The 71,867-nt window shown below is 42.7% G+C and overlaps 2 protein-coding genes across 6 annotated transcripts; both read left to right on the top strand.

The window, feature by feature from the left end:
- Positions 1 to 9,448: 9,448 nt before the first annotated feature.
- ddhd1a (DDHD domain containing 1a) lies at positions 9,449 to 28,969 on the top strand. Its single transcript, XM_070842491.1, has 13 exons — positions 9,449 to 10,709; positions 12,551 to 12,727; positions 20,650 to 20,778; positions 22,254 to 22,401; positions 24,519 to 24,625; positions 24,864 to 24,970; positions 25,054 to 25,316; positions 26,129 to 26,204; positions 26,368 to 26,517; positions 26,836 to 26,900; positions 26,989 to 27,161; positions 27,626 to 27,823; positions 27,925 to 28,969. The coding sequence occupies exons 1-13, from the start codon at positions 9,911 to 9,913 to the stop codon at positions 28,110 to 28,112; spliced, it is 2,580 nt and encodes an 859-aa protein (XP_070698592.1). The 5' UTR covers positions 9,449 to 9,910; the 3' UTR covers positions 28,113 to 28,969.
- A 5,416-nt stretch (positions 28,970 to 34,385) lies between these two features.
- fermt2 (FERM domain containing kindlin 2) lies at positions 34,386 to 71,640 on the top strand. Of its 5 annotated transcripts, none has more exons than XM_070842075.1 (17): positions 34,386 to 34,557; positions 35,862 to 36,046; positions 49,016 to 49,249; positions 55,988 to 56,116; positions 58,748 to 58,780; positions 60,565 to 60,790; positions 60,971 to 61,073; positions 61,329 to 61,436; positions 64,206 to 64,340; positions 64,892 to 64,941; positions 65,546 to 65,670; positions 65,822 to 65,928; positions 66,016 to 66,234; positions 68,908 to 68,928; positions 70,256 to 70,380; positions 70,540 to 70,681; positions 71,409 to 71,640. In XM_070842075.1, exons 2-17 carry the CDS (start codon positions 35,890 to 35,892, stop codon positions 71,580 to 71,582), a joined length of 2,088 nt encoding a protein of 695 aa, XP_070698176.1. In that variant the 5' UTR covers positions 34,386 to 34,557; positions 35,862 to 35,889; the 3' UTR covers positions 71,583 to 71,640. The 5 variants fall into 5 exon arrangements, with proteins under 5 accessions (XP_070698176.1, XP_070698175.1, XP_070698178.1 ...); XM_070842074.1 differs by having other exon boundaries at positions 34,386 to 34,583; positions 35,889 to 36,046; XM_070842077.1 differs by lacking the exon at positions 58,748 to 58,780 and having other exon boundaries at positions 34,386 to 34,583; positions 35,889 to 36,046.
- Positions 71,641 to 71,867: the final 227 nt, after the last annotated feature.

Genomic DNA, 71,867 nt, shown 5'->3' with positions numbered 1-71,867 from the left:
TGAGTGAGAACTGAGTGTGTGTGCATGTGTACGTGCCTGTGAAGGTGTGCGAGCGCAAAGCCTCTCAGAGTTAAAGCTCCCTTCATTAAATCGAATTAAGATCCTGCACCCAGCAGATTAATTTTCTTTGTCTTTTTCTTCTCCTTTCTTCCTCTCCTCCCTCCTCCTCACACCCTCCTTCCTTGGAGGGCAAGACAAAAGCAGCTGTGAAAGGGGCCGTCGAGCTTGTGGAGGTTGGAGAGTGCAGCTCGTGCAGTTAATCCTGCTGTGAGTATGGCCATGAGGACGGCATTCCTTCCATTTTCTCTGCTATTACCAGATCACCATAATTAAGTCTTCAGTGTTAACAGGGCAACCAGGCCCGAACAGAGAGCTGATCTACACCAACTTCCTGTGGCTACTGCTAGAAACAGTGAGGGGGCCCCACATACTGAGTATAGGAGGAAAGCGTCTGAGAATCTACTCCCAAATGTACACCTGTAACACCTGCAGTAAGACTCGTGGATATATGAGCCTGCATGGCTGAACACATATTAGGTCACATGAAAATGCAGCCAGCGCATAGTTATATTTCCCAAGGTGAAGCATCCGCATCCTGTAGGTATCATGGTCCAAATGGGGTCCTCGCAAATCTTCCTCAGCCCTTTCCTGAAGGGAACTGCCCTCTCTTGCGACTGCCAACTCATACTGTCTGCTGTGATGAAGAGAGGCAACACGGTCAGCAGGTGTGAGGCAGTTAAAACCAGACCAAAGTGGTTCCCAACAACAACATAAAATGTATAGCTTCAAAGAAGGTTGAGGTGGGTGTTTTTAAAAGGGAGGGGGCCACGCTGTTGTCCTGAGGAAGAGAAACGAGCAGAGTGTGGGGCAGGTTTGGAAAAAGAACGAGGCAGCAGGGAGGAGAATATTAGTTAAACAAGGTGGACGGGGAAGAAGAAGGTAGACTGTGAGCTGTGTGTGAGCAAAAGGGGAAAAGTGGCAGAAAAATAGGGTGAGAGGAGGGGAAGGGAAGAGCAAGCGAGGCGAGGGCAAACTACTACACAGAGAGGGAGAGAGGAGGGCCTCTTTGTGGATCATTGACAGATAATGGGCTCATTAGGCCAAACGTAGCTTAAAAAGGCTGTGGCTCTCTAAACAAACAGAACAGGCGCTGAGGAGACGGACTTAAGGGCCTGACATGGAGAGAGATATAATGAGGCCCTCCGCCTGCGTCCTGCAGAGCAAAGGGAAGCCTCCCAACTGGCTGCCCGCTCAAATTCCCCAACCATCAGCCAACCTGCTTCAACCCCAGTTACCCTCAGCTACCTCACAAATGAACCCTTCTTTGATTCTCTGTCACGCTTTGTCTCTCTGCCTCTATCTATTTTCTTGCTTCTCATTTCTATCTCTTTGAAGAATGCGTTTTCCAAATGTGCATAAAAATGAAAATGTTGGAAAGGCTTTTCAAAAATAGTTTTCCACAATGAATAATTTTGAAATTGTGTTTCCTGCACCATTGCTCTTCGTGGTTGGGGTTAGGTCATTGGTAGGGCAATGGTTAGGCGTAACTGGTTAAGCAGCGGGGTTAAGCACAATGGAAAATGACTGGTTGGGATCAGGGATAAATTTGGGCTCAGGTTAAGGGAAAGAGAAAGAGAAACACAAATTGATTGTGAAAATAAACTTCGACACAATACTACTCTCGTACTTAAGTGTGCAGAAGGAAGACCACGACCACATGTAAATATGCATGTATATGTATGAGTTATCATATCATTAACTTGTAGTTCTGTACAAGACGTCAGATGGCTTCACAATCATAAATTAGTGATTTGATGCATACAGCACAGGAAAAAAGCTATTAACCTGGTTGACAGGTATTGAGTAAATCACTTTTTTTTATACCTGTTCAATTGTCTGTCAACTAAAACAGAAAAATGCGTAACTAGGAAGAGCTACATTGTTGTTTTGGCTGCATTAAAACACATGTGATCACAGGTGATAGCAGTGGGATGCAAAACAGCAGTTAAACTTGCAGATGAGGCTCATCCTTTCTGATCTGCTGATGCTGTCTGTCTCACTCTGTACCAGATGTTGGCTGCTATGTTCAGTTTCATTGTTTTCCTGTTGTTTTGGAATTTTAGTGTAGACAGAACCTGATATAGCCCACTTAGTGTGGACATACTCTCTCACATGCACAAATATAAACACTTTTCAACTCCCCTTGCTCTACTTAGTGGCCTGGGCCTTCCCAAGTTGTGTAAGCAGTTCTGTTGTAGACGAGTGGGAAACCCACATTTTGACTCGTGCACTAGATTCATTCTCCTTCATAAAACACCTGGAGTTATTTATTTTCCGTCACCTTATTAAATGCAGTCAACATTATAGTGTATGCAATCATGCTGTATGATTCACTCATTAGGCTTATAGCAGCCCAGCACTGTCCTCATCCTCGGCTCTCCCCAAGGAGCAATATTGCTAAGAAAAACACTCAAGTGATGCAAATAAAATGTTACTGAGACGGCAGAAGAAATGTGAGCTGCAGTGTTTAATGCTTGTGGTAAAAGGATGCTGTTCCAACAAAGACGTTTGTGGGAAACTTGAATTCCTATTAAGCAACTGGGATGTGAGCTGCATTGCCAGAAGGGGATAGGCCTTCAGTTGTGTTCACTCAGATGCCACTTACAGTAAAGACCATCTCTATGCAGCAATGGCTTTGGTGAATAACAAATTCCTTTAGAGTTCCAAATTGATATTGTATGACAGCGCATGCGATTGAAGTGCTCCACTGTAGCATACTATTAGGTACCATGGCTGTAAGCAATAACAGAGCAGTTCGCCTTGAACTCCTTTGTAATCAACTCAGGGAAACGTTAACACAAAGCATGGCCATCCAACCATTGAAACTGCCACGAGATTTATAGTGAGAAGAAGTAAAGAGGCTGCTGTCTGGTTCTCCAGGAAACCAAAATATCTTCCTCTCCCATTACAGAATGTTTGCCTTTGTTTGCCTTTATTAATACCAATATATTACGCTGGGAAAAGCAGGAGAGCATTACATGGAAGGACAGAATAAAAAATGGAGGTATTGTAAGGGAGGCCGGGGCGGTTTCTGTTCATCTCCAGCTGCTTCCCTGCTCATCACGCTGAGAACTAACATGAAACACACTCACGCTACAGCCTCCTCTCACACACATCTGACATCCATTAAGGATACTGATGGAGGACCAAGCCTCTGAGGGGACTTGCGGTCCCATCTCTCAGCTCCTCTCCTAGAAAAGAAAAGAAGGGAAAGGGGGAGGACGAAAGAGACTGAAAAAAGGGGATATTTCTGACAACTGGAAACTGGTCCAAACTTGGGCTACAATGCATGCTTTTTCTCCTCTAGATAGGCACCCGACTTCTTCAACATGTGCAGAGACACTTTCCCTGCAAAACAGCTTATTTCACTATGAGTATTTTTAGCATGTTTGACTCCCAGAGAAAAGTCTCCTCCTATTTATTTCTCATAATACGAAGGTCCAATCAATATGACAACATGCAACAACATTTTCAGGATGGAGTATAAACAGGAAAAGTCATGAAAATGAAATCTGGACAAATGGGGCACTACAACAGGAACATAAAATTTCTTAAGTACCTCAGAGTTTAGTAGACAAAAAAATATGTATATATTTCTTGCTCTGGTTACTACAGAGTGCAGAGTCTGGAGCAAACCTGTTTTTGAGGGTCCTCGGGCCATTCTGTAAAAACATTCCAAAGCTGTCTGTGGGATATGTCTATTCCCTGGGAACTTTTTCCCACTCAGATAAGTCAACCCTGACAGTGTGAAACATCATCTGAAAACACTGAGGCTCGGCCCAACACATGTAGGTCTCCATGCAGGGCCACAGAGGTCCTAAGGGCAAAAAACTCACCTTGTTCATGACAGGCAGATCTTAAAGAGAAAATTTACTCAGGGACAATGTGTTAGCCATCACCTTTGTGCTTATATAGGGGTTGTCATCCTTCCTGGAAGTGAGGGTAAAAGGCAGATGGTCTGAAAGCAGTGTAGCACAGACTTTTATGCAGGCACAGACAGTTACAAACAAACTTTTTTGCAGAGAGATCAGCACCACTCTCATATAAGCTTGTTCAGTTATCCTCATTAGGTTTACATTAAAACTGGAAACATGGGGAAAAGAGCTGGCCTGGCTCTGTCTGACAGTGACCGAATCCACTTACCAGCAACTCTGAATCTCACTAATTATTTTCAAGTTATATTTTACTTGCGTCATCCACATAATAACCAAGGTGAAAATTTACCATTTGTGGTTTTACGGGGGCTTATGTGCTGGACTATTTCTTGGTCGGGCGCTGACTGCCTGACAACCTTACAAAAATACAAGACAACAAAACTCAGCGTCAGTGTGTAAAGCCAAGAAATAGTTCCCCCCTGTTTCCAATCTTTATACAAAGATAACTGGTTGCTGGCTGTAGTTTTATCATTATTGGACATACTGTGTAAATGAGAGTGGTGTCGATCTTCTCAACTAACTCTCAGCAAGAAAGTGCATTCCCCAAAATGCCAAACTATTCCTTTAATGTGCCACTTTTGGCAAGAGAACAAGTTAGGTTGGAAAAAATAATCGTAGGTAACAAGTGTGTAGATTGACGAGGCTAGCATTGGGAGAAAATGAGCCGGAGATGGTATTTATCTAAACAATGTAACACTAGCTCCCTGTTTGATGTGTATAAAGCTGAGTGAGAGGAACATCACCCTGCTGTCTCCTCTACTTGTTTACTTGAGCTTGTTACCCCATAGGGCCACCCCACACGGACCCCCACACACATCGACCCACAGCCCGCACAGGCAAACAGAGGGATAAAGAGAGGGATAGTGTGAAAGAGAGGAAAGACACACCTCATTAATCTTCCTGGCACTTTCCACTCCACGGCTGTCTGTTTTACCAGCAAGTTTACTTTTACATGGAGGTGAAAGTGACTGATACCCAAACGGCCGCCTTAAAATGCAAAATGTTCAACGTCACCCACAAGTAATAATTTACACAGTTTGTAATTTACAAGCTGTCCTATTTTCTGAACTCTTCCATGCCCTCTGCATTGCGCTTGTCTCTTAAAATGGAATTCCCAATATGTTTGGACAAATACTTTCTTCTCCTGGCTGGCATGTTGAGGAGTGGGTCTGGTCTATTATGACATGCTAAATTGAACCCATCACAACTTACATGGGCAGTTTCTTAACTTTCCCAGTTACTTTCAAATATCTAAAGACGGCCCTTGTGAAATTCTCTGACTCACTCACACCAAGTTATTTTATTCAAGTGTAAGCCTTTTGTCTGCAGACACGAACCAGGCAGGCTGACTTGTCCACCTTGTAAAACAACGCGGCATGTCCTTTTGTTCTGTTGGAGCAGACAAAAACAAATCTTTCAGAAGCAGTGCTGTGGTGGTGTGTTAAAATAGTAAAATAAGTATGCATTTTGTTAATATGCTCACTCACTTTCTTGCAGAGTTGGATGAGAAGATCGCAGTGACTCCCTTGAGTCTTGTCCTCACTGTGAGACTTCCAGGCAACCAGCAGAAGCTCCAGGAAGTTTCTGTTCCTAGCACATAATTACGCTTTAAAAAAGCAACTTGTCATTTTAACGCCTTTTTCAACTGGTTAAACAAGCAAGATACAGCATGTTTATTAGTAAGCTCTAAAGGTGCTGGCAGATGGGTTTTCAAACCTTTGAATAGAAACAGGCTAGCTGTTTCCCTTGTTTTCCAGTCTTTATGCTAAGCTAAGCTAACAGTCTCTCTGTCCCAGCTTCAAACCGAATGCATTATACATAAGAGATCCATCTAAATCTCGGCATGGTAGCAAATAAGTGCATTTCCCAAAATGTCACACTTTCTTTTTACACCACTTGTATGCAATGCTTTTCTTTGTTTTCTGTGTTTTTCAAGCCAAATAACAAAAGAGATAGCAACACAGACACGAAAACAAACAATAGACTTGATTATTAAGAGGTCTTGTAAGAACACATTGTAATTAAAATACCGTCACATATAAAGGCTTATTATACTTGACAAGCTCACATTCTCTCACACAAACAAATATGGGGACGGCAGTCAGGCAGCCCATCCCAGACCAGGCTCCAGTACGGGAGGGATATCAGACTTGTGAATTGTCGTAAGGAGCCTGAATGACAATGGGTCTGGTAGCCCTGGAGGAGATCATTACTGGCAGCAGGACCAGGCAACGGCTGCCGTGTGCTGGAGTCAACAGCCCCAATCACCCACCTGGAACCTGGAGCCCAGACAGCCAGGGGGAGGTGGAGCCGCTGGCCTGGCCTCGGCTACAGGCTGCAGGGACGGAGGAGCCCCAGCCCAGACAGATCAACCAGGGCTCTGATGTGACTTTGCTGTAAGTCCCACCCTGTTGGTGACCTGCATGGGCCCCTCCCTTCTATTATATTTGCCCAGAACCAGCCTTGCTAAATTCCCCTCTGTTTGCTCTCATCCACTACCAGTTCCTCCTCTTTTGACCACACCCATCTGTCCCACCCAAAACTGCTGGGCTCCAGTATAATCACCTCTGCATGTGGGTGGAGGTGGGTTGGGGCTTTGGGGGTGGAGGCGAAAACCACATATTACATCATATATTTACTCATCGAGGGTTGCTAGCGAGTGACATGAAGAGTGGAGCTAGGGGTGAAAGGTGAAGGATTCAGGAGTAAATGAGTCATGACCAAAACCAAGGGGTTGGATTCTAGGGACAAGGTTGCTTAAACACCAAAAGGTACACAACACCTCCACAAAGACACTAACATATCTGTGGTTGGACCATAAGAGTCCTAAAACTTTTCACCTGGGGTTCGTGTGATTGCTACAGACAAATTTCTAAACTAATCCTCAGAGGTTTCCCAGATGTACTTGTCTTGAATATAACACTATAATGTTTCCCAGAATACAGAGTAAGCACTTTGAGATTATTTGCTATTAATGAAAACAATTAGGGGCTCAGGCTTTTGGTAGCTTGCCAACTACTGTTTCAAATTTTTTTCCTTCCTTGCAAGTGGAATTTGAACTCTCTAAATTGCTTCCCTTTAGTAACAATGCAGTAAACACCCTCCAATCCCCTTTCAACCATCTGCCCATGGTCAACATCACTTCAGTAACTGCAAGTGACATGTGCCGCTGATCGGCCTTGTAGTGCGTCCAACTACCCCACCTTAGCGAGGTGGTGCAGCTCAGAGAGACCAAACAGACCCAGTGAAGTCAATTGGCAGGCTGTTCCATTTACCGTGAGTGTGGGATTTCTTTATTTCAATGGAGAGATCCTCCATTCTTAGAAAATAGGTGGCCAAGAGGGGGTGAAACAGAGGTAAGGAAGAAAGAGGAAAAAAAGGAAAGTAAAAGAAAACAGAATAAGGGCAGGAGTTGAGATGGGTGGATGGACTTCCACTTATTCATCTCCCATGTCCCAGCAACCCTTGCCTGTCTGTTGGAGCAGCAATGGCCCGCGTGGAGACATCAAGCACATTCCAAGAGTCGGCCCAATTACGGGTAGATGAGGGGCAGTTCTCTTTGTTTAAGAACAAAGCCAGAAGTGACACAACTGGTCTTTAAAGGGAGCTCTCACAGCCGTGGCTGAGGAGAGGGGGGCCCAGTGGGTGGGGGAGGTGACCAGCTGGTTATAAATATCTATTTGGTCAGTTACTGGAAGGAAAATTTGCAGTTTGTTTGTCATCCACTCATCCAGGTGGTGGGCCTGGCGGTTGCAAAACATCAGAGCAGAAAGAGACAGAGAGAGAGAGAGGCCAACCTGTTTGAGTTTGGCTGCCAGAAATGAGGAATTTGACTAATTCTTATATGAAAGCCACATGTCATATAGTGTAAACCTGCAGTGAGAGAAACCTCTTGGCAAGAACTCATTGCATATTTAACACAGTAATCATTCTGGCCATAAAGATTTGATATTACTGCAATGTGAATTAGTCTTGCACTCATAATTACCCAGTGTTAGAGCAATTTTTAATGAGGATCATCTGGCAAATAGCAGTATTAGAACGTTCATGGAGTGCATATCATCATACATGATGTGCATCTTTTGAGAAACAAAACACTCACCCCCGATGGGCTAGAAAGGTGCCTCTAAAAAGTTCTTTGTTAATATTGAACAGTGGCTGTACAAGTGCAGCCTGTGTTCAGTCAGTTACATTGGTTTCCACAGGCGCTCAACAATGACCAAAACATACACAGAAGCCTCTCAACCTATTTTTGCAGAATAATCCACCTCTCAGGTATCCATCCATAAGCCCAGTTCCAAACAATCATCATTCAGCCAAAACAGAGCTACATAAGCTGTTTCCACATTGTGCTTTTGCCCTCAAATAAATCCAAAGTTCCTCCGGAAGCTCTAGCTTGGACTGAAAGACAACATTTTTTACAACCACGATCCAAGCCTGCAGGGGGTGTGAATGTGATAGCCTACTAAAAAGTCTGATTTTGGGTGAGTAACACTTCAATAACGCACATTGTGCAAGTGGTTGTTGATGGCCAGAAGCATGGAGTATTGGACTGCAGAGGGGCGGGACGAGTTTAAAGTTTAATTCCCACTCTGCAGTAAATTAGAACACAGCAGGGTAATGTCTGTTTATCCCAAATACAGCTGCCTGGGCCTCTCTCCTATCCCTCTCCTTCTCTCCCCACAGACCACACCACGGGCTCAGGATCACCTGGACCAGCAGTAAACACACAAACGTCCCTACACAAAACACGCATTATGCAAACACATGCACTTGCATAAACAAACAAAACCAGTGCATGCGTGCACATGCACACAGATAAAACTCACACTGTCCTCATGCACTCAGACACACAGATGTAAACACACCGGTTGTGCACTAGAACACATCACAAATAGATTTTGGAGTTCAATGGCACCAGTGACCAGTGACTCCCACCAGTTAAGTGGGAGTAAATTACTTTGTGGCTGCTTGCTTCAGTTTGACACTATCTGTATCTGACTGTACACCTCTAACAGTCATATACAAAGAATATTTGTATGGGAAATAGCCTATATGAAGGAATAAGAAGTGTTAAATTGAGTCTGTGTCAGAGAGATGTTTGTTTTGCTCTATTTAAAATCTTGTGGCTGCAGCAAAGTTTGCAGTGATGTTGTACTGGACTGTAACAGCAGTTTTCGTCAGTGCACTGAACCAGCTGTGATGTTGGCTTTATAATGAGTAGATATTTGCTGCTATCTGGTGGCAGCTCAAGTTTTTAGAAATTAAAATAAGGCCTCTTAACTATTGATAGGCGTTTGTCTCCATCTAGTGCATAACAAGAGGAGTGCATCTTATTAAAAAAAAAAAAAAAAGCCTGTCGTCACGTTCGCGCAAGTTCTACGTGCGCGTTCACGAATGAATCCTGTGATCTATGCGTCAGCTGTCAAGACACACACACGCGTGCGCGCGCATCGCACAGCACCGTCTCTATGGGAGATTTGTTTGGACAACGAATAAATCGGAAATTCCTCAGAGACCGGAACATTCAAAGTATGGTGACTGCAGTATTGCTCCTATCGAGCTGGACTAAAGCGACGCGGCGACAGGAGAGTGGTTTGGTCCTGGTTTTTGTTAGTTAGAGGAGGAGAAAAAAGGGTGAACAGGTTTTCCGGTTGCAACGTTGCAGACTTGCTAATAAGCTAACGGCGGAGTTCTCCAACCGGCTTCATTAGCTAGCAAGCTAGCAGGCTGTCAGGCTGGCGCTGCACTCCGTGGTAAACGCCGTGGGAGCCTGTGTGAAGGTGTTAAGTTTTGTTGAATGTTTTTATTGTAGCTAGTATGAAATCGCCTGATGGCTGTGGCGAAGTGTTGCGGGCTTTGTTAAGGTGAAGTGGCCGCCGAGGAGGTAGTGAGGTTGGGTTGCTCAGATAGTTATGAGCAGTTTCAACATTACGACCAAAACCTCCGTTTTAAGTTCGTCTTTGTGCGCCGACTGTAAAGGTTCGCGGGTCAGAGTTGACGCCACCAACAACAACAACAGCGAGTGGGATTTGGGAGGCGATGTGTTTTCGTGCTGTCATGAGATGAGTCCCATGGACGATGCGGTGCAGGCGGGGATGTCCTCGGTCCAGTCGGGACTGGACGGACACCTGCCGCTTCTCCACGCCAGACACCACAGCACCCAGGACGGGTTGCTGTTTGACCTGAGCTCCCCGGAAGCCTACCTGGACAGCGGTCCTCTGGAGTACGGCGGCAATGATGCGAGCAACGCGGGTCCGTTGTTCGAGAGGAGGAAGAGGTCGAGGTCCAACAGCTCCAGACACCGATTCAACGAGGTGGTCACCGAGCTGGGTCCGGAGGAGGTACGGTGGTTTTACAAGGAGGACAAGAAAACGTGGAAGCCCTTTGTCGGGCACGACTCACTCAACATTGAGCTGATGTTTCGAAAATACTGCGAGCTGAACCCTGGTGCAGCAGGCTCCCAGGTCAGCCGTGGGGAGGAAGAGTGCGGTAATAACGGCGTGGAGAGCAGAGGGCTGAACTGTGCAGTGCCTGTGGAGACGAGGACCAGCAGTGTGCACGGAGGCCGGGGGTCCCTGGACACGTCCACCGTGTCCTCGGATGAGAGGGACCCTGACAGCATTGAAGTCAACGTTGAGCCTGTTTGTGTCCTTGGAGGGCTCTATGAGGTGGATGTCAAAGAGAGGGAGTGCAATCCTGTTTACTGGAAGCGTGAGTATCATAAAAATCACCTGCCCAAACTCTATAAAATCAAATTTTTCCTGTGCATCAGTCACACATTATGTTGCTCATAGAGGCAGGTCTCAGAGGCATCAGTTAATGCATGTCTATAATTCTTGTTGTATGCATATACCTCATGTATACTTTATAATCTGCAGCATAATAGCTGACAGCATACAGATTAATGACCCACTCACAGACTGTGGTGCTTATTCAGAGACTCGTTGCAAGCAACATCCATCCCTGCTCCCATAAAAGATACAAACTAGCAGCTGATTTCTCATTCACTTAAGTCACTTGCTGAGTCCTGCATTGTTTTGCAGTTGTTGTTGTTTTCAAGGGCAAGTAATTATGTACTTGCTCTTTTGAGAACATCTTAACAACCCAGGAAGTCTATTGGGCTCAGCTGATCTGTGCTAACTAATTCATGGATATTTCCAGGAAAGGGGAGGGAACAAATAAAGGCGGTCACTATAGAAGCTGTAGAAAATCTGACCTCGATGAAAGGGTTCATGGGTAGCTGGTTCTTTTGAAGGTTAACACCAAGTGACATTTAGAGAAGCAGTTATTTTCCTGAATGTCCATGCCGTGGATGTAATTCCTTTGTGGTCGGCTCAGACCCTCGCTGTGCCTTTTCAGCTTGGCCTGTACCATGTCATGTTAACACTGAAGACCCTGATACACTACATTTGAGATGGAAACTAATACAAGAGGAGATTATTTAAAGAGTAATCAAAAGCATATCAGTTAAGCAGAGAGGCGCCAGTTCATGTGATGGGAGATGGGAGGCGGAGGAGTTGTTGATAGACTTTAATCCAAGATGTAAAACATCCACTAAAATCCAAAAAAGAAAGGTTTTGGAAATTGTTTTGGCAAATAACATGGAGCCATTATAATAGCTATTTATTGTTGTATGTAAATGTAGCAAAAGAGTTAAAAAGGTCACTTTTCACTTCATGGGAACTTGATGTTATGTTATGATTACAGGCTTATCTTCTCTGACCAGACATGGGCCACTTGAACAAATGAATGAGTAACATCTACTGTGAGCCGATATCAGTGTCTTTTCCGTGTGTCTATCTTAGCCTTGGCATTGTGGTTGGCCTCTCTGTCTGTACATAAGAGTATGTGCACATGCGTTTTTATCTTTGTCCAGATAAGCAGTCTCACTATGTGCAGAAAGGGCCCTGTCTTTTATTTTTAATCTCTAATTACTGTATTCACCTCCCGAGAATGAGTTAATAGTGTTGCTCAAGACTGTGATCAAAACTGACCTCACTCCATGAGCCACTGAGACTTGGCCCTCCTGAGTTTGCAAGACCCAGACGTGTTGAGTAAAATGGAAATCGGTTTATGTAATCGAAGAACACATTCTGAAAGAATAAATGACTCACTCAATAAGGAGAAAGTAACTGTTGTAACACTGTCAACAGGAAGGATTTCTACTTAAAGGTGCCCTGTGGAGTTTTCCCATTAGATTCAGCGTTACTCACCAAAACACACTGAGTGTATCCTTGCTTTCTAACAAATGATGCATTGCATGCATGCTCGTTAAGCATTTGGAAAGCTGATTTTTTTTAAAGTACTAGCTAACAGTTTCCCCTATAGTTGGTGAGATATTGTGAAGGAGCTTGTGCACATGCATGAGACAAACTGAACAGAGACCCACACAAAAATGCTCCATAGCACTGCAATTGGTCAAAAACTCCAGAAGGAACTGTTAATATGTAAAATGTAAAATGACTTTATTTGGCCACAGTAGGCTGGCTCTAAAATGTCCATCCTACTGTTAAGTTTTGTATTTAAATCCATTCTTTTTTGCTGTCTTACAGAACAAGACCATATTCCCGTCATGAGAGGCCAGTGGTTTATTGATGGTACCTGGCTCCCATTAGAGGAGGAGGAAAGTGACCTCATCGAGCAGGAGCACCTGAGCCATTTCCGTGGACAACAAATGCAGGACACCTTCGAGACGGATTTGGTGGTCAAGACCGTTGACAGCAAAGATGGTGAGAGAACGGGAAGGGGAACAGTAGGAGAGTAGGGATAAGGTAGTTTAAGTTAAGGAATGCGTGGCGCCTAAGAAGCGCCTAAATCTAGAAAACTGCAATTTGTATCAGATTAAACAACACAGAACTAAGGCATCCACTCTGGTAACTAAAGTCTGAATAAATAAATGCTGTTAATAACTTGGTAATAGCTACATTTGCAGGTGGTGTCAGAGTATGATTTTTGGTTGAAAGAAAAGACCAAAAACATTATTGCGTATAAATCAAAACACAAAAACTGTACACTGCATTCACCAGCCCTGCAGTATTTTTATTCCAGGCAGGCAGTATCTTGTAAATGAACACCTGTATAGTGCTGTGTTAGGGCAGCGAGGAGATGAAAAGCTCCCATAGGCATTATTGGTGATGAATTCCATTAAAAAGTGAAGTCATCGTCTTCACAATAAAGCCAGAAGAAAAGCATTGCGAGTCATAAATGAAGAATGATGTGACAGCCCTGCCCGCTGTAGTATTGACGCACAGTCAAGATAAATGAATGGTGCAGGTGCCTCCATACATGTGGGTGTAGGTTTTGTCATGTCATCCACCCAACTTAAAGCAAGTGCAGCTCGTGCATTGTGGGACGTCTCTCCTGCAGGGCTGGCTCAGGGAAATGTAGCAGGCTTTAGCTGTGAAAAGCAAAAAGAAAGAGGTCCTTTGATTTAGCGATCTCCTTAAGGCCGCCAGATCTACAGGACCTTCACTGGTGATAAATGTGTGGGTGTGTGAATGTGGCAGATAAATAGAGTGAAAAAAGATGCAGCAACTGTGAAAGAGGGTGAGAAAATGTTTAGTCTGCTTTATAAAAACCAAGCAGATAATTGTGAGGGACGCAGACACATTCATCAAAACATCACCAAGGTAATCTGGAACATTCATGCAAAAGTACAAATCACCAGCTCTGGGAAGGAATAGTGACATGTCAGCTGACATGTCACTATTCCTTCCCAGAGTAAATTAAGGCCTATAAAGAAAGATATCATCAGAGCGTTCTAGTATGTCGGTGATTCTTGCGTCCTCACTGTTTTTGTCATGTACATATAGCAACTTCCACATCGTTTCTGAACTGAATCTTTGAGACAAAACTGGGCGGTCACTCCTGGTTTACAAGCATATGTGTACATATACACATGGACACTGAAAGAGCTGTATATGGAAGCAGCCGTATAAACAGTCACAGAGGACAGGGGATCATAGCCAGATTATCTGCAAGTCAGGTGTGTGAAATATTGTACAAGGGCACACAAATTGGTTGTGTGACAACCTCCATTGCACAACACACAGATCATATGACCTTAGTTTGACCAGTGGATGTGCTGCATTACTGCAAGGCAGAATAGGGAAGAATTCTACTCACCAAATCATGTAATGTGATGTAATGAGAAATATGCGCGTACCCTTACACAGTAAATGTTATTAAAACCCAATGCTGGCTGTACTTTTACATGTTGTTACAATTTCCTTTTATACGTGGAATTTAAAAACAGCGGGCATGTGTTTGAAACTCCCCTGCTGCCTTTGTTGGCAGATTGTTTTCCACTCCTATATTTAGCAGAGTGTTAAAGGGAGCGATACATCCCGCTAATTCACCTTGTTTTGGTTACAGGGAGCCTTCACGGTACACTATTTCATCTTGAAACTAGTAATCTGATGCACTTGGAGCCATTAGTAGGCTGCCTTGAACTGCAAGCAAGAGAGCTGTGCTTTGACATTACTGCAGTACATACATTTCCCCTGTTATCTCTCCCCCACCCTATCTCTAGTCTATTCCTTCTCCCTTCTCTCTGCTTGTGTCTGAGTAACTAGCTGAGACTAAAGGTTAGTGAAGCAGAAGACATATGGTAGGCATACCAGCGTGCTATGCAGGCATAACACTGAAATGTGGGCAGGACTACTGCTAGGTACAGCAAGAATACCCTGTTCTCTTGTGAACTTTCCTGCTTATTCTTCATTAAATCATTTCGGACAAAGGCAAATTCAGAAGTAAGATTGTGTATGCGTGATATAGTAAATTTCACTAAGGAAAGATCAATAGTCAGTCTTATTGCTAATCACATAAAAATACAGTGGTAGTTTTCACAGAGGTTCTTTCAAGATATCCAAAGAAATGAGGATTCATTTAATGGCTCTTGTGAACTTGAAGTGATTATTTTTAACTTGTGGCCCTCACAGCTCTTATTTCAGTAACTGAGGCTGAAACTGGCCACAAGATCATTACAGCTGATGAATTCTATAAACTGTCTTTTAATATTTTGATTTCCATCGGCCAACTTTGATTAGCAGAATGTTTCTCAGCATAATGGTGTCAGTGTTATTAAAGGTACACCCCCAACTGAGGAATATGATTTAACTTAAGGTGAAGCAGGAAAAATAGTTAGAAGAGGATCTCATCCATTGACTTTAAGGTTCTTGTAATTGTGTGTATAAAGCAATAAGCCTATGGTGGAAACTATAGGGTGTGTCCCAGTCTGTCAAGCTGTTCAGACGTCAAGAAAAATAAAGCCAGCGGGCCTGGCACAGGGTCAGCTGTCAACATGGTACTTTGGTTTCTTTGAGGTAGGCAGGGCCCACACGTTTGTTTGTGTGTGCTACATATTCAGCTGCATATTTATTTAACCAGCACATGAGGCTGGGAACACACTGCTTGATTGATGACTGACACACAACAAAAGGAACCAGAAATTGCTCGTCTAATAATTAGCTGTTGGGATCTTTCTATTTATTTCTTGTCAGACGTCAGTTAGTTTTGGTCATCACTTGTGCTCAACAGTAACAGCAGTAGCTGATTTGTTTGGTCAATCTGGAAATTAGTGGTGATGATGCAGTCGCACCTTCAGGTGACCTACTAGTCAAGTAGTGTGATATAAACCCAAGGATGGTCGTACACTGCAAACCACCACACAAATTGATTCTCATAATATTCATATGAGAATTGTGTGCACAGTAGATGGTCCAGTCACTAGGGAGCACCTTATAGATGGATCCATCAATGCTGTAATGCCCAGATGGACTTTACTAATAGCTTTTACAGCAAACAAACTTCCTGTGTACTCAGCAGGTCTCTGTTCCTCCTCAGCCTTTCACCTCTGCCGAGGGAGACACTGCTGACATTTGCAAGTCTGATGTCTGTGTTATCACGGAATGAAGGATTTAGTCTGATCTGAGACTTGTGGACTTTGCTGATTTGATTAACAAATGCCGTCAGTAGATGAAGACATCCACTTACAGCTGATTCAGTGATTTCATCGACATGGAGCAGCTGTTAGATTTTGATTTTAGCTAGTATCTAATTGTTCTTTAGGACAATAATTTGGACATGTGATTTCTTTTAACTATTTATTTCAGTTCAACAAATATTTACCAATAAGCATGACAGATTATAGCTAACTTACTTTTAGTCTCTGTACATTTCAACAGGGCAATAAAATATGATTTGATTGCAGTCAAACCTTATATCACAGTGACATTATTTTCATTATTGAAAAAATATATATTTGCAGAAAACCCTTAGTCCAGGTCATTGCCCTTGCTTGCCATTGTTTTGAAGTCTTTTGTGTTTGTGGAGCAGTTCTTTACCAGCTGCCATTGTGTCATCCAATGTCAATATTTCGGACTCCAATTACTCAAACATTAAATTGTAATTAACAAGAACGAGTGAATGAGTTGTGTTTCTACATTACTTTATTATGCAAGAACACTGTAATTATCTCCACGTATCTCGTTCTAAAAATACTGTAATTTAATTGTGTTCTCTACTCTTATTATACTCTTACAGATCTCATTGTATGTTTGTAGTCAGCATGTTCCTCCACCTGAGTCAGATTCAACATTGGTTCTGTAAAACATTTCTAGTATGCAAAATATAAACGAGTCACTAACCCAAACGGGACCATGAGTACTGCTAGATGCTTTTCTTGCTTTTCTTGATTTCTTGCTGTTTGTGTTTCACATCTTTGCAAAATACCTTGAAATCCTCACTAATTTACAGTCTATGCTGCTTAATATACAATATACTGGTATGTTTTATTTTCTCCTTATTTTAGACACGTACTTTGGGGAAAAGGAACTTCTAAATCTGTTTCCATTGATGTATTTAGCAAACAAAATGTTTTTTCAATACTACTGCCTTTTTTTTAAATCAAGCAGCAGTGTGTTACACATACACATAAATTTAAGATGTGATTAACTTCATGACCTGTTTAGCTTTCACGGTGACGGTTGTAGTCTTCTATAATGAGTGTAAAACAGATGCTACCTCAGTCATCCTAGGCATGTGTCAAGCAGCGCTGCATTTTACGTAGACCCCGGCCCTTTACTGAGCCATTATGTTGGATTATTTTCATGATATCTACCTGCAGCCACCAGTTTCTGTCAGTGACCAGTGCGGGCTCTGTGTCCAGGGCCTTGAAGGGGTAACCTGATAGCAGCGCTACTTGATAGATTGGCCTGTTCAAGAGTGATGACAGTGGTAGCCTGTGTGACTGACACCCAGGTTTTGGCCATTACTCACTCTCTCTTGGTTGTTAGTTCTCTCCCACCTGCCCCCTTTCTACGTCCCTTTTCTGTTCAAATGGAGCGGATATCAGACGAGTGCTAAAACTACATGTCACAAGCGCAAACGCTGCCAAGGTACTGTAAAATGCCAAGTTCTCTTTTAACTTCTGCTGTACTAGATCCGCTAGCTTGTTTCCTCTCTCCCAGTAGATCCTAGGTCCTTATGGAACTAGATTTTCCTTTCTGTTGTGGCTCAGACGTGTTCAATCTTATATTTAGAACTAGACCTAGGCTCAGTTAGACATGGTTGTATTAAAATGGATTTAGGCTGATCTCCCAGTGCTCCATTGCAGCCTTAACTGGGCCTAGTGGCTAGAACTTCTCCCTTTGTGCTGTGACCCAGAGTTTGGTATTACTGCTGTTGCTGCTTTTTGAGGGAACCTGTCTGTCTGTCTCTCATTTCCTTGCCGGGATAGTGAGTAGGAGGCACGGTTCACTCAACTCTACTAGGGCAAGACTCCTTAAACCAGTGAATTTGCAATAAATAAGCTGGTCCTCAAAAAGCCACCCCTCTTTACCCCTTTTTTACCTCCCCAGTCCCATCTCCCACGTTCTCTCTCATTGCTTTCTTTCGCTAAACCTTTCTGACAGTATGATCATCATTAATGAACCACCACCATCAGCTCTCACTCTGGGCTATGAACAAAGCTCTCTGTTGAGAGCCCAGCACAAGTGATGAGCTGAACAGAGGAGCTATTGTGGCCCTTTAGTATAGCCTCCTAACATGTTGTGTAGAGTCGCCCTCTCAGAGGTCCATCACTGTCCTAGTTTTTGGTATATTGACCCTCATCAAAAATGCCAAAGAGAGAGGTCTCATGGTCTGTGTCCTCATCTCATAGTAAATCCAAGCAGCCATTGACCTAAAGTCAGCAGGGAACAGGGATTTTCCTGTTCTCACATATCAGCTGGGTTGGGACTTTTACTGAACTACAAGTACTACAGTTTTTGACTAATTATTATTCTATCTTTTCCTTCTTTAACTTTAACTAATGAAGGCAATGTAGCCAATGCTTTTCTTGCCACTCTTGCTTGATAAAATGGCACAGTCCAGCATGATAGCAAATTAATGTTATTAATTTGTGGAGTTCATACTTCTTTCACCCCTCCCAGCTCTGTGGTTTCTGAATCTTTCTCAAACCCTCCCATAGACAATGTCCTTGTTCAACACTTTACCCAGTTCCTCCACACTCCTTGTCACGTCCTTTGTCCCTCACCCCTTACATTTTAACCCTCTTCCTCATTCTATGTTCCTCAGTAATTCACCATAGCGGTGTTAGAAAAACTCCCTCAGTAAACTCTTTAACCTTTCTTGGTTGGGTGCCAGCTCCTCTGCACACATTGATCCCTGTTGTTCCTTTCCCTTCACAATGCATTGCCTTTCACTGTAAAACAGGAAGCATCCTTAAACAACCCAGACGCATCACTCCGTCTCACTTTCACTTTTCCTTTTTAAACTAATCAAACTAATATTTTATATTTTATTTGGTAAAGCCAGCTAACTGGAGAAGTTCAACATACAGTAGTTTCCCCCCTAGCTGGACTTAAATAGGCCTACCTCCTGTTTTACAGTGGACTCTGCTACCAAAAAAAAAGCTCAACAGTCTGAAGTGGCTTCACCCACCCTTGTATAATAATAGTGTGTAGATCTCATGGCAATTGCTACTGTCCTTTTCTCCTTTGTCCTCACAAGTGTGTCCACAAAGGAGGCCACTTTAAACTGTTTGAGAAGAAGCCAGACTAGATGGTGGAAGGTTCTCTTCTCAGAGGAGTTATTTGTTCCCCTCCACTGCTGCTGTCATAGAGTGGTTTAGTGTTATTCTGTGTGGTGGTAGAGATTAAGCAGATGTTTGCTTTGTTGTTCAGTGGCTTCATTTGAGGACCTGCTAAGATAAATGGAAACGTGTGACAGAGGAAACTGTATGCTTCTGCATCTCTCGCTTAATTTGCTGGCTAGCAAAAACTTTGTCCTTCCCTTTGATCGTCCAATTTTAGCCAGCGCCCTTTACTGCAACCCCTCTGGTCCTTGTGACAAACTCTCGTTCCAGACCCTGCGTGTCCTTCTCCTTTAGAGGCAGCAATTCCTTTTCACACTGGTTGCCCTCAAAATGAACAGGTCCCAGCTAAGGTATAATAACTTCTTGGCCTCATATTACTTACCAGTCATTCTGGTCCGATGTTAGCCGCCATGCTACAGAAGCCCAGCTTCACTTCAGCATGTAACACATCAACACATAGGCTCAGTTAATATCTTGTTTTATTCATTCACATGTGATGTAGAAAGAAACACAGCAAGATTTTTGAATGTCTTGACAAATGTCTTACTCCTGCCCAGTCGACCTGGCAAGTGTTTGACTAAGGAATGTATAATCAATGTCCAAATATTAAAGGATGAATGAGAAGAAAGACATGGGTTTAAAATATGTACAGGTCTCACACTTGACATGAGCTTCCCCGATCATTTTCCCACTCCTAGAAAAGGTACATACAGTATAGTATGTAATACAATAATCATTTAAACATTTCTTGTAGTATTTCATTTTTCATTTTGTGGGACTATATGGTTTAGCTAGCAGCTTGTTTCAAGCTAGCAAAAAGGTAATCGGTAACATTTTATTTATTCAAGTACTTACCCCAGTATACCCCATTCTTAGGGGTTTTAATCCCCAGATTTGTTCAGAGCAGAACAGAAAGAGACATGATTGTGCACTGGACCCATGCCAAAGTCTTTGACCAGTTTCAACCACATGAACTTGACTGCACAGGACATTGAAAGGACATGCTGCGGAGACATAAATAACTCTCTCAAGTCAACCAGTTTCCTTTATCGCTCTTGGCTTCTATAGCAATTCTCTGGCCATACCTCTGCTCTTACTTGCTCTAGTCACTGCATTACACCTTGAAGCAACAACATGGATAAAAAGTTTAAGCGATGTAGAAATCGGCACGTAAATGTCGTCAGTCTGATGATGTACAAGCAGGACATACAAGCAAGAGCTGAAATATGCAATCATGGTATCAGATGGTTTGATGTGTTCTTCTTTCCACCTGCAGATCAATGCTCCAGACTGCATTTGATTGAGCTGTGTGATTAGATTGGTCCTTTAGCTTTTTTGTACTGCATTCAAGATGATCACAACTTGGTGAAATTCTTACAATGTCTTCAATCTCTCTCCCTCTCTCCTCACCCTGAAATTTGTAATCACAACCATTTTCCTCCAACCTGATTTTTCCCTTCTCTTTGCCCAATTTCTCACACTGTCTGCCAATGCCCTCATCTCTTTCCCCTGTCCATTCATTCACTCACTCCTCTCTCACTGCTCCCCCTACAGCCATCCACAGTCTGAAGCTGAGTCGGACCCATGTGGATTGGCACAGCGTGGATGAGGTATACCTCTACAGCGATGCCACCACTTCCAAAATTGCACGCACCGTCACCCAGAAACTGGGCTTCTCCAAAGGTCTGTAATATGCACACTGTCATTATTTTTCTAGATAATAAGGTATCAGTTCTCTGATTATACTGTGCGTGTGTGTTTGAACAGTTGAGGGTTTAAATCATTTGTTTAAACTGTCTCATTACTAGAAACTGGATCAATGTACATATTACTACAATTTCAAATGGCTCGGAGCTAAATGCCAATGTCAGATTGCTAATATGCTGACAGTAGTTAATATGCTGCTGTTCAGGTAATAATTACATTGTTCATCATCTTGGTTGTATGTGTTAGCATGTGAACAGTTGCTAATTAGCATTACAGCTGAGGCTGATGGTAATATCATTAGTTCAGTATTTATTTGGTCATAAACCAAAATATTGGACCAAGTGAAATTTTGACCTCATAATTGTGTTAGATGAACTGTCAGAGGATCACTAAAGTTAGTAGAAATCATCCTGACGGGAACATTAACGTCTGTACCAAATTTCATGGCAATCAAATATATGTCAAGATATTCCACTCATAAATAAAAAGGGGGAAGGTAAGGCAATCACTTAAGTCATTAGGATTCATCCTGTGGGCACCATGAATGTCTGTACAAAATGTCATTGCAATCTATCCTCTAGTCGTTGAGATATGTAAGGCTGGACCAAAATGGTTGGACTGCCTGAAAACTGACCAGTTGTCATACATTGAGCTAACATGGCTAAAACCTTTACTGCTTCCCTTCTTCGCCAGGTCCGCACCTGTTCCCACTTTGTGCACATCTAATGCACATGTGATAAACTGTACTGACAGCTGTATTCACTGTGCTGCCATTTGCACGTGTTATTCAGTAGGGTACAGTTCAGTCTCTTAACTGGATTAGCCCAGAAAATCATGCACATGTCCATCTGCTACGTTCAGTGGCTAGGTTTGATCAAGTGGCTCCAGTGTAACAAAAAAGGTAGCAACCACAGTTCGACTCAATGCTTGATCTGTACGAGTCTAATCTGATCCATAGTCTCTCAGCTCTACAGTGCATTTTCATCTCCTGCTTGCAGATTATAAGAGGAGGAGTTGGCACTGATTCCCTGACACACAAATGTTTAGTGGGGGGAAATCTCCTTAGTGCCAGACAGCAGCAAGCTCCATTGGCTCTTATCACCTTGCCACACAGCACATGACTGGACTAGACTATAGATTCTAAATTAGGACACACATTCATCCCTCTAGGCACATTACAAGTGCTGCCACTGAGTCTTGGGCCACAGTCACAGCAGGACATTGTGTCTCACCTACTGGCCTCTTTGGACTCACGCAGCACGTTACTTAAACACCATCACACAGATATTTATAGCCTTCTAGTGAACATAGTGTTTTAGCAATACAGTACAGAAAATACTATAAAAATTCTACACAAATGTGTTTTTTCTCTCCTTACTGTGCAAACACCACAAGCAAACAGCTAGCTATGATATGTCCAACCTCGTCCTCTGTCCTCTGTCCTCTTCCAGCCTCCAGCAGTGGGACGCGGCTCCATCGGGGTTACGTTGAGGAGGCCTCTCCTGAGGACAGACCCCCTCAGACTACACACATTGTGTTTGTGGTTCATGGGATTGGACAAAAGATGGACCAGGGACGCATTATTAAAAACACTGGAATGTGAGTTTTGAGAATGTTATTGAGGATTTATATGTGTGCAAGAGTTTTTCCACATTTATTGTAATAGAATTTGTAATGGGTGGAGGGAAAGTGTACATTTCTTCACACACTAAGCAAATCCAGTCCAAGTTAAGAAAATTGAATTTTGTTCCTTTTCACTTCTTTTCACAGTCTCTCTCACACTTCTCACACTGTCATTTGGTTTTTCTTGTAGCTTTTGTAAGGACATCTCACCTCTTCCTTCTTTTGACTTTGTATCTCTGTCTGTTATGACACAGGCACAAACGTGTGGCACCCTGCTCCTTTAAGTGGTTATGAATTGTGCTATTGCATTTCATATCTGTGTGGTCCCTGGCCTCCTGACTAACCTTACATTAGATGTTGTTTATTATCAACTGATAAGGGGTTTCAGATATCGACCTGTCTGGATAACTTTTTTTTTGTTCAGCAAGATTGCCAACTATGTTACTAATGTATTTATGGAATGCACAACTACAGTCCTCACAGAAAAATGCAGGCACTGCTCATTACACATTACCAGCTGCTGTTTGAGCATTTGAATAACACTGCACCTGCAGTCATTTTGTTCTCTTCTCCTCCTTTCTTCATCTTCCACGCTCTGTCTTCTCTTGTTCTAAACCTTGTATTGTTAAATTGCCCACAGTATGGGGGGCAAGATGGCACAATGCACGTAGAAAGAAAACAAAAGGAAACATATTTGCCTGATAAAATGCATCTAGTGAAACTAAGCACATCTGTCTGTCAGCAAGGCCTGATGCCGAATGCTGATCCTTTAACTGGCCTGACTTCTTTTTGTCTTTCAAAAGATTAATGTGTTCATGAGGAACATTTTTGTAGCAGCCACAGTGGGGAAGCTACAGTGACAAGGCACAATAGTCACAATGTTGTTGCTTTTTTGATAGTGGGACACAAAAGAAGTCACGCAGTAGCTCATCAGCATGTAGGCTATCTGTTAGTTTCACATTGTTATTCAAGACTCTAGATGGAGTCCTTTTTTGTGTGTCTTTGTGTAATGGACTGTGTAAAGACATATCTGACTAAATGGCACCACTGCACAAGCCCTAGACCATGAAGTAGTACAGGCAGTAGTACAGAACGTGGGGACCAGAGCCATGTGTGTCTCTGTGTCACAAAGTTAGCTACATGCCACTGCCTGCGGCTTAGGCCAGATAAGCAGGTAAATTAGACCAAGTCAAGCTGCAGAGCACTTTAAGCCTCACTCCCAGTTCCCCGTGGATTACATCGTACACACTTTCCTCAGCCAAGAGGAAAGATCAACCTGACATGTCTAGCCAGCTCCTTGTTTTGTTTTTTATTTAGAACCTGAATAACGTCAACTCTCTCAAGCAGCAGTGGAAATGTAAATTGTGAGGTTTTAGGGTAGTATTGTACTCTAAACCTAAAACAGAGAGCGTCTTTTTAAAACCTGTCTTAGCTAAACCTAATATGTAAAAGCTCACTGCCCAGTTATTGACAGCCTAAAATCAAGGGAATCCTTGTTAGTGCGTCACAGAAAGCTCTGTAGTGCTGCGCTCAGCCCTCTGAGCATTTAAGTTCCCCTACAGACACACTAGCCCACAGATAGTCCTGCATTAGGTGCCCCATTCACAGACCAGTCAGCTAAAAGCCTCTCCCAGGCTTCATTTACCCATGTCAACACTGAACACTCACCCTCTCTCTCTTTGTGTATTTAGCGTGTCCTGCAAGCTAATGCTGCCCCATATAGGACTAGTAGCATTGCAGCCATTGTGTGTTGTGCTACATGAGGAAAGCTGCTGCTTCAGTGAGCAGCAAAATGGGCGTCACTCCTCTCTTCCCAACAGTCTTTTAAGTCTGTGAGAGAGCGAGTACAAACACAGACTCCCTAGTCAGTCTGCAGCAGGTCCGGATATACAAAGAGCATGTTAGTCATCCACTTGTCATTTTAGTACACTGTTGTCCAGACAATCTGATGAGCCCTTTTAGTGCATTTTGTATCTGAATGTGTTGGCATATCAGCCAACATATACCCGAATAGCCTCTAAAGTAATAAAGGTGTCAGTGTGCAATGTTGCCCTCACATGCTGTGTGGTCTTTATCGTCATGTGTCTATTCAGGCTGAGGGAGGGTGTGAGGAAGATGGAGAAGCACTTTTCAGAGCACAATGACGAACACGTGGAGTTCCTGCCCGTCGAGTGGCGCTCCAAACTTGCACTGGATGGAGGTTAGTGTGTGTTTTAACATGTAGTGAAAGCACCTCTCTGAAAGTGTCAGTTGAAATTGAACATCATTAACTCTGTAGAATTAGGATTTTATGGCTGAGCTGTTAGACAGGATTACATTAGATTTTATAGGTGTGTTAGATTTTACTGGTGTACCTAACAAAGTTTTTAAATACAGGCACCATTGTGTGGCATTAAATCTGTGTTTTATACTGTGATGTTGGTGCTCTGATTCTGTAGATACGGTAGACTCAATAACACCGGACAAAGTAAGAGGACTGAGAGATCTTCTCAACAGCAGTGCCATGGACATCATGTACTACAACAGCCCCCTTTACCGGGACGAGGTGACAGTCACACACTTCCAGAAACCAGAAATTACATTTCCCTGTGACAGACTGTTAAATGTGTCCTCCTCTTGTCTTTCCAGATTACCAAGGGCCTAACACAGGAGCTAAACAGACTGTACACACTGTTCTGCTCCCGGAACCCCGAGTTTGAAGAGAGGGGAGGAAAAGTGTCCATTGTGTCCCACTCCCTCGGCTGCGTCATCACGTACGACATCATGACAGGATGGGATCCTGTGCGCTTCTGTCTGCAGGAGCATCATGCTGTGGAAGAGGAGCTGGATCTGCGCTGGATGTCGTATGAGGAGAGGCACCTTTTAGAGCAGCTACGGCTCACGAGGACTAGGTAGAGCATGCTAATGTAGAACTTCAGTGACTTCTAGCTTGGCTTCAAGGACTGCAAGTATAGTTGTAAGGATCTTCAAGAGACTTTTGGGAAGAAAGTGGTCAAGATCTGAGGGAGGCTTGAGAAATAACTTTTAATGTACAATACCTGCTTTCATAAAATCTGAGGTAGAAGTGAACATGAGCAGCAGAACACTAAAGAATTAAGTATTATTCATTAACCAACTATATACTATAGCACTATATTGGACTTCATTATGACAGTTTCCTAATTTCTCCTCAGCTCGGTCCGAATGAACTAATAACACAAGATGTTTATGCCTTTGAAATCACTCTCTGCCTCAAATTCAATAGCACACCAAGCATTTACCTTTCTATTCTTGGCACACACACAAAATATGGTGTGTGCTGTGAGCTGCTCATCTCATGCTCCATTTTTAGGTGGCAAGGTTTGTGTCCTGTTTTTGTGAGGCAGCAGGGCATCATAATGCTTCATGATCAAATGGAAGGGAAGAGGCTTTTGATATATCTCCTCTGCACCATACAGTTTAGTGTGCACACCATTACCTCAGTGAAACAAGAAGCGGCCGGAAAATATCTGAGTGGTGCTGAGATGGTTTGATGACTGGCTTATGGACAAAATTTTTCTGTAGATGATCGGAGAATCAGCATGTATGTCTAGGTACCTTGAGGTTATAATGCATAAGGGGATATTCAAAACAGTGTGTAACGGGACTGATTTTCAAGCTGTGGTGTAGTTTTTCGTTTCTTTTTCTAGTTTATTAACACTGTGTCCCCTCCTGCTTCTAAAAGGTTACGAGAGCTGGAAAATCATCTCCTCACACTAGAGGCTTCTAAACCCTCAGCACCCCCAGCCCTCAAATTCAAGGTAAGTTGCTCAATTATAAGAATGTATCATATGTGTACCATTACAATATTGCATTACTGTAAATTAATAAATATCAATGATTGAAGTTATAGCACTGGAGAAATGCTGTCTATATTAATACCAAGGACTCTGTTTTATCGTCTTTGCACCTTTCATCTCTCAGGTGGAAAACTTTTTCTGCATGGGCTCACCTTTGGCAGTGTTCTTGGCCCTGAGAGGGATCCGTCCTGGTGCCAGCTGCCACCAGGACCACATCCTGCCCACCTCCATCTGCAGCAGGCTCTTCAATGTCTTCCATCCCACAGACCCTGTGGTCAGTCTCCCCTGATTGCCCCCCAGCCCATACAGATGCTCCCTCTCTCTCAGGGCTATGACACGTCAAGATTTTCTTTTCTTTTTGTCTTTCGGTTTTCTCTCTTTTCAATTTAGTCCAAACACATTTATGAGTAGGGATTGGCTGTTTTTACTGGACACTTTCCACTGTGTTCTGCTAATAGAGACCCTTGCAATTTGTGATGTCCGGGGTTGAAATAAAATCTTGAATGAATTTGACAACTTGAAATAGTAATTATATCTAAAATAATTTATGTGTACTGTGAGCTAACTGAAGTTTTCTTCTTGCTCTGCTCAGGCCTACAGACTGGAGCCCCTCATTCTCAAACATTACAGCAATATTGCACCTGTTCAGATCCACTGGTAAGAATTTCACTTTCACATCTTAAAACAATTGATATTATCCCACAGAATATGAATCTGAATATTTGGGGTTTATTTTCTCTATCAGGTGTAGTGCCATTAACCCCACACCCTACGATGAGGTGCGGCCGACCTTCTTGAACCCAGTCAAAGACCCGACGTCTGACACGGAGAGCATCCCCAGCCCGAGCACTTCTCCTGTCCTCGCCCGCAGGCACTATGGAGAGTCCATCACAAGCCTGGGCAAGGCCAGCATACTGGGTAAGGCACTACTAAAAGTTGTTACGTTTTGGTCCAAACATTTTCATTCTTTTACATTCAGATTTTAAAGCTACCTCATGGTTAAAGAATACAGGATCTGACCAGTTTTAGGACTCATATTTAGCTACTTACAGATGTGTGAGGTTTGGCTACTACCGTGAAAAATGTCTGGGGTTTTTAATACATGTAATTTTCTCTTTAAACTGGCAAAGGGAAATAATAAATAAATAATATTCCATAGGTAAAAAATAATTAGCTCCTGTGAGGTTCAATATTTGAAGTAATGTTAGATGCTGACTTTGTACTTACTGCACTACATCAACAGTGCCATCATGTGGGGAGATGGAGAATGGGCCCATACACTTTATTTTCAAAAGCATTACTGCTTATTGTCTTCTTCTGAACCATAAAGCACTGAGCATATCTGTTTATTTTTCTCTTCCTCCCATCCACGCTCGATGTAGGGGCGGCGAGCATAGGGAAGGGCATTGGAGGCATCCTCTTCTCGCGTTTCTCCCGCTCCAACAGCCAGCCCTCAGTGTCGTTAGGACTCGAGGGAGGGGCAAATGCTGAGGAAGAGGAGCAGAAGCGGACAGAAAGTCAGTCCGCATACGGCCTTTCCACCATGATCCGACCCACCTCACCGACCAGTGACACATCACGTTAGTTCACTTCACCTGTCCAACACAAAACAATCATAAAGAAAAGTATCACATACGTCAGTGGGTTGGGAGGGTATAATATCTCTATTTCTGTCTTACAGTGGAGCTGGAACGGCGTATCGACTTCGAGCTCCGAGAGGGTCTGGTGGAGAGTCGCTATTGGTCAGCAGTGACCTCGCACACGGGTTACTGGTGCTCACATGACATAGCACTCTTCCTGTTGACGTTCATATACAAGCAGAAGACAACATCCTCTGACCCAGCAGAAGACACTCCGGAGCCAGACTAAGGCAGCACATAGTAACAACACATGCACACTTAAATGGTGTTTTACAACCCTGAAGCGTTGTGTCACCTTCTTAACTGATGACCTTCATTCATTTATTTTTCATGCGCACAAACTGCTCAAATACACTAATCATCTTTTTCCCCAATAGTCCCCTGTGATCCAGCTCTTTTAACACTTTACTGACAAACTGACTTAATTCCAAGACATGCTCTTTTTGTGTAGTTTGTACATTATGGCGCACCGTTAGGGCAACCGTGTTGGACTTGAAGCCCTTAAGGAGGTGTGCACCCTTTGCCAGTATGACCGCAAGCTACAAAAAAAAACACGGAACATGAGACGAATGAGTTTTGATGCATCGGAGTTTGTTGCACCCAGAGGAAGAAAGTTCTATCTTCATCCCCAAGTCTTCAACCTTAAAACAGCTGCGGTCTGTTGATCAAGTGTCCATACAGTTCATGTTCATCAGTGCTTAAATCCAGCCTCTCTCCCACAGACTCATCCTAGAGCCTTGTGATAAACTTGCCTGACCCTGGGTCACGGAGGCTTCCAGATCCATGTCTGTGCTTTTTAACTACTTTTTTCATGAAGGAGAGAGAATTATGATTGCAATGAAAAAAGTAGTTTTTTTCTTTAAAATAGATCTTTAGCTACTATATCTTAAAAAAAACTTGATGCTAACAAGCAGATGCAATGCCTTTCAAAAATTAGCCAAATAAAATGACTCGTGCAGAATATTTCTGTTTAGTTTCTCTGAACAAAAACATAGGGCATTATCCCTTTTAATAATCTTTTGGAAGAAGGAACAAAGCAAAACAAACATTATATTTTCACTTTGTTTTTCTTCTTCAATTACTTTTTTTTTTGTTCGCCTCTTTTTTTTTTTTACATCTTTTGACTCTTGAAATAGATGTGCACCAAATAAGACATGAGTAAAGCACCGCTTTTATACACAACATTCAACTAAAGCAGAGTTTCTCTTTGTGTTTACTTTTCTTCATCTAACAGTACCATTTTTTTTAAAGCACCAGGAACAAAATGTCTTCTGCTAACACAACAGTTACAGCTGAATGTCCTTGTATCATGACGTGCATATCTACACTGTTAAACAAGGGCCGGACGTGTATAGTTACTTTCTTACACCTAGTTTATGTTTAAAATCTCTTGATGATGTCATTTACGAGACAAGAGGTCGCACTCAAACCAATCACAGTCATTCAATCTTATTTCCATACATATACATGAACAGTAAGTTATGGAGAGAATTTTCTGTGCTATATCTTTATATTGATATCCAGAGGAAATCAATGGTACTAGATGTATTTTTTCTTAAAAAAAAAAAAAGAAAGAAATATTTTTCCTAGCGATTTTCAGGCTCACGGATAGAAACCTGGATCTCATCTTGGGGAAAATGGGATTCAAACTTGCGGCCAAATAACATTTATGTGTCTAGCTTATTAGCTGCTCAGCTTTAGTATTGCTAAGGCAAATTCATACTCTAAAAAGAAAAAAGAAGGTAACTCACCAAGGGTAATAGCAGCTTCTTTTTTATTTGTGATACATGGCACGCATAAGTTAATTGTATCTCGTTTGCCTTTTTTCAAGACCAATTCACACTTTACCCTTTGGAGCAATGGATATGTCGGTTTGTCTTTTTATTTTCGTACAAGAAGGGTGTTTTTAGTCTTAAAAACCTGTGGATTTTCCAGCCACTAGACACGTGTCACTGCCTAATTGACACTACTTGCAAAGTTACTCAAAAAAAAAAAAAAAATGTCTGCAACTGGAGACAGCAAATCATGATTTCTGTTTTCTTAAAGTAACTTGTCATGACTCTTGCCTTAGGTTTGTCTGAGCAGTTATTTAAAAAACATGGAAAATGACATGACTAACGATGGATCACGTGCCTGTCAGATGTGGTCCTTTACAAACACACCCATTAATAATTATGCAGACGTTAGAAAACGTACTCAGTCTGCATGGTGTCATATTAATAGTAAATGTTGGAACCAGAAGACATTGCAGAGAGTGCCAACACACATCTAAGACACTGCTTGGTGTTCTTTATTGAGTAGAAAACCACTCATGATTGTTTATGGATCTCTAATAAAAATCAGTAATAAGACATTGCAATGGATGAAGAAATGCAATTACCCTCAGATTAATGTTTATGAGGTCAGTTACATGTGACAGACTTGATTATTGTCAGTGTCAAATTTTCTTTGTGTCCTACTTGTTGTTATATCGTAGTTATCAAAGAGCTTATTTTAATTTGCTACGCTGCAAGCTGCTGCTTTCATGTTCCACACAATCAAGGGCTGTTGTTGCCTGGTCCACCACTGAATGGAATCCACTTAATGACTTTTAATGCTTGTGTTATTTATGCAAAGGCCTACTGACTGAGACCAGGCTGCCTTTCAGAGGACCAGAGAGGTGGCTGGGAAGTAGTGCGGAAGCAGGGACAAATAAGGGAGGGTGGTATTGAGTTGTTTCTATATTTGATTCGGTGGATCTTGCCTATTCATCAGCTATGAATTGCACAGAAATTTTGTAGAAGCCCGTTGTTGATTTCTTTTATTTGCTTTTCGGAGCATGTGTTACGTTGCAGCGATAGATGCAGAAAGCAGTTTTAGCAGCAGGCATGCAGTTTTTCTTGTAGAGCTTAGATATGTAATGCAAAATACGAGGACAGTTCCATTGTTGCCTCTGCATCTTTAGGTCACATCGTGTGGGTTCTGACACAGCAGACGCGTACAGTAGGAGTGTGGACAGACCATTGTAACATTAACAACAATGCTCCTGCTGGTGTTGGTGATTTGGCTGTGTGTCTCCAAAATGTATGTGACATTCGTGGAATTTTCCATTCCGTTCTCACAATTCTTGATTCAAGCACAGATTTTTTCGATTTCTCGACTGTATTCACTCTGCTTGCTAAAAATAAATTAGCAACTAAACTGGAGAGAATTCAAGAAAACTTTGTCAAGATACACTGTACTTTTGATTACTTGAGCATTTAATGCACAGCATTTTGAATGATGACAGTATATTTTTCTTGATAAAAGCACCACAAGCATCAGGGAAACGTCTACTGTTACATGTTTTGTAGATTCAACACTGTTGTTGTCACCAGTTTGAAGCCATTATAAAGTAAAGGAGTTAAGCGCACAGATATGTCGTCAGTCTTTAAAATGTTCAGAGGTTAATGAGAAAGGGCCTGCAGCCATATGTTATCAGTCGCTGAGTGAGAAAGAGAAATAAACATTGTGGGTACATTGAATGAAATGTGTTAAATTTGTGTCAGTTACCACTGTTGCTCTAACTTTGAATGGATGTCTGTTAAAGAGTCTTTGTCTGTCCCTAGAGCTGTGCAATAACCCATGCCTGTAATTGATTCTAACTGCCATCCAAAGCACTGTATTTATTTCCTTTTATTAAAGCATTTCTTTTTTGGATACAATGACTAATTCTTCTTAATGTGTCATATCCCACAGATAATAGTAGGGGAAAAAATATACACCTTGGAATCTGTTCATGCTTTCACGTAGGAGGAGGAGGTTGAAATCTCCAGAGGAAGACGGTCTCATTGCTCATTTCCAGACTGATTTTTGAGGACAACGGAGCTATTTGTTCGTCTGAAACTCGGATCAGATTCTTTCCAAGGCACCCCCTGATGTGAATAACAAAGCTGAGTTATAGATCATGAATAGGCCACATTGTAATCCAAGCAAGCAGTCATGGCTTCCACATGAGTTACTAGTGTTATATGGCAGTGTAGCAACATCTGCAAAGGCAGGGCTCCCAGATGGGACGAGTTAGAACAGAGGTGACTCTCATAAATAATGCAGTCGGCCCTGCTGTTCTGTGTTTGGCCAGAAGAGGTCAGTCATCTATAGGTAATATTGGAACAAAGACTCCCATTGACCATCTGTTGTCCTGTGCCAATTCTCCACTCCTGTTTCCATTTATTGCCCTTAACTAATTGAGCTATTTTGACAGTTGTTAATGCTGTTGTCCAGTTATGTTTTTAGGTTGGTAAGATGTGTTAAATTGGCATAAAATACATAAAGTTTTACTTGCATTTACGATCAAATGTGTGATCAAACTGTTTTTTTTTTCTCTCACAATGACTCATGCAGACAGTGTAAACCTATTGAAGCCCCCTCCACCTCTCTGCCTCCTCTTCCTCCTTCCTCATGCACGTTGTCAGCAGCAAAGCCAGCCCCCCCCACCCCCCCGATCAGACTCTCCTGCTCTGCATCTCACTCAAGTGTTTACTCTGCAATTAAAACACAGCCTATAAAAGGCAATGGGTCGGGTGCCAGACACTGACGAGGGGGTCAGACCTGCACGGAGAGTTTATAAATCGCTTTGATGCCGACCGTCTGAAGGCCCAGATTCCTGAGCTGGAAGATTGGAGCTGAGCGAGTTCACCGGGGGACCGAGCCAGAAACACTGATGATTCATGGGTCTCTACTGCAGACCACTTGGAGAGTGTGTGTTAGGGTGTGTATTATGCTGCTGCTTTGGAAAGAAAGCTTGTCATTTATGCGATCATTTGATTGAATATGCGTATTAAATGCCATTATTCATCTGCAGCAGTGAAAATTTAAATTAAAAAAACTGCAGACGATATTATCTTCAGTGTCTGCCATGTGGGTGATGAAGAAATCTGTGATCTGTACACAATGATGACATGTTATTGTGTTCTTCTACAGTGATCCCCCATGCAAGCTGTCATCACAGATACAGATGACAGAAGTCCCATTGCAATTTTGAATTTGGTGCACAGGGAAAAGGAAAACATTAAACGTGATGTTAACCTGCACAAGGCTTTATTGAGAGGGTGCTGGAGACGGTTTTAGATGTCTAAAGTCTAATGACACGTCAAAGTAAGTTGAGTTTCTGTAATTTAAGGAGTTTCTGACACAATATAATAACTGACTCGTGTGAGTTTCATATGTGAAATTAGGTGAAGCAACTAAGTATAATTATTAACTTACCATACTTAAGTACAATTTGGAAACACTGATATTTTCCATCTCTCCAGTATTTTTATCCCATTATATTATATATCAGAGGTGAATGCTGCATTTTTTATTTCTTGTCTGCAGCTGCATGTACTTTTTTACGCTCTAGAATGACGCTTTAGATTAGCCTAGGTAAAATAACAAAACATGATGGATTTCTTTCATTTAAACCCCAAAGAATAGGTGAAGTAGTGTGACGTACCTCCAGCTGGACCAGCTAATATCTTACAGTAAAATGCTATGTGAATATATGTGATGTGTCAGGAATGAAGGATATCTGTATACCTTGGCTAAATTCTACACTTCTTCCACTGGGGAACTTAGTCTAGAGGACTTGGGCTACAGCAACAGTGAAAAATGGGGAAACACTTGAAAAGAGATATTAAAAGTGTAAAATTGACATTGTTATTTTGTGCTCCTACTCCTGGGGGCCAAAGACCCAAAGCTCTCTGAATGCTGCTGCAAGGCTCAGCTGCACTATTGCCATAAAAGGCAGCTTGGGACCTTAGCTGCATGTCCATCACCCCTGCCACAAACCGTTGAATTTTGTACTGTGGAGCGTCGCACTCTGACCAAATCTGTATCAAAAATAAGGCAAGCCTGCCTTAATTCTGTTCACACTTTGAATACCTGATTATTTTTCTTGTCTTAAGTGAATCAGAGGAGCGGAAAATCCTGGCAGATGGTGGCAGAATTATTATAAGTCAAGCAACACAAACAAATATTGCAGTTTATATTACTTGTCAGTGCCTTGTACTAGTAAAGCTCCAGAATAGGGTTTTAAATTAGATCAAATGATTAAATATCATGGATTTCTGAGTGTGTTTCGCTGTTTGTGAAATACGGAGAGAAACAGAGAAAAAAGCAAATACAATTCACATGATTATGTGATTGTTGTTGGTGAACTACACAAATGGAAAATAGAAGATTGTTCGTGACAGTTTTAAAAGGTCAAATGAGGGAAAAGTGGCACTTGTCTGTCAACAAAGTGGTTCTGTGATTGAACATAAAAGGTCAAAAAGGGGGAGATTTAACCCACAAGTGTGTGTGTGTGTGTGTGTGTGTGTGTGTGTGTGTGTGTGTGTGTGTGTGTGTGTGTGTGTGTGTGTGTGTGTGTGTGTGTGTGTGTGTGTGTGTGTGTGAGGTGACAGGGGGACCAGTGGGCGACCAGAAAAGCTCGCAGTGTGAAAGGAAAAGTGGGATTGGAGCAGTGACGTTATCTGCTGCTGGAAAGAGGGAGGGAGGAAGAGGGACGGCTGGACTCCATTAAGCCGAAGCCTGCAGGAAAACTGTTTGGGATACTTCACTTCTCCAGCGACTTCTCCGGGGGATTTCTCTCTGTTTTTAATACCTCAAAAAGACCTCATACATGATTTAAAGAGGGGGGGGACTTGTTCTGCACCGAGTAGTCGACCGTTTTAGTGTTTTTTTTCTCGTCTTTGTGAAGGTGAGTACACACATTTAAATGTTCGTCCTCAAAGCTGTGCCCGCTCGCCGCTATGAAATATGAAAACGTTTTTTTTTTTCTTCTCCTTCTTCTTTTGCTGTCCTGCCGCTGCTGCCACAGCTAGCCCACCACGCTCCAAGCAACAACTCTTCGGCTCATTTCGGCGGGCTGTTTGCTTTAAAGTACACTTATTTTTCTGGACTTAACTCCTTTAAGCGACCGACGGAGCGAGTGAGTGAGTGTACATGCAGCCGGGGAGCTGTTGCACTTACCCTGCTTACATAATGAAGCCCTCCGCCTATTTGTAAGAGTGGCTTCACCGTTAGTTTTAACAGGTGAACCGGCACATTTGTGGGGATAAAAGCCGCTAAAGGACCTTGCTGAGCTTGTTTCCGCGGGCCTTTAGCCTTTGTTGCGCCGTGTTTATTGATTAGACGGCTCTTTTTGATCGCCGGGCCGCTCTCCGCTGCACAACCCGGCATCAAAGAATGACAGACGGACACTAATATAACTTTTTAGCTGTGGCTTCACACGACAGGGCGCGTCCGATTCCCAGCAAGGAGCACGAGCAGAGCCTCGGCGAGGGTCCTATTCACCTTCATCCCTTTTCTAAATCATCCTCGAGGGCCAAATGTGCGTCTGTGAGCTAAATCTCCTCATCGGTTAGCGTGACTGTTGGCATAACCGTGTGCTAATGTGACTTTTGCAACCTTTTACTTAAGTTAAAGTATAATACTCTCTAAAGCACAGGTTCTGCATTCAAATTTTGTGCTGAATAGGCAGCTAAATCTATTTAATATACTATATATGTAAGTACTCTCACTGAGGGATGAACCCTGCTCAGTAAAATCCTCTGTCATGGCACATGTGATTTAACATCATCACATTGATGCACATCATTATAACAATAGAACATCAATTGAAAAACTGTGTGGATGAGGTAAGTAGGCAGAATGGTCTTTTTTTGTCAAATCCAATGTGTTGAATAGCTGACAAATTGTCTAAATTTGCTATATTGTCAACCGTTTTATTTTGTATCATGTCTGATAAATGCCTGTTTGGTTCAAACTCCGCGCCCTCAGTGTGTAAAGGCCAGCTTTGTATGATAGTTCTGTATTCCTGGTCCAAGCTGACATGCAGTGACTCTGACACCATCAGGGTTACTTTTTTAGTAAGCTTCAGTGACGCTCGAGGCGTTTCCATTTCCATACCGTTGGTTTATTTAATCCTGAGCATCTTCTTATGAACAAATCAAATACTTTGAAGATGAAAGTTTAGGTGGACCTTTTCCCCTCTGTTCTGCAGGATGGCTCTGGACGGGATCCGGATGCCCGATGGCTGCTACGCCGACGGGACATGGGAACTGAAGATGCATGTCACCGACCTCCACAGGGACGTGTCGCTGAGGGTCACTGGGGAAATCCACATCGGCGGAGTCATGCTCAAACTCGTGGAGAAGCTGGGTATGCATGTACACTTCTGTCATACCGGGGCCAGAGCAGCTTAGCTAAAGTGTTCTAATCAGGCTTGAGGATGGTTGTAATTGACTAGTTTTGACATATAGAAATGACAGCAATGCACCATGAATCTGCAGATTTAAGATGCATTTAATTTCGTAACAGGATGGATACAGTTGACTGTAATAAAAGCCCTTCCCTTCGACCTCTGACCCTGTACCACCCTGCCGTGGTAGAATGTTTGTGTGTCAGTGGCTTACTTGTGTTATCTGTATTTGTTGGGCAATAAATAATGCCTCTTTTTTTTTTTTTTTTTCAAAATAGCTTCCATTCTCAGAAGTGAGATTCCACTAAGTAAACCCCGCTCTTCTATGTGAATGTACAAACTGCTTCTGGATACTGGCCAAAGTTAAGAGCAGGCATTCTCCAACTTTTCAAAGCAGGGAAGCTCTGGCCTGGGCTCAAACTTTGGTTTCTGTCAGAAACACCAGAGAGAGAATGTATGAAATGAGAGGTTGCAGACTATTTGATAGAAACTATGGAAATCTGTCGTTCTATGACGTTTGTTGCACGACACCCGTTCGAACGCTTCTTTCAGGTTCGGATTTCCTCTCAGAGGTCAATATTCCCCTTTGTCACCCTGCAGTGTAAATGGGTCAGTAACCCAAGGTATAAAGAAACTATACACAGCTTCCCTCCCCCCACTGTATCATGCACTGTTCTTTAACTGCAGTTACGCACTTGACAAGTTTGGGTGAAGTAAGCATAAGAGTCCTCTGTTCCAGCCACTTGAATACTGCCCTGTTTCATAGAGGCTGGAGAAAGTTCAGTGGTGATGGCAGCGCGACTTGGGAGTGACAGTGTGTTGTGTGTCGATGGTGCTTGAATGCTCAGCATTCCTGCAGCGCTCCAAGGTTTTATTCCCTGCCCACGGTCCCGTTTTTAGCTCTCCTGTTAGAGCTCCACATAATTGAGGTCTTTGTTCTCTGTGGTCGTCTGTGCTGAGCAGCATCTATGCTAGGCGAGTGGAGCGTTGCTGCAGCATGTGGGACGACTTGAATTCAGCGTTCCTTCCACCCAAACTCCACTCAAGGCCTGGCCTTATCTATTGTTTGAGTTGTGCTTGTGCTTTTTGTTAAGGTCTGGTTGAAGGGTATGACTTTTCCTGATGCAACACCTTCTCGGCGCAGTGTGAGGACAGTAATGGCTACTTGCGTCATGAAAGTCGGATGCATACATTGCAATAGTTTTGTAATAGACCTTTATTGTTATAAAGTTGTGTTTGGAATAGAATCAGTTGTATTACAGTTATATCAAGTTGTACTGGGGACATGCAGCCATCATTAATGTGTCATTGGAGTTGAGTGGTTTGTTTTCTCCATTCCAGGCTGCTGTTTTTGTTTTCCTAAGGAGGTAGCTATTTTGCCAATGGCTTGTGCTTTTCTGTCTGCTCACGATTCTGGTGGTTTGAGGTCTTCACATCCACAGTTATCAGTAGTCTGGATTAGTTGAACATGGTCGTCGGTTGTTGTTGCATCAAAGTAAAACAACAAGATGTGGATGTACATTGTTGCTTGTGCCACTATCTTTTTAGCATGCTTAAAGCTAATATACCCTCTAACTGAGAGGCAGACCTCTTGTAGTGACATTAAACTGTTCTGTGAGTGTTTGAGAGTGTGGGGACATTTCATTTGACTGCCATCCCCTCATGCCCTGAGTTAACGGGTTGTTTTTCATGATAATCATTAACCCGCTCACAACATGGGTTTTCCACATGGACACACACTGCAGGAGACTGTACAATACTTACGTGACACACAATATGTTGTGCTTGGAACAGGTGGTGTAGATATACTTTGGATAGTCCACAAAGACAGTTGAGACCATGATTTTTTTATTTCAATAGAGACTGTAAAAAAACACAACATCCATCAGATGAATGTGTTCGTGTTTAGTTTGAGGTGAGGAAACAACCTGTGAAAGTTAAAGGGTAACTTTGGTATTTTTAAACTCGGACCATACTTTTTACATAGTTTCGGTTCAAAATGATTGGTAGGTACAAACGTTTTTGGAATTTTGGCTCAGTCAGTACCTGGGAAACAGGCTTTAATGGCTATTTTTGTCAATGGAGTCTGGTGGCTTTGAAGATAAAGAAAATCTGTCTCTGTAGGAACTCTTTAGGGAACGTGTTTTGATCTGGAGCAGTTGTCCAAAAGGATTACGTTGTAGCCATTACGCCTGTTTCACTCAGCAATCCTAGGGGACCAATTCCAAAAGTTTTTGTACCAACTAGTCATTTCAAGTCTTAAATAGGGCCCGGGTTTAAGAATACTGAAGTTACCCTTTAATATCAGTTGTGTTATTAGATTAGAGAAAATGGTAATCAAACTGTTGCACAACATATGACACCTTTTTGTCTCGTGTCAGTAACCTAGTTTCTATACCTCCCAGCTCTTACTGAACACCTTTTTAAGTGCTGTCACATTCCCAGCGCTGGACTTGCTGATTGCTTGGATGTGGTGGTTATACATAGATACTGTACATGTGCAAAAGTACATGTACACGTTCGAGGTGCTGTGAGAAGGGACACGTAGATAGCACACAGTTTTGGCAGGCTGTGCATAGATCTCACATTGAAAGGACATCCTGGTGCAATGACAAATCTCTTGTGTGTCCTTCCCCCACTCTGTCTGTCTCTTGGTCTCATACACTCCAAAATTAAGGACTTTGTTATTCAGTAATTGCTTTCCACAAGATTTAGAGTGCTCTGGATTTTTTTCCTGTCATAAACATGTGTTGCTGTACGCTGGATATTCTTTTCTTTTTTAACCACAAACATTTGTAGCTGTTTGTAATAGCTTTCAGAAGCAATATTGCAGTACACAATGTTTGTGTGAAAACGTGCTGACGTCAGCATGACAACAACCAATGTTCTTATTAGTAGTATTTGTGCATGTGTTTCCGCACGTGAGCAGGGTTGTGTGGGCTGGTGGGTGTGTCTCATCCACATGTATCCTGCTTCCATCTCTCAAACCCTTCCTGTGAGCTGCAGGTCTCTCGTCCACATCGCACGCTCAAATGGCCTTCGATAATGGATTAAATAGACAAATGCCAGGAAGGCACTTAGCTATTGATCACAGTAGCGAACGCTGCTTCCATTTCCCCTGCAACCCTCCAGGAGAGCAGTATTTAAAGCCAGCTGATTGACCACCCAGTGGTCCCCTGCTCCTGTAATCCTTTCATCCTTCCCGTGCTTACCGTCATTGCTGCTTTCTCTGACTTTGTTGATGTTTTTCCAAATGTGCCCTCTTCCTCTCTCAAAGCTAATACCGTGCCATTTAGAAGGGAAAGCAAATACTGCACAAACAACATTAGCTGACAGGACTTTTATTGGATTTATAGAGATTGTTCTCAAGTTCTGGAGCTTTTCGGTCTGATAAACAGTGGTACGAAAGCTGTCACTGTTTCACATAAATGCTTTGTTATTTTGCACACGCTAAAGGTGGAAAGCACAACTTTTTAGGTAATGATTGTGTATTCAAGTCAAGGCCTCAGGCTCCCAAGATTGTCCAGCTTTAGGCAAAGTATAGAATGAGTAGCATTAGCTAGCAAACATAAAGCATGGATGAGAATCTTGTTACACTACTGAAGGGTACCCTGGTTGGATTGGCTCTGCTTAGACTCACAAAAGCCAGCTGAGGGTAGAGGGACTGGATGGAGAAGAAAATGGGAGGGAGAAGGAGAAAGGGGTGGGGGGCCAGAAGCTTTCTCTCCGTCTCTCCTTCTAGTGTGACGTTAGCTACGCTGCAGGAATTCCATAAAAGTCTTCGATGAAGCAGGAAATGACTTCCAGGGTTTGGCATGTTCTCTGGTCACTGCCGTCATTGCTGGATTCTCTGCTGCCTGCTTCATCTACCTCCCCCTCTCTCTGTCAACCCTCCCTCTTTTCCTTTCTCCCCCTTTCTCTCCGTTTTCACCCTCCTAATACATTTTGTGGAAAATATTTTCATTATTTTGTCTCGCTTTAAAAAAAAAAAAAAAGTTTTGGCAAGCATATCTTAATATTTGACACCATCCACTCTTCAAGCCACGTAGCAAGTCTTGACAATCAATAGAAAACAATGAAGTTCTCTTTCTCATGGTTTCAGACTCAGGTTCATGTAAACCAACAGTTCAATGTTCCATAAATAGAACTTGAGCAAACTAACTAGTCTAGTGTGACTCTCAGAGTTCATGTGGTTGTTTCCAGCCAGCAGTTTTTGGCTGCCGTACCTCCAGCCAGCCGCAGAGATCTTTCCCCGTATGTCAGAGAAAATGTGTGTTTTGTATTTGCGATGACCTACATATTCACATTGCAAGCTATTTGTCATCATCCCACATTTATTTCAGTTTTGCTGGAGTAAATTATGTAGGAAAAGTGTTTTTTTTTTTTTTTCATTTCTATCCCTCTATTCAGTTACATTTCTGCCAAAACAGCTAGCAAACACCAGTCATTGTAATAATGTTAAATTAGAATTGACGTAGAAGTGTCTTTAATGTTTCCTCTGATAAACTTTGGTTTTTGGCTTTCAAGATAATGCTCCAATTTGTCAGCTATTTGAATTCTGTGTCCTTTTTTGCAATGCCAAGATGCTGTCTGCTGGAGGCTGTGGCGACCAGAGGGACATGGCTTTGGTTTCACAATGGAGTGCAGGTTTCATTAGGAAACAGACGCGATTTAACACAGGATGCTTAACTTCCTCTGGGCTTTTTTTATGCGCCTTCTCCCATGTGCCTTCCTTACGTTCCTGCCTTCCTGCCCTCTCTGTGTCCCCTCACTGAGGGGAAAGATGGTTCTTCAGTTCCTGCAGAGAGGAAGATGTAAAGCTGAGATACCGTAGTCATATCTGTCCTGGTGACGTGAAAGCTGTGGACACCTCACATCTTGACATTCAATATCTCACACCAGGACAGTGGAAGATTCCTTTGATAGGGTGCTATAACCACTTTCCCTTTCCTCATACCATCTTGCACTTACACACAGGTCAGATATATCACTGTGTGCAATGAAACTCATTGATTGGTGAGGTCTGGCATTACGAAGTGAGAAACGGCCTTGCAGCCTGAGTGATCATCCTGCTCTCTAATCTCTCTGACAGGAAGTAGTTAGCTTAAGTAGCGGTCCAGCCCAGGCCAGAGCTTTCCTGTTTTACTAGTAAGATGCTATAGTGATTGTGCTGTTCTGTACTCAGACTTGCGCATGTGGTCACACATGGACCCCTGACATATATATTTATGCATATATTTTGTGTCTAATATATGATTAAAGCAACCCACACAAAAATCTGGCCCTTTTGTGAAAAAATGTATATGTTATTTCTTCCTCGCAGTATTCTGTTTGTCCGTGCAGACAATGGATTGAATGAAGAGTCTGTCACATGTGCTGCCATGTTGTTTGGAAAGGTTACCTTAAAATGATCAGTCCTTGACTGATGCTCTAGTCTTTGGTAGAGAATTGAAAGGAGATGGTGTCAAGGACTGAAACCAGCTGTGGTAGTGAATCTGTGCTATGCAGAGTTAATTTCTTACACATTCTACAAGGAAAAGTGTCTGTAAAGACTGAACTAAACTAAACTTGACTTTGACAGCTGTTAGTTATAATGTACTCCCTGGATAAGGGGTCATGTGGGAACAGTATCAGCTGCTTAATGCTTCAAATATCATGTGATGTTTTAATCTGAACAGGGTAGTAGTAGAAACTGTAACCACTTTACAAATATATATATTTGAAAAGCATAATCAATTTGCCACATTCGGTTCACATTAAATGCATCTTTTCCAGTTTTTTCTTTCACTCTGTCTGGTTTCATGGAAGGATTGCTGTGCTTGTTAAGGATGATTTAATTTATGTCAGGAATCTTAAACATGTAGCGAAACAAACCTTCATGGCTCCTCTGGGAATCTGAAACTTGTTGCTTTTTGTCCCTCTCAGCTGCCTGTAGTGGCAGTGGATCCAGTGGAAGGAAATGTTAGAGCAGCACATTGTTGTTGTTGCACCACACACCTGTATATCAGTGGAGTAAACTGATACAGAGTTTTTGTGCAGCCAACATTGTCAGCCTACTTTTGATTCATTTAAACCCGTTGCAGTTTCACAGTCTGTTTCTGTTCCACTCTCCTTTTTACAGAGCAAAGGTGCATGAGAGGTGTTTGTTTTATTAAGGTTACAGGGCATAAATGCTCATTTCATTTCTAAATGTTCTCCACAGCAGGTGCATTTGTCTGAAAATGATCTCACAATTATGAAAATGGCGAAAATGATCTCTTCAAATTGCAAATTTGTCAAACAGTCAAACAAAACACTGAACACACAATTTATAATAAAAAGAAATACAGAAAAGCAGCAAAGTTTCACAATTAAATGGCTTTAACTAGGAAAGATTTTGTATTTGATTTGTCAGAATAGTAATTCATTAACTGATAAATCAGGTAATTGCTACCAGCAATGCTTTAAATTAGACTGTCCAAATATGTAGCATGGAAGCATTTGTTCTGAGCAGCCTCGAGCATTCAGAAGTATCGCTTTACCATAAAAGTTCTTTTCTGGGTTTCTAGAGAAATGAAGCTAGAAACTGGGGAGCAACTGAGTTTCCTGTTGGACTCATGCTTGTCACAGTCCTGAGGGGACGTCTGGCAGGATACATTCATGGACAGAAGGACAGATGAATATTGTCTATCTGCTCCATTGATCTCAGTCCCAGAGTTTCTTTGTAATGTCATTATTCCACCGGGTCCCTGAGCACTTAATTGTATAAAGCTGTATCAGGGTGGAGCGGGAGTACCCCCACTGTTTGGTTGTGTTTGGAAAATGACACAAATGGATACAAACTATCTATCTCTAAGGAGGTTTCCTCTAATAGCCCTCCTGGCCTCTCCTAATGCATCAAAGCCAGCACTGTTGCACTCTCGTTTTACTGTGTCATGCTAGATGGTCCTAAAAAGATTTCAGACTCCCCCCACTCTGAGGACTTGTCCTTGTTTTCTTTTACTGGTTATATATTGTGGTTCTGCATCTACCACTGTGTGTGTGTGTGTGTGTGTGTCAAACAGCATCTTATTCTCGGAAAAATAGACAAACACTAATGAATTGAATCAATATCTGTCACAATGTCCCCAGACTCCCTTTAGGCCTGCCATGACCTTAAAGTATCTCTCACTTACATTTGCTGTGTATTACTGACACAGGGCGCAACCCTGATGAACCTTTGTGTCTAATGTCTGCAGTCTAAAAAGCTTTAAGTGTCCCAGTAACGTTTGCCTGCTTGAAAGGGTTCAGAATCTGCTTGGGTCTATAGGGACTGTGTATTGCATCTTTAATGCCTGTGATAAATGGCCTGTTCGATTATTGACAGGAAGCTGAGCTGCCATATAGTAACTGACTGAAATAAACAAAGCTAACCTCGCTCAACTCAGGTTGTCAATGGAAAGCACTTAAGTTATAATGACAATGATTATTGAATATACAAAGGATGCAGGTGGAACAGATCAAAATAGTAGTCAATGATTTTCCTCGTCATGAGTGTCAAGTCAGGCAAAATGATGCGATACCAGTATTATTATTTGTGTATCACATGGAGCTGGTGCGTTGAAGTATGACCTCTGGATTTAGCTTGTTATCTGTCAGTCATTTGCCACGAGTCCAGAAACGAGTTTGTCTGCTCCTCTGCTGTCACTTCTGTCTCTGACGCTTGGTGATTATGACTACTTGATGCTGCGTGCATTGTCTTTTGAATGAGGAATTGTCATGTTCACTGTATCGCTTCAATCTTCCGCTGTAATCCCATGTGACTATCTCATGCCTGCCATGCAGATATTGTCATCACCTGTCTCTATCAAACTTGTTGAATACATGTTGGGTATCTGATGTTGATGTTATCTAGCATTACTGCGCAAGCGACTGTCCAAAGCCCATTTACAGTAGATCTAATTAAAGGACAGTGCAGAACAGTTGCTTCCTGTATCTTTGCTTGTCAATACCGACCGTCACCTGGCTTCAGATGTGGAATATATGTATAAAGTGAAGGGATTTTGTGTTGTGGCGTCGGTGATAACTGCGTGTGTGAGAGAGGGAGCACAAGACTGACAAACCTGCATCTCTCTTTGTTGTGCATGAAAACAAGTTGTCTCCTCACACCGCTGCCCCTGTGGTGTCAGCCAGGAGTCACCAAGGAAACAGCATGACCAGCCTCACCCAGCTGTAATGTTTTTATCAGCTGATGGCTGATAAAAATGACACAGCCTGAAAATGACAAAGCCTGACAGCTAACAGCATGTCTCCAACGGCTTACGAAAAATATTTTTCAGAGAAAAGGCTAACTGTGCAAACATAAAGTACCAGTGATGCTGGGTTCTGCTTTAGTCATCAGCTGATTGCTTTGTTGAATCCCAGTAAAGAGTAAATATGAATCATTGAGTACAGTTTTCTGACATTTTACAGACTAAATGATAGATATGTATAGTACCTAATTCTGCTCCATTCCACTCAACCATTTTCCAACCTTGTGATTTCAGCAGTTTTGTACATGACATTTCAGTAAAGTATACTGTTGTATTGCAGCGGATGGAAACTTTAACAGTAATGATAATAGCTTTTCGATGGAAAAATAACCAAGTAATGTTTACAGACTGTAAACCTGTCATGCAGACAGCTGAGAGTGTTGCATCAGCTTCTGAATCTGTGTGCACGCACAACAAATGGGTACACACAGCTGCTGAAAACCCTACTGTCTGTGTTTTCCCCCTAATTAAATGCAGGATGGATAGATAGAATTGAGGATGTTATTTATATGTTAAGTATTTTTGGCCGGTAGACCTTAATTTTGACTTTCCGCTTCCTCTCACCTGCTTTGGCTTGCTCTGTCTCATATTGTTGTGTCCCCAGTTAGAGCTCCTCCTTCGCCCTCTGCTCATCCTCCACATCTCTCCTTTTCATGCCCTTTCTGTCATTCTTCTTTCTCATCCTCCCCTCTGTTGTCCTGTCTCCTCCCCCTCACAGACATGCCCCCATAAACATAGCTGCCTCCTAATGTAAACACCACAGATACTCTAACAAGGAGGGGAGGGATGGAGAGAGCAGAGAGGAGTGATGGGGAGGAGAGGGGGAGGAGAGAGAGAGAGGGAGGGAGGGACATTTTGGTTTCCTGTATTACCTTAATGAAAGCCCTGCAAACTGAAATTATACCTACCATGCAACATTTTAAGTATAATTTCACCATGTACTGTTTGTTCTTTTGCTTAATTGCTTTGTAGAATATTCAGTATGAATCTGTGTCTTTTTAAAGCAGTATATCTCGCTGTGGTATCTGGTGCACAAAGCAGAGGAAGTGGTCCTGGTCCTGAGCTGCATGGGTGATGGTGGTGAATGAAAAGAAGTCAGTTTGACAGAATTATTGATTAATTTAGCTTGTTAAAGCGCACACACACACAAACACACAGTGCTAATGTAGTTAATGGATGGATAAGAACACCCTCCGTTTGACAAACCCACACACGCACACAATCTCAGTATCATCTTTCACATCCTGCAGAGGTCATAAAACATGGTTTTCCCATTCAGTTTCCCCTCCCCTTTTCTTTCAAACCCTCCTTGTTCACACACACACACACATATCACTCTACTGAGGGGCTGTGGGTCCACATTTAATGCACCCAATTACTTAGGCCCCCCGCTCCTCTGGCTGCTGCATTACGTCAGGCTTGGCAGGCTGTATTTTTAGCTTGGAGATGCCATTGGCCCTCTCTCCCTCCCTCGCTCTCCGTAGATTGAGTTACCACCTTGTTGCTGAAAGAAGCCAATGGACGCCTAGCCCTCGTCCAATCACAACACATCGAACCACTGCGTAATCACGCAGGCAAGCAGAAGGAAAGTCTATGTCCATTAAGGTCTGGGCGGTGGGCGGTGACAAGGCAACAGTGGAGCAGAGGCCATTGAGAGCATGTTGAGGGTAACAGGGACCAGCCAAGATGTGCATTCATGCACCACTGTATGGTGGTCATGCATGCTGAGTATGTAGACGTTTCTATAGGACGTGGTCTGTGGTGTAAACATGAGTGCCAAATGTTGATGCTAGCTGTTCTGCATTACTCACAGACACCCGAAATTACAAGGTTGTAAGAGGAAAAACTGTGAGCAGAGTTATGAAAATACACTCGGATCTATTTTCAATTTTCCTCTCCTTATTCCCTCTCATTATTTCAGCCTTTAATAGCTGCAGTACACTTAAGGGAGCAGTTTCTGTGATGGTAGCAATGAAGTTGTGCCCTGCACAGCTGAGGCATCAGAATGGAGCGATGACAGCTAGACCCCATGCTGCTTGAGTAACCAACACAGGGTCTCAGAAAGAAAGCTTGGAATGTCTTCACTCAAGTACCAAGTGTTCTCCCGGGGAGTAAACAGCATAAAACCCAACAGCTTGACAAACAACTCCTCCTCAAATCGATTCACACAGTCCTAGGCCTTCACAATGAAATCTGCATTGAGATGCTGGTGGCCACTCTTCTTCTGAAACTTTCCTCACCATCTTAATCCACAGTGTAATCTCTTCCTCATTCCAGTTTGCTTTACTCACATCACAGCAGTCTGTTTCCTGGTTCTAAGCAACCAATCTGTTAAAGCCGCTAATCCCGATCATTCAGCTTTTAGACAGGTTCAGCAGGAGAGTGTCAACAATGCATGTGGGTGCCCCTACGTAAAGTTAAGGTCAGGGGAAACAATAGCAGCACATGGAAACAGACCACTCAAGGTTTACGTTACCATGGCATCAAGCAGTTTGACAGATGGAGGAGGTCAACGTAGAGATCATTCCCCTGTCTTATAAAACTGTGACTATATTCCTTCCAGTATTAGCAGAAGCAATGTGCATCAGTTTTGGGTTATGATGGAAAAATCCAAACCACGTTGACATGATGTGAAGTCTGTGCTCCGAGCTCCTAACTGCTCTCTGTGTATCAGTGGGGGGTGTAGTCGATTACAGCTCTAGTTTGTCCATTAGTAGCTGTGTCCTTCCTCATGTAATAAGCAGATGCAATGTGTCAATGCCACATTTAGATAATGTGCTCCCAGCCTTGAATACCAAGTAGATGCTTTTCTTAATGAGAGTCAAAGCGCGACTGCCTGTTTTTAACCCCAGGAGTGTTCAGCAACAATTCACACTAAATGCATCGATTACTGGACCTAAAACATAGATATTTTTATATTTTCATTTACCTCTCAGCAAGATACTGCTGAAACAATTAACTGATGAATCTTTTAGGCGATCAGAAAAATGTTAATCATCAACAAGTTTTTTTCTTAATAGATGACTTAAATTATCACTTGGCGATCAAACAGGCTGGTGTAAGCCTCCCACATCTGAGGATTTGCTGCTGTTTTATATTACTGTAAATTGAATATTTGAATAATTTAATTTTTGATTGTTGGTCAGATAGAGCAAGTAATTTGACAATGTTATCTTGAGCTTATCTTTCTCTATTATATATGGACTATACGATTAAGTAATCAACTATTAGTTACAGCCCTACACTAAAGTACTTGTAGTTGACATAAAAAGTATGGCATATTGGGAGATTTTGGTGGAATGCATACTCACAATATTATTATATGCATATCGCATACATAAAACACACACATAAGACACACGTAGCTTTTTGACATATTTATGGTCTGATCATGACGCTGCTGTAGATGACAACATTTTATTCAAAATCAAGGTAGTATGCCTTTGACCACTGCCGCAGTTCAGATCGACTGCTTTGATTAAAGGATGACTGAGCAAACTGACGTCTGTGTCTGGACACAGTGACTCTGAGAAGAGAGTGAGACCCGCAGTGAGACAGAGGATAGGCTGGAGAAGCAATGAAGCGGTATGTGGGAGGAGGAAATGAGACACCGCTTTGGGAAGTGCCTTCCTGGACTAATGCCGGAGTAGTGACATCACTGTTGAGGGGAAACATCTCAAAGTATAATAGGCTAAAAACGTCAGGCCTTTTCACTTCAGCTATTATACTGCTAAAACCATACCACTTGAACATAAAGTAACGGTTGGGGGTATATAAACAGTTAAAGGATATTTTTAACACACTACAAAGTGAAGAAAAGAAAATCCTTAAGCTACTTGGCTTGCTATTCATTTTGACCTGCTCAACATACTTAGCTATTTTGTGAATCCCATTAAGGTGGTAAATAGGTAAGTTATGGATGCAATGGAGTTCCAGCTCTTTTAGAGCGGGTGATGTTGGATCTTCCACTTTTACCTTTTGCTTTGAAGTGATTTGCAGCTCAAACACTTCAGCCCATCACTGTGCTGCTCGTATAGAAAACGGAGCACGGTGATCAGCAAAAACAGCTGCTTCGAGTTCCCTTAAACCCCTGCGGTTTTCACCTTCCCCTTGAAGTCAGACACACACACCATGAGACCACAGGTTTGTCCCCATTGTGCTGAGCCCCTGCAGAGCAAAAGCCTGGGAGCTATGAGGGGTTTTGGGTGGCTTGTGTCTTCTTTAGAGGGATCACAGTGTGACTTTGGAACAAAGAGGGAGGCATGAACCTGATATCCCCACAGTGTCACACAAACAGCCACGTCTTTCACACACTCAGCCATCTCCTCCCTCTCACTTTGACTTCACCGCCCCTGTGCAAACCTTTTCTGTGCCTCCCCCACCCCAAATGTGACCCTCTGTCCTGGTGGGACATATTTGGTTGAGCTTAGGTCAGTACAGTGTGATGGATACAGACTGAGGAGTCTAGTTACACTTTCCTTTAAACAAAATATATCTTCGCCTTGCTGTCAGTCGATAAAAACTAATATAACCATACAATTTAGCAAAAAACGATGCTAGTAAAAAATACAACTACCCGATCTTTTGCTGCATTTTCATTTGTGTCTTTGCAGTTATTCCTAAAACTCATCCATTCTCCTCTTTTCTCCCCCTCTGTAGATGTGAAGAAGGACTGGTCAGACCACGCTTTGTGGTGGGAGAAGAAGAAGACATGGCTGTTGAAAACCCACTGGACGCTGGACAAGTACGGCATCCAAGCCGACGCCAGGCTGCTTTTCACGCCACAGCACAAGCTGCTGCGTCTCCAGCTGCCCAACATGAAGCACATGAAGGTCAAGGTCAACTTCTCGGACCGCGTCTTCAAGGCTGTGTCCGACATCTGCAAAACCTTCAGTAAGTGGAACAGTTGACTCATTTACAAGACAGCGGCAGTGCAGCGTTGATAATTTTAGGTGAGTTGTGGAAAACAGTCATGAGGCAAATGTGAGATGAGTTGTGACTGATTAGCAAAGAGTTGAGGGAATTAGTTTAGAAACAGTGGCTCAGTCTACTCAGCCCTACTGAAGGTGCCCGCCCTACTGAACCAAAAACATCCCTGTGAGACTATTTTTGGAAAGGTTCTGGAAATGTTCAACATCAAACTTGGTTAATCATGTCCTTCCTCTCACTTTGTTTTCCTCCGTGGCAATTTGTTGTGTTTATTAAACATACCCTGAGCTCTCCATGCTGGAGTCACGTCTCCTGACTGGTAGTCCACTGTTGAGTCGTGTCCTTGGAACCTGGGCTCCATCTGTCTCGCAGTAATGTTTAGTAAACAGAGATTATCAATCTGTCCCAGGCTCATAACACAGGCACAAGTACAAATTCATGTGATGTCAAGATCTCTTTAGTCTTACTCACTGTCTCACTCACCTATTATCTCTGACACAAATGCTGCTGATATTTCATGTCAAAATATCCAATTTTAACTGTACCCACCGATGGAGGAAGTAGTGTCCAAGGGTCAGACACACACTATCAATATTTTCCATTACTAACACCACCCTGTCCTGTCATAGAGGTGTCAGAGGTCACCCATTGGACCCTAGTGATCTCTGACCTGCTAACGCCCACTTTTCCTCGGCTCAGACCCTGCCCCTTGCCCCTGCCTCTTATTCACTGTCTCCAGTAGGGTCTGCCGGCTTGGAGAACCCCCACCAATACAAGTCCTTCCATCAGGCAAGGGTCTTAGCACACCTGTTGTGTCTTTGTCACTGGCCTGGGTTCAGCAGGCAGGATCGGAGGCTCCAGTGGCGGCTCTCCTGCTTTTACTGGCCTCCACAGGTAGCACTCAACCTCATTTTTAATTTGGCAGGAAAAGGGCTTTTTATTTTTGTTAGAAGATTGCACGGGCCGCACAGCAGTTCTATAAAATGAAAAGAACAGATAGCACATTTTATTTAGTGTAAATAAGCGAGGGTGCTGTTTTCAAAAGCAGAGGCAGGGAGATGGGGTTGGGGGGGGGCAGGCCTGTAGCCTTTCTCTCGGCCAGGCCTTGTTAGGAATGTGTCTGCTGCTTCTGTAATAAATCTCAGTGCTTCCCAGAAATTTAGAACAATTCACTTTTGGTTGACATTGCGTGTGCCAAGATATTGCTAGATATTGTACAGTGACTATAAAGAACGTCTTGGTGTGACAGGCTTCTACTGTTGTATGCATTATTGTGCATTAATGCTTGCAAAAAGCAGAACTCATGATAATGGACAGTTGGAAGGCTCTTAACTGTGAATATGACAGCTGACTTAGCTGGCTTACAGCTGGTCTGGCTTGAAAGCTCTTTTTTTTTTTTTTTTTTTTTTTTAGTTGTCTAGGCAACTTTGAGTTTTACAATTTCCTGTGTATAATTTCTGCTGACTCCCTGCGTGATGCACAGCATTGAGAATCAGGGAACAGGAAGAAACAAGGCCTGTCCAACTGGCCTTCGCTCCAGACAGCAGAAAGGAAGGGATAGAAATACTGGAAGATGGAAACGGAGAGAGTCAGTGGAGATTTTTTTTTTTTTTCTTTTTCAGTGATGAGAAACTCACCATTGGGTCCAGTTCTCTGGTCTGGCCAGAAGCTATTTCCAGTTCCAAAACAAGTTCCGAGTTCAGTCCTCCAGTCTAGTATTTGGTTGTTCCAAACCCACTCCATAGTTTATTTTTCTTATTGCAAACTAAAGTTGAAGAATGATATTATATTGTCAGCACTGTGTCTGCAACATACAGTACATTTTTACCTCAAACTTTCAATTTTGTCCACTTTGCAATCTCTGTAGCACGCCTCAAACTCTGACAGTAAGCATCCCATACAGTGGAAAAGCATAGAAAATCAGCATAACACTCTGAGTTAAAAGTATAAAACCAATTGTCACTGCTGTACTTCTCCCATGCCCATGGCAGCTGTGTTCTGACACAGACACAATCCATTTGGGCTGACTGGGAACTGAGACGACTCTGCAAAAGGTTGATGTATTGTAATATGTGAAGATCACTCGGTTCTACTCCTGTTTTGACCTCCGAAACCATTTGGCAGCTCTCACATCCTGTGCTGAACTGCTCACTTGATAGTGAGGCAAATGCATTGGGGATTTTCCACTTTTAGTTGCAAGATAACATTTTTCAACTCTGTCAACAATTCTGAGAATTCTCTGAACCCCAGCCTGTGTGTTTTTTGTTTATTGTGTTATAATGCCAGTTGAAACTGTGTAGAAATGCTGTCGGGCTGCAACAAAATATTATTTTACATATTAATAAGCTGTTGCTTATTTTTCCTCAATAGATGTCAGAAATGAAAATTGATTAAAGTGAAAAATGACTTTTTTTTTTGTGGAGCCTAAGCTGCCATCTTTTGTCCAATCAGTTGGAGACCCAAACATATTCAGTATGCAATTATTTAAAACGGAGAAAGACAGTAAATCATTATATTTGAGGAGCTGGACGTAATTATGCAAGTAGTTCAGCTCTAAAATGCTGTGAGAAATTTAAAAAAAAAAAAAAAAGTCAGGTCTGTGGTTAAGACAAAAAAATTAATGGCACTGAACTGACTGCCCTGGCTTTTGTAAAGGTTAATTTGCCCAGTGAAGAGTCATAGTCAGACATGCGCTTGTCCCGTCTAGACAGCCTGGACTCCAACACATTAGCAACACACATACACCTCCACCCTTGGACAGGAGGCTGTTTTACTCTCCTTGTGAGCCAGCACACAAAATGTACTCTTCACTACTGACTAACACATGACTGGATCCAGGAACCTGAGGTGGTACAAAAATGAGGCTGCTTCTCTCTGCAAAGCACCACTTCAGGATAACTAGAGTCAGGCTGCTCCACTTAAGCACCGTGGTGTTTTTAGTAAGCACTCCATTGCTACCATGTGTGGGAAAACTAAAGCACAATTGAATTCTCTGGCATATACAAGTAACAATACCGTAACCTTTGGCATTTTTCAGCATCGCTCTGAAACACTGCAAGTCGATTATATGACTAGGATATACGTCATTATCATAGGTCATAAAGAGCACAGGAGAATGCATTTGGAGACGGACGTTGACAGTTGAGAGGGCGTATTGCAGTGTTTGGTCAGAGTACAGAAACCTTGTTGGATATATGTGGGACTGTTGCTTCATCCTTTTGGCCCAGCAAATGTATGGCCCAAAAAGCTGTGGTCTGCTCGACTGGCCCTTGTGTGCTGGCCACTGTTGTCATAGTACAGGAGGAGTGTGGTTTAGTCTCAGCCCCAACCCTTAAATTTAAGTGCATTGTTATCCTTTTTCAGTGGCCTTTTAGCACCTTTTTAGTCTCCTGTCTAATGGATGAAGAGAGCCTGTGACACTAACAAGCTGCCGAGGTCAATTAATGTCATTTTTCCTTTTTTTCCCCTTCATTTTCCTTGTCACTTCTCCTTAAGATGTGTAAATTAATAATAGATATGAGTTTGTCACACCACAGAAAAATATATCATGAACCACCCAGTCAAATTTGAATGATTAAAAAAAAAAAGTAAACTGTATAAAAACATGAATCAAAATCTTGAAAAATAAACCCTATTCTCTACTCTGATACGCTGGGGGTGGTCCCCTGAGGGCTCTGAAACCAGGAGGACTGTCTTGAAGCCATGCCCACCATGATCTTGATGAAACTGATGGTTTCTGTTTACTCAGCTTCCCTCCTCATTTGTGTTTTTTTTAATCTGTTCTATCTCTGATTTCTTAGTCTTTCACCTTTCCACTAGCACTTTTCTGGTGCTCACTTTAAGCTGCTCAGTCAGGATCACTACAGATTTGATAAGTTCATTTCAAACCGATGTCTGTGTCTGTTAGCTGAACCTAACCTAGCGATGCCAGTTTAGCCTCTTTCGGATCGGATGGACACTCTAGCCACAGACTTGATAGCAGGCCTGCTAGCACCAGCTACCATTCTAGCCCTGCCAAGAAAAATCTGTAAGACAAAATTGATGAAAAATAGTCTCCAATTCACTCCACAGTTCAGTGTTACATAGTTCACTAGTCTTTTCACGTTTTCAGCAATCATTTTCTAACATATATAATGTGCTTAGAAACAAATCTCTCGAATTTGCTTAACATGGACTTTTTAAAGTTGGAGCTAAAAGCTCTATTTGTGTGCCTGATGAGTCATAACGTTGTTCAAGTCACTTTAAGTGCCAAAAATCTAACTTCACTGTACTTTTCATCAGCTTAAATTCTTAAAACAGAAAATATCCACACCATGTACATTGTTATTATCTGTTTCCCACTGGACTAAGACTGTACGCGTGTTGTCGTTTATCCCTCATTTTATTTGGGTATGGGAACAAATGCTTGATTTTATTGCTCCTGACTATTGATCGTCAGCCTTGCAGCTCAACGAGTACCTCTTCACAACAATGAGAAGTATATAGGGGGATAACAGAAGGTGAAATCACTCCTTTATTTTTTTTGTCCATGTAGGGTCTTAAACAGTTTGTACGGTAAACTTTAGTAATGTAAAATTAGACTCTGACGATGTTTGTGATTCTTCTGTGGCTGGCCTTACTCACTGCAGTGAATCATGTGTTCCAAGGAGTAGATCTCGCAAGCCCAGCTGGCTCGCGGTCAACTCTTGGCCCCAGGCCTGGTTACTGCCACAAGTCTGCAGGACGGAAGATTGGGATCTTATTGTCTAAGCTGTCATTTCTGCTAATGAAAATCAACCAAGCTTTTGTAAGCACTCTAACCATCACTCACCCTTCTTCGTTCTCCTGGCACTGGCCACAAGTCTGTGGTGAGGATAGGAGCAGTCCTTCCCACCAGATCATGATTCTTGAATTATCACTATAAACATACAATTCAACACTCAACTGAGTATGTCAGCAGAAATTGACTGTAATGCTTGCCTGTCATATAAAGTACTAGCAGAGCCTGATTTGGTCATCTTTATCTCTTTATTTTTGATGGTATTCATACTTTAGCAGACATTTAATCTCTATATTGCCCTTGCCTGTACTCCCCTTGTGGGAGTGATGAAAAACACACATCTGTCAATTTATTTACCCCGCCCACCCATTTAACACCTCTCATATATTTCCAGATGGTCAGGCACAATGATCCAGTAATATCTATAATGCAAATGTTTGCCCCATAGATAAGTTCTTTGGTGTTAGTGACAGTGTTCATTATTCAGTCTATGGTTCATTCTCACTGACGGTGCCATCGTAGTAAAATGCCACATGCCTCTGAAATGCCTCACCAAGAGACACAGTCCTACCCATGTACACACGGTTTGATACACACTTCACTGTGTGTATTTGCCTCGTCACACGGCTCAGTGGGGCTAAAGCTCGGCAGCACGCCGACAACTCACATGGCTGTATAAGGGCACAGGGATTGCGCTTCACTGCTACAGCAGAGCGAGAACGAAGGAAGAGGGAGGCGGAGGGAGAGAAAGAGAGAGAGAGAGGGTGAGCTCCCATCTGGTAGTTCTTAAAACTCCTGGAATGCTTTTGCTTTAGTTACACAAACCAAACAAGCTTTTTCACCAAGCCAAGGCTTTCTTTCTCCTCCTGCGTTCTTCGACACCCTCAGCAACCTCTTCAATCAGTGTGCATCACCGTTCCAATCCTGCATCTTTGAAAACAATATCAGCATTTTTTTTTATCTGAGGAAATTAACATTTTTACAACAGTCCTGCACATAAGAACGTCAAAATAATGAAGTATGGCACTCAAATATCTCATTCAGTTAATTTATATGAAATCTTAAAAAAAAAAGGATCCAGGCTTGCTTGCTTCTAGACTAGCACATCTATTCTAATCCTGACACATTCTTGCAGTCTCACTACAACATCAGACTCATCCCAAGCCCATCTTAAAACATCAATACTGCAGAGTGATGGTTCCCTGGCCTCTAAACCCGAGTTAAGGGAGGGAAAAGAGGGAAGAGAGGCTTCTCTGTTTTAGTCATTATATTCAGTCTGGTGTCTTACTGTCTGATTGGGAACTTGCACACAGCTCACAGAGTTAGGATGTTGTTGTTTATTTTGTTTATTGTATGTCAGTATCTTTAAGGATAAATTTTTTGATATTTGTCCCATTACTTTGCAACAGCAAAATAACAGTTTTTTGTGTAAGAGAGGAATAGTCAGAGGAAGGGAAGGTAAGAAGGAGATGGAGGTTGTGTCTGCCCTGTCTCATTTGGGGATTACAGTTAAAGCAGGCATTTGTTGGGGCCCTGAGAAAAGGGATTTGCAATTTTCCACCCCTCATATGCACAGCTGTCTACACGTCTTAGCCATCTCCATGATCCCTTTGCTTTCTCGTACTCTTCCCTTTTCTACCCTCAACTTTTTTTCATTTTAAGTTGCCTTTATGTCACTATTAATGTCACTTGTGAATTTCCCCGTCGTGGGACTAATAAAGGAGTATCTTATCTTCACCTACATTACAGGTTCCACACATTGTTTGTGTGCTTTGCACAAGGTCTTATGGTTTATTTGAAGCCTGTAGTCTGAATACCAGTTTGAATACCATACAGCACAAATTGCTCTATGTTTTTTGTGACTGGATTGGCTTAGCTTTGTTATGAGGCATGGTTATGTCCATGTGACGTCAAATGAACTTTCTCGCTCTGTCTGCCTCCAGATATCCGCCACCCAGAGGAGTTATCTCTACTGCGTAAGCCCCGTGATCCCAAGAAGAAGAAGAAAAAGTTGGAGGAGGCAGAGGAGGACGATCTGGAGCTGGAGGGTCCGCTGTTAACCCCTGGATCAGGTGAGCTGATGGATAGTAACTCCCACTTGGAGATGAAGCACTAGTGGCTCCAAAGCACTTGTTACGGGGTTTGCTTTAACAATTTCAGGTTTAGTAAGAACAAAGCTTGGAAATTACAACTTATTCAATAAATAATCTTTGCTGGAGAAAAAAGACAAGTCTAATTTTTGCTCCTCACATGTTGAACGATAATTGGCCCATGCAAACTTAAGTCTGTGCATTCAGGTTTAAGGTTCAAGGCCTTCTTTAAAGTAATGATGAGCTTTGGGTTTTATTTTTGTCTTTCATTGTGAAAGGTAATAATCTTGTTTCCCTCAAGCAGCAGGTTGAATAGCAGGTTTCACTGGCTGTCATGGAGCGCCTTCCATTCGTTTGTGTCTGATTGCACTTGTGGTTCAAAAACCTCTAAGATAACTCCAGTTTGCTGCACCCTGCTTCTAGTGACCAAATATGAATGTGTGAATTTGAGGCCAGCATGGGATCTACAGCGCTGGCTCCCAGTTCCTTGGCAGGGAGGACGAAGAATGGTTGAGATTCCACACATAGTTGGTCACGCTGCCATTTTAAACCCAAACCAGGCTACACGACTGCAGTTATACTGGCCCTCCCTCCTCCCACCAGTGATGGGAGAGTTACAACTATGTGAGCAGGGAGGAGCAGAACAAAACAGACTGTGCTGCTGTCACAGAGTTAGCATTAAGCATAACTGCTAACATCATGAGACAGGGTGAATGGGACTCTTTGTGTGGTTCGAGTCTTTTCTGCCCTGGCCTCTGGTCTGTACCCTGGCTTCTGAGACTCAGCTCAGCATGCACATATATACTCTCATGTGAGTAGAAAGAACATTAATTTTGAGCTTGGTGAACCGTCATAATTCTCACAGTCAAGAAAAAGGAATTGTGCTGACATGCTGATTTGCTTCATTGTGGAGCTAGCAGCAAATTATGTATCTACAGCATTTTCCTATATATCGAAAACAATGTGATGCAAAAAGCAGCAACTTTCCGTTTTTATTTGGAGCACATGATGATCACACCCAAAGTTGCAAAATTACATTTCAAGGGGTGTGCTACATCGATGCATCTGGTATAGAGATTCTGTTTTCAGCGGGTAACTGTCACACTATTGGGAGGTGCAGAGTGTTTCAACAGGAATGTGTAGAATCTGTTTACTGTCACCACTCCCCCAGTGTGTGTCTATCTTGTGTGTGTGTGTGTGTGTGTGTGTGTGTGTGTATGTGTGTGTGTATGTGTGTGTGTGAACTCATACACACACACTTCTTGCATCCTCCCTTTCAGATCACATGCTACAGTCAGAGAGTACATTTCATGGCTAAGTTGTAAGGCGTTATGAGGCTTGCTGTGGAATAGGGCTGACCTCCTAGCTCAAGACTCCTGATAGGAATCACAAGGCTTTGCAGAGATGCAGCGATGCAATCAGAACCACAGCCCTTCTCCTGCGTCTGTACACAGAAGTACTCCACACCACCGTGGACATGAAATATAGAATGGCTCACTGCAGCTCAACATGGCACTGAGCAAAGACAATTCTTTCAGATAATCTCTCAATTTCTAAAGTCTGTTCAGAGCTTTGAAGACATCACCGTGGGACACCATAAGAACTCCTTACTTTCACACTTTTCTGATATTTTATAGACGAAATGATTAATCGATTAATTGAGAAAATTATCAGTTGATAATGAAAATGATCACTAGTTGCAGCACTAATCATTTCTTCCAGTGGTTATCTCAGCTTTAGCTGGCTTTTTGCGTTGGTTCATCATCTTTTTAATATCTTGTTTGTAATTGACAATGCTGGTAAAACAAATTGATAGATAAACTCCTAATATAGTAGCTCAGATAGATACAGCACATAGTATTTATACTGTACAGTAAGGGCCACACCAAGCTCAGAGGAAATGGCTTGAGAGGATGATGAACAGGTCAGAAGGAGATCATTACCAGTTATTTCTACTTTAAGACTGATGATCCTTTTCCAAAACCTCAACCTCTACCCTTAAATGTACCATTTAGGAAACTCCATGCTCCCTGTCTGTCAGCACACTCATGTCAAGTGCCCCACAGAAATGGCCATTTTGTCAGAAAAACCACGTTCCTAATCCTCAACTGTTGTCATGACTGGCCATGATGTTGTCCGTGATGCCCCTCTGGGCCCACCACATCTTGACGTGCCTGTTGTATCTAATTATGTTTCCTGTCAGCGTGGAGAATGACATACCCCAGGCAACCAGTACTTTATATGTGCTGCAGTTTTTATACATGCAGGGCTGGGTCACGCTGACCAACGCCTTGCCTGGGTTTTCAATCAGTCATGCTGTGTTGTATGGCTATGAATGGGTGGATGGAAACGACAGGGTGATCTCCCTCTGCAAAGAGGGTAAACTGAGTCATCCACTCTGAGGCTAGCAGTTGGCAGTGCCCGTGGAAATGCCACAGATCTCCTCATTCTTGTATTTCTCTACTTTTGTCTTCTACCCTCTATTTCCGCCTGTCCTTGCAGTGTTTTCAGTATCTTAAATCTGTCCACTTGATGTTGTCTGTTCCCATTCCGCTTCTTCCCTCCACCTCTTTCCTGTCGTTCCTTCTCTTACTCTTTCTCTTTTCATCCTAGCCTCTGAGATAATATACATCGGACCTGTCAAAGGTAAGCTTTCCTCTGCCTCTGTCCTGACTCTTCAGCACTGCTTCCTCACCCTCGCCTTCCCCTTCCTCCCTGCCCTCCACCCCCCCACACAGCTGGACTGTTGAGGTCACATGATATGTGTAACCTTTGGGACTAGCAGCCGAGTCACCTGACTGCTCCTCCAGAGGAAGTCAGCTGATTCGGGTGGTCACATGATAAAGGCTTTGCCTCTCATTAGAACTTAGCTCAAAGCTCACTTTCTCCTACAGCTACCCCAGATCTGCTCACTGTGCCTGCTGACTGTTTTGCAGGATAGCTCACTTTTTAGCCCTTGAAAGTGGTGGTAACTGAGATTGTTACAAGTAAATTATTATTAGATGTTTTGTGTTTTTGCTGTATCTTTTACAGAAGTTCAGAAATCAGAGCAGTGATAATTCTTATTGGTCCACAATCCTACATACACGATACAACCGATAGCCCACACAAGCTTTGTGTAAAAACCAAATCCACAAAAGACACTTGGATTTATTGACAAACATCTCATGGTTTCCCTCTAGTCTTAACAGTCCATGGTGGTCCAGCTCCATCCCTCTAAGCCCTCATTGAATCCCCAGTGTGGGAGCATTAGGGACTCAAGTCAACATTCTCTGTGCCTCTTTGCCTATTATTCGTATTGGAGTGTCAGTAAACAGGATGGAGGAAGCCTATTTGTATTTTTAATGGGCCGCCAGCTTTCACCTCATACATGGTCTCTCTGGATATTTGGGATTCCTCAAGAGACCCTGTGGGAGGTGGGAGTACTCTCCCTGACCTGATGAACTCCGCTTTTGGGAAAAACCTTGAAAGAACCACTGAATAACACCCTCCCCCACGAGGGATGGGTGGCCATAGCCTGCACCCTGTTCTCATGACCTCAGCTCGCAAACACAAACATACACGTGCACACTCACAAACACAAACCAAGCCCACTTCCTGATTTCAGAAGGGATTTAGTGGTTTAGCCAGTGTTGCTTCTTGACCTAGACCCTACAGAGGGAGAGAGGGAACGTGGGGGGGGGGGTATGGGGCCAAAAATACTTGCACAAGGCCAGCCAACAGGAAACGCAAACAGCTTCACTTTGGTGGCTTGCTTATGTTTGCAGGCAAAATTTATACAAATTCAAAAACTAATAGAAATACAAAAGTAAAACAACAGATGTATTAACATTTGAATAATTAAGACCCCTTATTCAGTGAAGACTTAGATTGAAATTTATGTGGCAGGTTTTTTTTCCAACCTTACATGTTTTTTGTTATATTCCATATATCCTCCTCCCATATCTTTGCGTTCCCCCTCTCCTCTCTGTGGCAAGTTGTGCAGTAGTTTGCTGTGTGCAGTGCATTCCTGCAGGTGTTTTTTGACTGTGAGTAAGTGGGTGACCGTGATCATGTTCTGTAACATCTGCATGCTGATCCACATCAGTGCCGCCATCAGCAGGAGGACATTGTTGAAGCCACTCATCTGCAAAGTGTGGGCTGGTAGTCACATGGTGTTGTTGACCGCTAGCTGGCCTGGCTAGGCTGCAAGTGTGTGTGCTTTTTGATAAGTGTTCACCCCTTTTTCCCTTGGTGCTGTTTTTGTTCATGTACAGTAATTGTGAATGTGCACTTCTTGGCTTTGGGAGTGGACATTTTATTTTATGAGTCAGTGTGAGACAACAGTAATTTAAAATATTATGCAAGTAATATTTTTCCTTTTAATGAATGTGATAATTTTTTAATTTCAGTGCACAACAAGGGATTAACTGATGACTGTTTGTTTTCAGGGAGCATCTACTCCAGTCCAGGCTTGTACAGTAAGACTATGACCCCCACCTATGACTCCAGAGATGGAAGCCCACTGTCGCCAACCTCTGCCTGGTTTGGGGACAGCCCCCTCTCTGAGGGCAATCCCAGCATCCTCGCTGTCAGCCAGCCAATCTCTTCACCAGACATCCTGGTCAAACTCTACAAGCCCCAGTCCCTTCTGGATAAAGCCAAAATCAACCAAGGGTGAGATAAACTTTGCTCAGTGGTTTGGTGGTTTGGTTAAACTGCTCATAGTCAGAAAAGCTGTGGTGGGATTTCAGTGTGTTTTGTGCTGTGCAGCTGATCAAAATAGTTGCAAGAGGCTGCAGAAAGATTGTTTCTGAAGGCATTCACGTTCACTGATCGCATTCACTGTCCGTACAGGTGGTTGGACTCATCCAGGTCTCTGATGGAGCAGGATGTAAAGGAGAATGAGGTGCTGCTGCTGAGGTTTAAATACCACAGTTTCTTTGACCTCAACCCCAAGGTATGCCCCATAGACAATGGAGTGCAATATATCTGAAAAAGAAACCAAATGTAATGCTAAATTGGTGCCATACTGTTCTGAGTAGAGTATTTGAAAGTCAGTGGCTAACAGTCACGTTGCCATGAGCTGCATAGAACTTCTAACAGGAGCTTCACCCAAATCAAGTTGTGTCTTGTGTGTAGCAGAGAGTGCGAGAGTCTGTGTTTATTCACTGTTTTGTTGTATGTGTCTTTACCTCCATGACAAAAATGTCAGTATGATGCCATCCGAGTGAACCAGCTCTATGAACAGGCCAAGTGGGCCATCCTGCTGGAGGAAATTGAGTGCACAGAGGAGGAAATGATGATGTTTGCTGCCCTGCAGGTAAAGAGACTGTGTGTTTGTGTTTGGCTGTGTCTGCGTCTGTGTGTGCCTGATCTTAATTTTCCTGTTTCAGCATTGTTTTGTCAGGGTCTGAAATTTGAAGACCTGCAGTCCTCTTTTTATTGGGCATTGGGCACATTGCCTTCTCAACCGCAAACTAATGAATTGGATGGGCTTTCAGCCCACAGCTGAGCCATATGGCCGCCAGTTCTGCTGCAGCATGCACATTAAAACTTGTATATTGTACATTGATGTAGAATGAGTTAATAGTGGAGGTTATCGCATATATTCCCACTGGGCCTTTTAATATGATTCAATCAATTCCTTTTTCTGACTCATCCTTTATAGAAAAAAGTGAGTCATCAGAGATTTTGAACCACCTATTGAATCAAAATCTCTTGTGAATAATTAATTACAATTAACTTTAAAGACAATAGTGCGCTTACCTCATTTAGTTAAAAAGGGTGAGGTGCCACTTTGAATGCCTGGGAACCAGGCCTAGTCAGTCATCATGACAAAGAAATAGAAAGATAATATTCTAATGTTCATACATGTTCTTGTCGATATACATTATTATTATATATTTCCAGCATTAAATTCTCTCAGTATTACTAAAGGATTTCTAGCATGTCTAGCACTCGGCCAAGCCCACTAGTGAGTAATTTCTGCAAACTTTGAGGCAAGTTGCTGCAGCCATTCACCCATAACTCGTCTGATCTGGCTTTAAGAGCCACGTCAGTCACATGAGTTACTCTTTTCAGACAAATCTAAAGGAATATCAAGAGGAGAAGAGATAGGGAGCAGTGGAAGTGATATACAGATGTGAGCCCCTTTAGCCCCGTCAGGTAGCCCCATGTAGACTGAGGGTGGTGACCCTGCTATTTCTGACCCTCATAAACTGTGGGTGCCAAGACCTGAGGACGCCACCCTGTCCTCACCCCCGGGGTAATTATAGAGCATCTTGGGCCATAGTACCCAGTGCCTCGGCCCAGACCACCCACCCCCAGCAAGACACTGTCTCATAGACCTGCTCACATTCCTCAAAAAGCCCTCTTACACTTTGAGGTGTTAAGTGTGTTTCATTAGACCGGTTATAATTACACTCTCCTGGTTTCTTGTTACTCTTTCTGAGGGAGAGGCTAATCCAAGTTGGTGTTTGGACTGTCGGCTACTCTGTCACTGCCTGTCAGTTAGCACTTCTGTAGCTACTACTATGTTTTAGCCGGGTAGTATGAGCGCAGAGGTTTTGGCTAAGGTTTCACTGGTGAGAGTGAATACACAAGGTCTAAATAAAGAGCAATGATTATCCGCATCCAGTATGCTGCTAGCTTGTATTAGCATGCTATCACCTGGATGTTCTACCATAGCAATACCATAAATTTAGTAATCAGGAGTCGAGAACACTAACCAACCTCACAGTCATCGACTTGGGGCACAGGTTGTGCCTCAGCAGATAAACGCATGTGCTCAGCCACCCATGCAAACAAACAGGAAACATGCCCTTCAGTGCTGCAGTTTTTAAAAGACTGTCAGAGGGGAAGAGGCGGAGGAGTGGAGTGTCGTGGCGAGCCCTTTGTCCCACATTCTGTAACCTTAGCTGGCTAAAGCCTCACATATCTCTCTAAAACTCTGCCTCTGTATCTCTCACTCTCTCGACAGCTGTTCATTCATATATTAGTGGGGGGTTGGTGATTGGTTGACATTATAAATACCATTTGTCAACAAGTTGTATTTAGTGTCTGTGACTCACCCTAAGAGAGAGTCACAGTCACGTTTTCAGTAATGGGCCCCATCCTGATGATTATCCCATCCTATTGGCCCATTCTCTCATATGTTCTCAGGAAACAACGTTTTCACAGCGTGTTACGCTTTAAAGGTGTGCTGAGAACACATTGTCCAAAGTGTACCACTTATTGCTCTCAGTGAATAATCATCACTCATCAGTTGATCCTTTCATCCTGAAACTAGTCTCCTCACCTTCAAGTCCTTCAAAGTTAAAAGTCATTGTTCTATTACTGGTAAACTCAAAGGTGCACACTGGCAGCACTTGCTAACATAAATTCCAACACACCTTAAAGTATTTATGTGGCAATTATCACAGACCAATTCACTTTTATAAGACAAAGTTGGAGAGTTTATGCACCAGTAGCACACATGGCAGGAAACTTTATAGAAATCAGCATAACTGTTGACAAAGGTGTTCCAACATCTAACAATTGCTACTAAAAGTCTCCAACTCCCCCTTCACTTAATATTTGTTTTTCACTCGGAGGACCGCAATGAATCTGGTGGCTAGAAACGTTCTGTACTTGGAAGGTCGTAGGTTTGAACAACGCTGTGAGGATAAGACTGTGAAACCTTGTCCACAACATCACAGACTTTGCTCCAAAACCTTTGAGTGCACATTGTGCGTGTGTGTCTAAAAGGAGGGTGTTGACTAAAATATTCATTACATTTCTCAGCATGTCACTGGTTCAAAAGCACGACTGAGATGTCAAGAAGCATAAAGGATAATTCATATGATGATTTTTAGACCATGAAAAGATTTGGTTATAGAACAGCACAGTCGCTTGTCCCAAACATTTCATGTAGTAATGGACCTATTGTCATATAGCATGCTGTGATATTTTTGAGTCTTATTGTGCAGACAACAAAAAGGTCTGGATATGTCATGTAATCTCAAAATAGTGGAAAAACCAACCCCGGTTTAAAAATCAAATGCTAAAATGTATTTAAAAATGGGCCTAACTGTCTCTTTCTTTTCCTCAGTACCACATCAACAAGCTGTCAATCATGTCTTCAGACAACCACATGAATAACAGTGAGAAGGAGGTGGATGAGGTGGATGCAGCCCTGTCAGACCTGGAGATTACTTTGGAGGGAGGGAAGACGTCCAACACACTGGTACGACAACACCGCCACTTATTATATGAATTTACGTTTCCCGATGGTAACAGCTTGGCAGTGTGTTTGTTTTTTTCTTTGTTCCACTGTATTCTGATAAAATCTCCTTTCATCAGCTGTTTTAAACGGGAGCGGAAGCACTGCACACTGACTCAGGGGACGGGAAATCACAACTGAAACGCACTGAAATTTGAAAAAACAATTGTCCAGCATTTGACAAAAGATTGGGGGTGTGAGATATCTTGCACTTTAAATAAACCAAACAAAGGCTGCATGTTACATGGTCACACTGAAAATACAGTGTGTGTCCAATATAACGGCAGCCCCGCCTTAAGAACTTGTTAAGTTTATACAGCTTATCAGAGGAAACTGAGCTTTGAGATATTACATAAAAAGTGTTGTCTTTAGCACACACTACTGAGCAATGACATTGAAAATGTACAAAGTTGAGCCTGAGGTCATTGTTTTGGTAATGTTTTACCATGATCGTATTCCTATTTATTAAAATCTTCGAGGTCTAAACTAACAGTGGGTTTTTCCCTTCCTCCTAGGGTGACATCACATCTATTCCCGAGCTAGCGGACTACGTCAAAGTCTTCAAGTAAGTCCACCCCCAGAGCCACCTGATCCCACAAGACCATATGCACTTTCACTGTTGTCAAAAACACAACACAACAACTGTGCGTCAGAGCATTCAAAGATTGCATTTGTCCAAAAGATGTTCCGGAGAACTAGGAAATGAAATTTTCTGGCTAAATGAGAAAGGTGTTGTCTGGTTTGCATCAGTGCACTAGGCTGCTCTGTTTGCCAAAGGACATTTGCAAGCTGAGCTTTCAGTTTAGCTTTTTTCAAAGTGATTACAGTTGGACCAAGCATATTTTTAACGATATTTTATTTTTGGCTTTAAGCCTTTGCTGACAAGCACGTGGCCCCAGGGGTGGTTGTCTCATAAAATGTAAAAACCGCGAGGGTGGGTATCAAGAGGCATTTCCTCTTTAATGGTTTTCCATTAATGTTCACATCCATCGCTGAATCCTTTCCTATTCACCTTGCTGACTTTGCACTTGAGAGGCTCTCCTCTCTCCTTCGTACTCATTCATTATTCCCCCTCCCCCACTCTCCCTCTTGACCACTAATAAAGAAAATGGGTGTTTTTTCCATCTGATGTCTGACGTGTCTCTCTCTGTCTGTTATATATTTTCCAGACCCAAGAAACTGACACTGAAGGGCTATAAGCAGTACTGGTGCACATTCAAGGATATCACAATTTCCTGTTACAAGAGTAAAGAGGAGGCACATGGGACACCGGCTCACCAAATGAATCTTAGAGGTGCAAACACACAAAATGTCATTTCATGCCCATGCAAGAATGTAATGCTTAATTTCGCTGCTGCAAGTATGTTATTCTTGATGGTGTGTCTAAAGAATGCATTTGACCCTTAACCTCTTCTTCCGCTCTGCACTTTGGCCTCCATGTGTAGGTTGTGAGGTAACTCCAGATGTTAACATCTCGGGTCAGAAATTCAACATCAAGTTGCTAATCCCTGTGGCCGATGGCATGAATGAAATCTGGCTTCGGTGTGACACGGTAAGACCGGTGTTAGTATCCCATTTATGATCACTTCTTGTCCTTTTAGCAGGTTTTTAATTGTCAGCGTGTGACTTTCTACTCCAGGAGAAGCAGTACGCCCACTGGATGGCTGCATGTCGCCTGGCCTCCAAAGGGAAGACCATGGCCGACAGCTCTTACAACCTGGAGGTCCAGAACATTCTGTCCTTCCTCAAGATGCAACACATGAACCCTGACCCTCAGTTCATTGAGCCAATCACTACAGATATCAACCCAGAATGCCTGGTGTCCCCACGCTATCTGAAGAAGTACAAGAACAAGCAGGTAACCCACGCACGCTGGCTGCTGTACTGTAGGCTGTAGTTAAGGCAACATGGATGATAAAGTGTGTAGTTACAAAGAGATAGAATAAGGAAGGTAACTGTCTGGTCTAATGTGTATTTTTTGGGAGGTTGTTTACTTGTTTGATGAGTCGATTGTGGAGTTGGATGGAGCAGCATCTGATGCTTCCCAGATGGGCGCCTCCTGGCATCAGGCTTGTCTTGCATTGGAATGTAGCCTCCCCCCCTTTACTCTCCTCCTCTCTCCTCCGTTCCTTCTCCCCACCCCCATCTGTCCGAGGGGAAACCAGGACAGCAGACGTCCAAACCACTCAACATGTGTACAGTACAGTTTCTCGTGTCGGACAGTAATGGATTGTTTCTCTGCTCTCTGCCTTTGTGCTTGTAGACAAATGAGAAGAGAATATATATTTGTCCAAACATAACATTATGTAGTGGTCACTTCTTAGCGACAGTAACACGTCAGCACCAGCAAACATCTTAATAACTAGGTGTGAAATTTAAGCAGTAGGAATGAATTAACCATGTTGTAAGCATTAGGAAAAGTCTACAATGTGCCCAACAGATTTGCATGTAAGCAGCAGGCTGGTGTGTGTACATTGGAACAGCTGAGTACACGACTGCCATAGCTGTGTTAGTTGGCGATGAGGGAGGGGGAGCTGGGTTGGTGGGGTGGGGGGGGTTGCTTCCCCACAGTTTACTCACTCAGTCTGGTTTTGTTAAAGATGTAGTAGAAAAGTGGAGTGTTGCTTGAAAGTTTGGAGGGTGCTGATGTAATGACTAAGTAATGACTCAGAAATGGTCTGGGCTATAGCCTGAAACATAGTGAATGTCTGGAAGAAGAGGTATACAGACAGATTCAGGCCCTGTAAATGGGTGTCAGCATTGCTGATGGAGTCTGGGCGCTTCAAGCACTTTGAAGGTTCTTCCCATGGGCCACGGACTTGTTCGTCATCTCTTTGATACTACCTTTAACACAGGAAACGTGAGTGTTGTACTGAAATCATACTTAACCTATGCATATGGGTCTGCCGTCACAGGTTAATCTCTGGACGTCACTCTTCAGGAAGTAGTTGCAGTTCCACACACAGTGCCGCTAAAAGTCATACTGACCCAAAATGACAAAAATACCAAATAATGTTTCAGTTCTCTCATTCTCTATATGTCTCACTTTCTCACTTATTTTTAGACCAGTCAGGAAAATCCTTAAAATATAGCTGGAATGACCAATCCATGTTCAAGTGAAGAATGGGCCACAAAGCGCACGATGCATTTCGACCCATTCAGACCAGCCAACCTTAGAGTTTAACTCATGTCATTGAGACCTGTTCCACTTCTAGTTTAGCTTCTGTTCTCTCTGGTCATTAGGTTTGTGGAAGCTGAAATGTGATATTGTAGTTTCCTTCACACATTCTACACTTAGAGACACTGACTGTGCTCAACAGTAGCACTTCATCACTGTAATCAAAATGAAACGATGATTATCTTGCTATCATTTAAGAGGGAGCTGTAGTTGTTGAACCCTAACAAAATCATTGTTGTTTTATCTTAAGATCATGATCATGAGCTGCTCAGACGTCACAGTCCGCTGTCCCATTTTCTTTAGATATGGACAGAAAACTCTAGTGTTATGTTTCACTTTTATTAGGCAGGCAAGGGGGAAAAAAACCCCTCTATGGCATAACACAATGCCTGGACCCAGACACTAGCTTGAACAAGAGGCAGGACTTAGTCTTTTTAGGAGTGTTTGCCCGGCGGGGTGTGTGTCTGTGTCTCTGGTCCGGCTCCAGTCTCGCTTACAGTCCCAGTCTGATAGAGGGTATCCCCAGGCACAACATGAAAGAGCAGTGGCATATATACAGTATGTGTATGTACCCGCACACTCACACACATGTGCACTCACATAGTGGGCGTGGGGCACCAGGAAATGAGCCGTGCTTGGGAATGTTGCGCGGGAAAACTGTCTGGGAAAAGCCCGTTTGCTCTCAGTCAGCTGCGACCCCTCCCCAACTCCCTTAAACTGGACTTCCTGTTGCGCGGCTGGTCCGAGGAGACTTCCGTGCCGCTGCTCCCAGCGGATGCACTCTGGATTTTTTTGGCTCACTGTGGTCACTGGCTAATCTATGCATTTATAGGAGAAGACATAAACTGTTGTTAGTGTATAGAGACACAGGACACAGGAATCTTGGTGCTCCCAAAATGTGCTGATTAGTACACACCATCACCTTGTGGATGAAAGGGGAATTACAGAGAAGCTGTGGGACTATTTTAATGCCTATTGTGAAAGTTCATGAAGAATACAGACATTATCTAGACCTTAAATTGACTGTTTCAGTGCCCTCTTCCTTAATGTGAAACCACACAAATATTGTAGTACTCCCTCTTTTCTCTCAGAAATTATGTTTGCTGTTGTACTCTCTCGCCCTCTTGTGGCTGAATGCTGCATGACCCCCCCCCATACTCCACAGCCCCTTTCCCCACTTTGTTCCTTTGACTATAATTATGGCCTCCTACTTTATTGTTTTGGATCTTTCCTCCCTCGACATGATCTCACTTGCTTGTTCTCCTTGTCCAACCTTTCTTTCTTTTCTCTCCTCTTGTATGCATCTCCTTCATTCCTCTGTGTCCCTCTCCCATCCCCACCTCCCATCTTCAGCCAGGCTATATCAGGGACTTGGTAAGTTGAGTTGTGTGTCCACTGGGTGCCTTTTTAAGCCTTAGATACATGTGTGTGCATGACTGTATAGACTGAACACGTTTCGTGTCCGGGTTGCCTCACCTAACAACAAGTAGTGCAGCTGTGCAACATGTCATAGTGGCTGCTAGTCATAGTAGTATAAATAGAATCCTTCTTGTTAGTTTATGTTTGCTACTCGTCACTGGCTCTAATGTTGTCAGGGTGCCATAAGACATACAATGACACATAATTCTATTGAATAACACTAGGCTCTACATGACAGGGAGAGACGAGCAGCGATACTAAAGATACTTAGATATTCAATAACATCAAATTTTTTGCATGTTTTATCCCATTTAACTGAAGTTCCATATACTCAGCATCAATGCCAACCATTTATCAAAACAAACCATATGTTTTAGAAAGAGAGAAGCTTTAATTTGTTAGTGACAATGTGTTCTGCTTTTTGGTTTGTATAATATGAAAAGCAGAAACTTTCTTAAAGTCAGTGATCCATCACAGTAAATCTAATTTATCTTGTAGTTATTTTATTGTAATTCGTTTGTCCTGAAATTGCTTTTAAACAGCAACAAAATGATCAACCTCATCAATCAGTCTCTGACCATCTCATTTGCGTTGTTTTTAATCGCTGATCAGTAGCTGACTGTAGCATGTGGGTGGTTGGCAAATGGAAGTTGACTGTGGTGGACTCTTCGGTTCAGAAAATGTCCAGGTCTCTATTAGCTGTTTTTGTTATTGCTCTCACATGAGCTGAAGCCACTGGTGACCCAGAACAAGAGCACGTCCGTACACGCTTCAGAAGACGGTCAGCAGTGAGAGTACAGACAGAGAATCCTCATCTTAGCTAGTGGCCCACTCTGGATGTTAGTCTGCTCCTGCAGTTGAATTAGTCAATCAAATTTGGGGCTGCAGCCCTTAAAATGATTTAGGGACAGTAAGGGAGTACACACATGCATGCATGCACACACACACACACACACACACACACACACACACACACACACACAGATTGGAAGCTTCCCTTGTCTTATTAACTGTAGTCTGGCTCCTCAGGGGGCTCATAGGTTTGTATTTGTTTGTCTGCTGTGTGAAGTAGACTTTTACTGTGACAGCTCTCTGACAATTGGCTGACTGTGTGTGTGTGTGTGTGTGTGTGTTAATGGCTTTTTTGGAGTTAGCCACAGCTTGTTTACACACTGGGTGTGTGTGTGGGTTTGGGTGTAAGTGTGGTGATGGGATGCTTTTTTTTTTTAACATGTGTTAGTGTGTAACGCACTGAATCACAATATGTTTTTGTATTTGTCAGATTTCAGCCCGGATCCTCGAGGCCCACCAGAATGTGGCCCAGATGAGTCTCATTGAGGCCAAGATGCGCTTCATTCAGGCGTGGCAGTCGCTGCCTGAGTTTGGAATCACTCATTTCCTCGCCAAGTAAGTCATTGTCATAGCTGACTTTCAAACGATCTAGAAATGTGTCTTCGTACTCATAACTCCGTCACCCACTCTCACAATTTTGTGGGACAGTGACTCATTTTGTCATCTGGTCCACGTGCTTTCATTTAAACTGGAGTCTCCTTGTCTTCTCTGCAGGTTCCAGGGCGGAAAGCGGGAGGAGCTGATCGGCATCACTTACAACCGTTTGATCCGGATGGATGCCAGCACTGGAGATGCTATCAAGACCTGGCGCTTCAGCAACATGAAACAGTGGAATGTCAACTGGGAGATCAAGATGGTAGGGAACCCTTTGAAAATGAACATTTGAATGTAATAGGTTTTCCTTTTAGTTATACGCAGCCTTTTGTCGCTCAAAGTTTTGGAAGTTAATGTTTCTAGAGCGGAAACAATTAGTTGATTTATTTATACTTTAAGACAAGAAGTTTGAAAATGCAAACTGTCTTGAAGTGAAGAGCTTATCAGACCTCTATAGCCCTCAGGGGCAACAGAGGGCCACTCGAGGCTACATTAGCCACTGCTAGCATAACACACCCGAATTTCCAGCTGAACTGTCAGCGGCCAAGCTGCATTGTGGGTAGTGTAGGTGCCATGTTTTGATAAGGAAGAGGAATATGTGGAATAAAAATTATGCCTCTAGTTCTGCTGCATCAATTTTTGATACTTAGGTAGGAGAGCCATGCTAAATCTGTTAGAGTACCATTTTGTGGAATTAGATTATCATAACAATAGTGATTTTTTTTCTTATGTAAAAAAAAAACTATAATTTACTGGCTTCAGCCTCTCAGATGAACATATTTGCTGGTTTTCTCAGTCCTCAGTACATTTCTGTCTCATCTTGTACCTGCTGCCTGGGCACTATCAGAAGTAATTCAGGGAAACAACAGTAATAACCGAGTCGTTGCTTTGCTCGTCATACAGTCTGCAGTAAATTCGCCAAGAAACATGATTACAATTTGCCAGCTTTCTTTGAAGCATGTCTGATGTGCCCTGCTGCGTTTACTCAGGTTACGGTGGAATTTGCAGACGAGCCCAGTCTGTCGTTCATCTGTGCCGAGGTGGACTGTAAGGTGGTCCACGAGTTCATCGGAGGATACATCTTCCTGTCCACACGTGCCAAGGACCAGAACGAGTCTCTAGACGAGGAGATGTTCTATAAGCTTACCAGCGGCTGGGTCTGAGCTGTCCCAAACCACCAGGGGCCAGCGATTGTAGGCCAGGGGCCAGGAGGGGATTGGCTGTGGGTGGGGTGGGTGTTGGAACCACAGAGTCCGGGGCTTATTTTATTCTTCTAATTCTCAGTCTTTTTAATGGTTTGGAGCCGCTCTGACGAGTCCAGAACAGCTCTACCTTTGCCACGGTCCACACCGTTTTTATTGTTCTAGTTTTTTTGCATTAACGCCGACAGTCATTTGTTACAACACTAATATTCTGCTGAACGCAGTCCAGATGAACTGTTGAACCTA

The sequence above is a fragment of the Pempheris klunzingeri genome, chromosome 13, assembly GCF_042242105.1.
Source record: "Pempheris klunzingeri isolate RE-2024b chromosome 13, fPemKlu1.hap1, whole genome shotgun sequence".
In the NCBI taxonomy this organism is placed as follows: Eukaryota; Metazoa; Chordata; class Actinopteri; order Acropomatiformes; family Pempheridae; genus Pempheris; species Pempheris klunzingeri.
Note: the sequence above shows the minus strand (reverse complement) of the source record. Positions and strands in the feature narration are given on the sequence as shown.

Bases quoted from the DNA above. Each gene is read 5' to 3' on its own strand.
- ddhd1a (XM_070842491.1), top strand. From the start codon at position 9,911: ATGAGCAGTTTCAACATTACGACCAAAACCTCCGTTTTAAGTTCGTCT. The intron at 24,626-24,863 runs GTTAGTGTGTGT...CTGATTCTGTAG, and splicing joins CAAACTTGCACTGGATGGAG to ATACGGTAGACTCAATAACA. The intron at 27,162-27,625 runs GTAAGGCACTAC...CGCTCGATGTAG, and splicing joins GGGCAAGGCCAGCATACTGG to GGGCGGCGAGCATAGGGAAG.
- fermt2 (XM_070842075.1), top strand. From the start codon at position 35,890: ATGGCTCTGGACGGGATCCGGATGCCCGATGGCTGCTACGCCGACGGG. The intron at 36,047-49,015 runs GTATGCATGTAC...CCCCCTCTGTAG, and splicing joins CAAACTCGTGGAGAAGCTGG to ATGTGAAGAAGGACTGGTCA. The intron at 70,381-70,539 runs GTAAGTCATTGT...TCTTCTCTGCAG, and splicing joins ATCACTCATTTCCTCGCCAA to GTTCCAGGGCGGAAAGCGGG.